Genomic DNA, 72,089 nt, shown 5'->3' with positions numbered 1-72,089 from the left:
GGCACGGGATACATGCGGACGTGCATTGTCCTGTTGGAACAGCAAGTTCCCTTGCCGGTCTAGGAATGGTAGAACGATGGGTTCGATGACGGTTTGGATGTACCGTGCACTATTCAGTGTCCCCTCGACGATCACCAGTGGTGTACGGCCAGTGTAGGAGATCGCTCCCCACACCGTGATGCCGGGTGTTGGCCCTGTGTGCCTCGGTCGTATGCAGTCCTGATTGTGGCGCTCACCTGCACGGCGCCAAACACGCATACGACCATCATTGGCACCAAGGCAGAAGCGACTCTCATCGCTGAAGACGACACGTCTCCATTCGTCCCTCCATTCACGCCTGTCGCGACACCACTGGAGGCGGGCTGCACGATGTTGGGGCGTGAGCGGAAGACGGCCTAACGGTGTGCGGGACCGTAGCCCAGCTTCATGGAGACGGTTGCGAATGGTCCTCGCCGATACCCCAGGAGCAACAGTGTCCCTAATTTGCTGGGAAGTGGCGGTGTGGTCCCCTACGGCACTGTGTAGGATCCTACGGTCTTGGCGTGCATCCGTGCGTCGCTGCGGTCCGGTCCCAGGTCGACGGGCACGTGCACCTTCCGCCGACCACTGGCGACAACATCGATGTACTGTGGAGACCTCACGCCCCACATGTTGAGCAATTCGGCGGTACGTCCACCCGGCCTCCCGCATGCCCACTATACGCCCTCGCTCAAAGTCCGTCAACTGCACATACGGTTTACGTCCACGCTGTCGCGGCATGCTACCAGTGTTAAAGACTGCGATGGAGCTCCGTATGCCACGGCAAACTGGCTGACACTGACGGCGGCGGTGCACAAATGCTGCGCAGCTAGCGCCATTCGACGGCCATCACCGCGGTTCCTGGTGTGTCCGCTGTGCCGTGCGTGTGATCATTGCTTGTACAGCCCTCTCGCAGTGTCCGGAGCAAGTATGGTGGGTCTGACACACCGGTGTCAATGTGTTCTTTTTTCCATTTCCAGGAGTGTATAATACTGGATCAACTACCTCATCCATATACACTCCTGCCGCTTTTTCAACAACGCAAGACAAGTCTTCCCACTCATAAAGACCTTCTGTGTGCTCTTTCCACCTACCCGCTCTCTCCTTGCATTTGACAGTAGAACTCCCATTGCACTCCTAACTTACCACCCTTCCTTTTCGTTTCACCGAAGGTTGGTTTTGCTTTCTTATATGGTGAGTCAGTCCTTCCGACAATCATTTCTTTTTCGATTTCTTCACGTTTTTCGTGCAACCATTTTTTCTTATCTTCCATGCACTTCCTGTTTATTTCCTTCCTAAGGGACTTGTATTTTTGTATTCCTGAATTTCCCTAAACCTTTTTTGTGCTTTCTCTTCTTAGCCGATGACCTGAAGTATTTCTTTTGTTACCCATGGTTTACCTTCTTTGTACCTATGTTTTTATTTCCACCTTCTGTGATTGCCCTTTTTAAAAACGTTCATTTCTCTTCAACTCAACTGCCTACTGAAGTATTCCTTACCGCTGCATCTGTAGCCTTAGAGAACTTCAAGCGCATCTTTTCATTTCTTAGTAGTTCCGTATCTCACCTCTTTGCGTGTTGATCCTTCCTGTCTAGTCTCTCAAATTTCACCCTACTCTTCATCTTTACTACATTGTGATCTGAGTCTGTACCTGCTCCTGGGTACGCCTTACAATGTAATATGTAATTTCGGAATCTTCACCTGACCATGACGTAACCTGACAGGAATCTTCCCGTAAAACCCGGCCTTTCGCAGGTATAGTTCCTCCTCTTGTGATTCTTGCACATAGTGCTTACTTGTACTAGCTGATATCTGTTACGAACTCTATTAGTCTTTCTCCTCTCTCACTCCTACTGCCAAGCCCATATTCTTCCGTAATCCTTTCTTCTATCCCTTCCCTACAACTGCTTTTCAGTCATCTATGACTATTAGATTTTTATCTCCCTTTACGTAATGAATTACCTTTTCAGTACCCTCATACGTTTTCTCTATCTCTTCATGTACAGCTTGCAATGTCAGCAGGTATACCTGAACTATTGTTGTCGGTGTTGGTTTGCTATAGGTTCTGAAGAGAACAGTCCTATCACTGGACTGTTCATAGTAAAACACTCTCTGCCCTACCTTCCTATTCATAAAAACCACTCCGTTTACAGGCCACGAGTGGCCGATCGGGAGCATCCGACCACCGTGTTATCCTCGAAGGTGGATGCGGATATGCGAGGCGTGGGGTCAGCACACAGCTCTCCCGGTCGTAATGATGGTATTCTTGACCGAAGCCGCTACTATTCGGTCGAGTAGCTCCTCAGTTGGCATCACGAGGCTGAGTGCACCCCGAAAAAATGGCAACAATGCATGGCGGCCTGGATTGTCACCCATCCAAGTGCCGACCACGCCCGACAGCGCTTAACGTCGGTGATCTCAAGGGACTCGGTGTATCCACTGCGGCAAGGCCGTTGGCTACCTTCCTATTTATATTGAATTTTATTCCCGTAATACTATTTCCTGCTGCTCTTGATAGAGCCCTAACCTGAAATCCTGGGGCCGGCCGCGGTGGTCTAGCGGTTCTAGGCGCTCAGTCCGGAACCGCGGGACTGCTACGGTCGCAGGTTCGAATCCTGCCTCGGGCATGGATGTGTGTGATGTCCTTAGGTTAGTTAGGTTTAAGTAGCTCTAAGTTCTAGGCGACTGATGACCTCAGACGTTAAGTCGCATAGTGCTCAGAGCCATTTGAACCTGAAATCCTGGTCTTCTTTCCATTTCACTTTACTAACCCCTCCTATCTAGAATGGGCCTTAGCATTTGTGTCTATAATGCAGTGGTTTCATTTGTATCCTGCCTGGAAGGCGTCACGTGGGTCTGTTCCTGTGATCTACAAAATGGGCCGAATGAAGGAAGCGAGTAGGAGCAGGAGAGGTAAAGTGCTTCGGTACTGCATGTAAAGTAAGTGCATATTTAATAGAGAATATTAGTCAATGACATGTAGCTAACTTTTGGTAAAGATGAGCACGTAGGTGCGAAGCCGTTGTCCATGTACCAAAGCTAACAGTTACTAGTAGTTGGACAAATTATCACTGAAGTTACAAAGGCAAAGTCTGTAATGGCTATCCCCCTACGAAGTAGAGGCTAAGTTGCTTGGTCGTCTGCTCTTGATCAACTGGAGAGAAAGCAGAGAGCGGCGCTCGTTGAGCTCCACAGCGTCGGCTAGAGGGCGCTGTGGTCGGCATAGTTCGTCCGCTCTCGCAGTGCCAACCTACGAGCGTGCACCTACGCTGTGGCATCGGAACTATCGGCGCCACAGTTTCCATTGCTTTCTACATTCTTAAGCCGTTGGTCATTACTGGTTCTTCCGCCGTTTGCGGCAGCGTCCTACACCAGGGCAAGAGAGTGCCCTGACCCTCTGTCCGCTCCTCCACCCTCTTTCATAAGGTCGAGAACATTCCTGACAAACCACTAACCAGTTCTCATGATACGTATCAACAATTTTTCATTTAGTTTTCTGATATTATATTAATTTTTTAAATTTTTATTTATTTTTATATTTTATTTATTTTTTTACAGAATTTACGAGGGTGAATCAAATGAAAGCATTAAATTTGTAATAACAAATCGAAATTTAGGGCTGTTGTCCTCTAAGTTGGTAATCGTGCTTCAAACAGCGTGCAGAATGGCCTGTAAGTGGCAGCATAGTGCAGATGCCGCAGTATCAGTATGAAGATGGCCGCCCCACTTGCAACTTGTACCAGGGAAGAACAGCGTTCTGTTATTCGAATTTTGCCTAGTGAAGCTGTGAAACCTATTGAATTTAATCGACGAATGTACCGTACCTGATGCATGTTTGTCACAGCAGCAAGTCAACAAATAGAGTAGGAAGTTCGCAAATGGTGTGACTTCACTGGAAGGTGCTCCTCGTCCAGGTCAGGCACAACGAGTTGTAACTCCACAGAACATTGCAGCAGTTGAAGCCATAGTGAAGGAAAACCTTCGAGTGACACTGAATGACATTGCAGCATGTTTACAGATTAGTCATGGGTCAGCACACCACATTGTGCATGATGTGCTCCAGTTTCACAAAGTGTCTGCAAGATGGATGGGTGCCACGGCAGCTGACTCCTGAAATGGGAGAACGACGTGTTGATGCTTGTGAGGAACTTCTTCGGTGCTTTGAACGAGAAGGTGACGGCTTTCTTGCAACAATCGTTACTGGGGACGAAACCTGGGTTCACTTCCACCAACCGGAAACGAAGAGAGCGAGAAAGGAATGGCGCCATTCCTCATCACCAAAACCAAAGGAGTTTCGAACAGAACCATCAGCAGGGAAGGTTATGCTGACACTCTTTTGGGACGAAAAAGGCGTCATTTTGGAGGATTACATGCTTAGAGGGACCACTGTTACCAGTTCATCATACACAGATCTCCTAAAGAGTCATCTGCTGCCTGCAATCAAATCAAAGCGACGTGGACTGCTGTCAGCAGGTGTCCTTTTGAACATGACAATGCAAAGCCCCACACTGCCCGTACAAGAGTTGCAACAATCACAGACCTGTATTTTGAGTTTCTTCCTCATCCACCATGCTCACCAGGCCTTCCCCCAAGTGATTTCCATACGTTGGGACCACTCAAAGACGCAATGGGAGGAAAGAAGTTCCGTTCTGATGAAGAGGTACGCCAAGCGGTGCATGAGTGGTTGCGCGGACTACGAAAAGAATTTTTTTCTAGAGGAATTTATGCACTTTGCAAGCGCTTGAGGACTTTCATTGAGCGTGGGGGAGATTATGTTGAAAAGTGATACAGCTTTGTACCACTTCTGCACAATAAATAATATTTTAAAATGTATTTAACGTTTTCATTTGACTCACCCTCGAAAAAGCAGAAATACATCGGAATCAGATTATATTCTAAATTGCTAACTAAGGCTTTCGTTTAGAGAAAAATTCCAATTTGATTGCAAGGGTTATAGACGCTTATGTGTGTATTTACTTCATATACATATAAATATCAGAATAGAACTGGAGCGATACTGATGCAAAACACAAAACAAGAATAGCAGGGAAACTAGGAGAGAACAAGCCAGAGCAAATAAAAAAAAATGGTTCAAATGGCTCTGAGCACTATGGGACTTAACTTCTGTGGTCATCAGTCCCCTAGAACTTAGAACTACTTAAACCTAACCAACCTAAGGACATCACACACATCCATGCCCGAAGCAGGATTTGAACCTGCGACCGTAGCGGTCACGCGGTTCCAGACTGAAGCGCCTTTAACCGCACGGCCACACCGGCCGGCGAGCAAATCAAATTGGAGCATACATAACAAGGATGATGTTTAGTTTGTCGGCGCTCAACTGGGCAGTCATCAGCGCCCGTACAGAGTCCCAATTTTTACACCAATTTTTTACCCAATCCTATTGAGCCGTGTGTCGACTCGTGATACACTTTGTATTTAGATTGCATTAGTTTTCCTTTTCTTCCCCAGACGTGTTTGTTTGATATGTTGTCTGTCATTAAGTGGCTGCTTGGTTGTCTTTCTCCTCTGCTATCGATATCTGCGTTTGCTTCCGGGAAACTGCTGTAGAGGAAGTGAGATCTTTGACCGGTTGTAACTTTGTGCCATGTCGCAGAAGTAGGGGCGTTGTGCGCTTTGAGAGTGTGGTGGACACGGGAGGGCAGTGTGGCTCTCCAGCGCGAAGCAGGCGCGGTCGGTTGTACCGAGTCGCCACGTGATGTATGTCGGTTGTGTGTAACGAGCGGGTCAAGTGACGGAAGAGCTGCCCGCGGGTTGGTTGTATACAGAATCGCCCCACGAGTAGTTGCTGTTCATTTCGCCTTGGTGGGACGTTAACAAGCTTCTTTAAGTCGTCTGTTTCAACACTGGAGTTTAAAAAGGAGACACCTAACATCAAGGAGCGGTCACTACCCGTCAACGTTGCAGAGAAGACGTGAACTCCGGTGACAGAGCGTGTTGTCGCGTGACCGTGGCGTGTTGGGTACGCTGGCGACGCGTGCGCGGTCGGATGTGTGGATCCTGCAAGTTAAGTTAGTGGAAAGTTTAATCATTAAGTAATAAGTTTGCGTAACCACTGTATCTTCTGCCTTGTGGCCTCCGGCGATCGGCTTTCCTGTTCCCGGCACCAGTGTACTGCCCGATGGGAGGTGTAGTTTTGGCAGTTTAATTGTTTCACTTTTCTGTCGTGTGTTATGAGTAAATTCATGCTTCTTGTTGGTTGATCATGTGGTCGCTCATTCAGGATTGTGTGGTGTAATGTTTCCTTGCACGAGGTTAGCTCTGATTCTGTCAGCAAGTTAAGCCATCTTATTACAAGTTTTCGCTGGCTAAAAGCCGGTGCAGTGACCAGCCTGAGAGTGGCAATTGTGTTTACGGGCGTATTTGAGTTGGTCAGTATTCCGCCTAGCCTGAGCATCCCTGAGTGGATGATTTGTGGCTGACTTACACGGGTCTGTCATATCGTATGTCCTAATGGTATTCCAGGACACTTTTGTTTAAAAACCTTTTTAAATTCCTCCATTCCTTTATTACCATTAATCGTGTGTTTGTTGAGACCTTTGATTTTCTTTAATGGCTGTGTTGGTAGCTTCACTACCTCACCGTACTTTATTAACAAAGTAGGAAGCCAGCATTTACCTTCGTTATGTTGTGCACCAGAACTCCAACAGTGGTCATCGATCACAGCCTTCAGTCGAGGAATCTCCGCAGGATTGCGGAGTACCATCACGTCATCTGCGTATGCACGAACAGCTATAGTCTTTCCAGAAACCGTCCAACCGTTCAGCTGGGATACCAGTATCCGAAATAGGGGCTCCATAGACAATAGGAACAAAGTCATTGACAGCGGGCTTCCTTGAGGCACTCCCCGACGGATATTTATCGGGGGCGGCAACTGGCCATTAAGAACAGTCGGAGGTGAAATACCCGTGAACAGATTTGAAAGGACTCACCATCTGTCAACAGTAAAGGCCAAAAGAGTTATCAAAGTCTAGAAAAGCAACTGCACAAGGGACGGACGTTACAGCGACCGAAACCACGTCACGACATTCAACTATAGGGCTAAGAATGGTACTACCAGGTACGCTGCTTCAGTATTTTCCAACAATTGTCTCCATCAGAGCAGACTTGTACTATTAACTTCGCCACAATCAAAGTTGACTAACGTTATCGGGCGAGAGCTGTCAGTGGCAACCGATCCGTGTTTCGGAATTAGAAGAACTTTCCCCACTTTCAACGAAGTCGGCGCTACTCTTCCCTATAATAAGAGGTTTGTCCGGAAAATACGTATAAAAGTTGAATAATAACGTTATTTTACAATTATTCAGGTATTACAATATGGTTTCCTTCAAAGTACTCTCCCTGAGACGCTATACACTTCTGCCAACGCCGTTTCCACTGTTGATTACATTGCTGAAAGTCTTCAGTTGTGATGTTGTTCAGTTGCCGTGTCGTTTCCGCCTTGATGGCTTCCACATCTCCCAAGTGCCGCCCCCGAAGCACCATCATGCATTTCGGGAACATGAAGAAGTCATACGGGGCTAAATCGGGTGAATAAGGCGGGTGGTCTGTCACGGTGATTGATCTTCGGGCCAAAAACTCTCGCACAACGAGCTACGTGTGAGCGGGCGCATTGTCGTGATGAAGAATCCGCCTGCCCCCTTTTGCCATGTCCGATCGAACTCGGGCCACACGAGCCTGGCCGGGAGGGACAAATCCCTTGTGAACAATGCCCCTAGAATCAAAGAAAACAATCAACATTGTCTTTACATTGGACCTTGATTTTCGCGACCTATTTGTTCTCGGTTCTCTGCTAGTTTCCATTCCTTGCTTTGAGATTTGAGCTCCACATCGAATTCGTAAAACCAGGACTCGTCTCCAGTGATGACTCGGTTGAGAAAGTCCCCTCGTTCCTCTGCTTCCAACCAATTCTCACAGCACTCAACCCTCTTCGCTTTCTGTTCTGGCGTCAAGAGCTTCGGTACGATTTTCGGACGCAATTTATTCAAGTTTTTGTGTCATAATTTCGTGAACGATTGTTTTGGGGATTGACAGCTCGTCAGCAATCATTCTGACCGTCAATCTACGGTCTTTAAGAACACAAGCCCGAATTCGTTCAACATTTGCATCGGAACTCGATGTCGACGGGCGACCTGGGCGAGAGTCATCGTTCACTTCTTCTCCGCCATCCCGGAACTTTTTTAACCACTTATTCACGGTTGGTTCCTTCAGAGAATTGTCTCCGTAAACCTGTTTCAAACACTCAAAAGTCTCACGGCCATTCTTGCCTAGCTTTGCAAGAAACTTGCCGCGCTGTTCCTTAATCAGAGAGAGCTCCACGACGACGGCAGGTGAAAAAGGGTAACTGTCAACAAGCTGCCGCACACTCCCACCTTCACCCAGAGTGCTCTGACTCGAACTGAGCGTTGATGGGATTGATTACAGCAGTAGTCCCACCTGGCGATGACTGCAACTTGTAACATCAAGACATTATTCAACTTTTATACGTATTTTCCGGACATACCTCGTACTTCATTCAAAAACGACGTAACGTTACCACCCAACAGCGTCCAAAACCGCCTTTAAAATTCCTCGGTAGGTCCTTCCAGACCCGGGGACTTTCGAAAAGGCAATCCGACAATACGTTTATAAAATTCCTCAAGCTGAATAGTAGCTCAGAGCGTTTCCTTATGTTCAGGTGCAGTTGTCATCACAATGGTGCTTATTAGTGGATCGTAGAAGGTATCATTGGAAGCATCGACGTTGTAGACATTGGATTGTTTGAGGAAGGAGACCAGACAGCGAGTTCATCGGTCTCATCAGATTACGGAAGGACGGGGAACGAAGTCTGCCGTGCCCGTTCGAAGGAACAATACTGCCATTTGCCTGCAGTGGTTAAGGGAAATCACGGAAAACCTAAATCAGGATGGCCGGACGCGGGATTGAACCGTCTTCCTCCCTAATGCAAGTCCAGTGTGCTAGCCACTGCGCCACCTCGCTCGGCCGTTGTAGACGTCTACATTATATTGGTATAAGGTGCAATACATTAGCTTGGGCTATAACGATACGTCATTAGTCGTGAGAGAACGAATACAAGTGCGTCAACAATTTTTTCTTTACATGGCTAACATCCGCAGTTCGCAGAGGGGTGTGATCAGCAGCATCATAAAGTTCTCACAGATTGTAATAGTAAAATTACTAAGTTCTCCGAAAGTCTCGCGCTTTGGCAGCACATCAAAGCTTACATGAACCTCGGTTTAGCCAGTTGCGTCCACCAGTCAAGGATGGAAAAGTACTCGTACTTTACAGTGGACCGGAGAGTACGCTCCCACACGGCTCGCATCACGTTATCGAGAGAGGGTCAGCTAGGTGAGCGACATTTAACATCCACGCAGTGCAAAACAGTTTTACTGGTTGCCGTACAAGATTAAGAGTTGAAGTCACAGCGCAGTGATCCGTAAAGGAAGCAGGGACGACTTCAAAATAAAAAATACTATCAAGCAGGCGGTCTGAGACGTATCTGCTACTAGAAGTAGTAGTAAAGTGGATAAATTTAACTGACGACGGAGATTTACATATCAGACGTATTTCAAGCGTAAAGTGTGGACCAATTCATGCATTTCACGACAGAAATAAATATTTGGAGATTAATCTGCAAGACGCAGCACACAATCACCACCCACCAGAATACCCGGAGGGCTCTTAAGCAACAGATAAACTATTTCCTTTTTATAAAAACGCGAACGATCCACTGTGCAACCATGCCAGACGGGGAATATAAAAGAACCAATATAAGATTAGAAAGTTGACAACCTATGCCCTTGCCAGAATCCAACATTTCCACCTCAGCCGTTGGAATGCCTTCGCGAAAGCATAAGGCGGTCCCAGCAGAATATTCGCGTGCTACATTAAGGGGGGTAGGACGTCAAACGGACCGACTTGGGGCAGGAGAGGCACCACACGACTTTTAAATTCCACCGTTTATATTTTTACAAAAAAAATCATAAAACTTTGTCAGCATGACCAGGAAGGATTCCGAATTCACACTCATAGCAGTGGACGTTAAACACTAACTACCACCACCTCATAGCAGTGGAAGATCGAAAACATAACGAAATAATTTTTTTACATGTGAAATTTCATCATTTTTTTCACTTACTAATGACAGTATTTGTTGCTATAGGTACACTTTTCTTCATAAGTAAGAGAGATTCGTCGATGAATTGTGCTGAAGGCCTCCAAACAAGAAATATTAAAAATCAGCAAGATAAATTTCAAGTGATTGAAGACACGCAGTTAAAATTACAAATAAAATATATCACAGCTAGGCTGAAAACCTCAATGCAAAAGTGAATAGAACAAACATATACAAGGTGCAATACAAATAACTGAAGGCCACAATTAAATTTCAAAATTTTAAAATATATCATCATAATCTTTTAAGGCAGAAGGCCGAAATGTTTTCACTAAAGGGGAAATTTTGAGAATACAGCTTTAAGTAGCTGAAGGCCCACAGTTGATTTTCCAAGAATTCAAAATACCTTAAACCTTTCAGGCTCTAAGTACTATGGGACTTAACATCTGAGGTCATCAATCCCCTAGACTTAGTACTACTTAAACCTAACTAACCTAAGGACATCACACACATCCATGCCCGAAGCAGGATTCGAACCTGCGACCGTAGCAGCAGCGTGGTTCCGGACGGAAGCGCTTAGAACCGCTCGGCCACAGCAGCCGGCAGACCTTTAAGTTTAAAGTGTCTGACAGCGCACTAAATGAAAAGATAGCACAGCAACAGTAACTTTCAGCAAAATATTCACTTGCCAGAACTGAAACTTACTTATACGGGCTGAAGGCCCTTGATTTGCATAAAACACAATAATTTTTTTTTTCTTTTAAAGCATTGGCTGTAAGAGATTACCAACAGACCATTAAACACCCATTAAAAGGACAGTATAGACAACGGCACTGAGACGCCTGAGAGGGGGTGGGGCTTGCCCTCGAAACATTAACGTTCACTTAGATGAGACAGGTGGTTGGCCCAACTACACTTGATCCGTCGGTAGCCCAACCAAGAGACAGTCACGGACCGACCCACCAAATGACTTGCTAGCTACCAATCGGTACATGAAAACTCAAAAGACCTAACTGTTAGAGACATGATGAAATATGTCAAAACTACAAATCTTATTGGACAGCGACAACAGATGAGGAAAGGATATTGCCTGAAATTACGTTAGTGGCCAGGGCAGGTAACCGGAACAATAACGGTCACAAGGCAGAAAATTCCGCTGGTACACTTGAAGCATGTCCCCATCAATGAGTTCGAAAGCATCGTTGATGCGAGCTCGCAGTTCTGGCACGTTTCTTGGTAGAGGAGGTTTAAACACTGAATCTTTCACATAACCCCACAGAAAGAAATCGCATGGGGTTAAGTCGGGAGAGCGTGAAGGCCATGACATGAATTGCTGATCCGTCGGTTTTCCAATCTCCTGTTTAAAAAATGCCGAACATCATGATGGAAGTGCGGTTGAGCACCATCCTGTTGAAAGATGAAGTCGGCGCTGTCGGTCTCCAGTTGTGGCATGAGCCAATTTTCCAGCATGTCCAGGTACACGTGTTCTGTAACGTTTTTTTCGCAGAAGAAAAAGGGGCCGTAAACTTTAATCCGTGAGGCATCCAGAAGCTTTAAACTGCGCATACCATCGCCGAATGGAGTTAGCAGTTGGTGGATCTTTGTTGAACTTCGTCCTGAAGTGTCGTTGCACTGTTATGAGTGACTGATGTGAGTGCATTTCAAGCACGACATACGCTTTGTTGGCTCCTGTCGCCATTTTGTCTCACTGCGCTCTCGAGCGCTCTGGCCGCAGTACCTGAAGTGCGGCTTCAGCCGAACAAAACTTTATGAGTTTTTCTACGTATCTGTAGTGTGTCGTGACCATATGTCAATGAATGGAGCTACAGTGAATTTATGAAATCGCTTCAGTCATTTGTAATAGCCCTGTATAGCAAAAAAGGGAGAACCTGAAGAAAATTCAGGAGAAATGCAGTAGCATCTGCGAAAAAGGGGAAAAGGAAAACTGCTTTAATTTAGCGTTAGCTCTTAAACAATATCCAAAGGAAACTCATGGGCGATTGAAACCAAACTGCATGAGCACAAGACGCTCAAGGAAATTTAGTGGAACCACTCAGGAAGAAAATCAGCAGCATAAAACGTACTTTACGAAATCTGGAAAAAGCCTGGACCTTGAATGACGTCTGATCACAAATGAGCCACCACAGCTGCATGTTACCATACGACGAGAGGGCTCAGAGGGTAAAGTCATAATTTAGTGACATAAGAAGTTGACTGATATGAGCAGTTTAGAGCAACACCAGCTGGTGTTTCAATAGAAAGTAATGAAACCATAACCAGAAGCCAAATTGCACGGTCTGACCAGACCTCAGAGGAAGAAATGAGGACCGAGGATCCGGACAGCGTACAAACCAGCAACTCTGAGGGACTGTGTTGCAATGAACTCTAGCCATGGACATGACTCAGGGGAACCCAGATTCGACGATCTGACTCCTCAAATTGTTGCCGACTCACCACCAAATGAGTGGGGCAGGCAACTAAGAGAGGTGACCGGTCCCAGCCACCCCAAACATAAGCTTAGTCCAACAAATGGAACACCATTTCGGACTGTAATGCAATCTAATAATTGTGCACTCACTATATATGTGTCTCTTTTACATTTGATATCGATTTGTGTCTGGTGAGTAGGAGGGAATTCTGTGTACCTTGAGGACAGATGTCTATACAATCGGAACCTTTGAAGGGGGTGGTTATAACCAAAGTGGTTCAAATGGCTCTACGCACAATGGGACTTGACATCTGAGATCATCAGTCCCGTAGACTTAGAACTAATTAAACCTAACTAACCTACGGACATCACATACATCCATGCCCGAGGCAGCAGCGTGGTCCAGGACTAAAGCGCCTAGAACCGCTCGGCCCCAGCGGCTATAATTCACACAATTTTCTAAGACAAGCAAAGCACTAGAAGACGTCTGAGCTGCTGTCTCATCCAGTCCATTACAAAGAAAACTAACTAAATTAAAATTTTACTTGCAATTACAATTCATATTGCTTAGGTGAACACAAGTTCAGTGACACTAAGCCCGAATATGCGAATCAATTATTTAAGAAGTTGATGAAATTATTCTCTAATACATTAAGATCAATTTTTCACATGCCAACTGAAACTCCAGAAGGTTTACATGAGTGTAGGACTATCGAATGGTGGACAAGGTTTCACGATTGTCTGTTAATCTATTCAGGAAATGCATGAGGTGCTGAAAATCAATAGGAGGTCAGGGACATTACTTTCAAAGTCAAGCTGCTGCCACGCTAACACAGAAGGTCAATAGCCCCCACTTAGTTCGAAGAAATGGCGCTACCATAAGTCATCAGTCATTGCCTTCTTCAAATGTTTACGAGCTGTGAGGTACCGTCACTTTAAAATGAAAATACATATTGTAATTTCTGTGTCAATAATGATCAAAACTAAGAAATCTTTAGCAGAAGAAACCCGAGGTAATAATGCTTGCTAAGATAATAACAATAGGCAACTAAACTGTAGAGTCAGTTATTCACAAATGTATGTGAGTAGAAATGGCGAAAACGTTTGTGGCGGCGTTCGTAGCGACAAACAATTCGCTGTAGAAACGGCTTACGAAGTCACCGCCACACTTTTAATAGCGGGCCGACCGGTCCGCTGGAACAGTGAACAGAAAGATGAAAACCCAAACACTCTGATTAAATAAAAGTCGGTACTTATCTTTATTAACGAAGATACAGAAACACAGTAGTGAACTCTGTGTCTACAGAAATCTGTCTAGTTCGAGTCGGAGCGGCTAGGTCAGCGTCGGCTGACGACAAACAACAACTCTGCTGCGATGAACACACAACTGACTCGCAAGTACACAATTCGGTGGCGAGTATACAACTGAGCGGCGAATACAGAACTGTCCTAGCGCTCGCGGCTCCAGCGCTTAAGAAACCAGAAGCCAGCGGTGGCGCGCGCAGACTTGCGGCGATTTCCTGTCTCGCTGGCGCTGCTTATGCGGACGGCGTCCGGACTTTGATGCTGCCAACCTTTTGGCAGCGGGCTCGGGTGGCATTACTGGCTAGGATATAACAAAAACAATGAAAAGTCCTTCAGAATGAATAAATTGTTTACCATGCAATGCAGCGTTTGTTTTTGAGAAATTACAATTTTAGATTAAATCTGCCTTCACAGCTTCAATTCTAATTACGCTTCGGCCCTACTTTCATAAAATCGCAAAAGCTCACCTGTATACCAGCTGTTGTAGTACTGCTGTAAGAAAGGTTTGGAATTTGGAGACAGGGAAAGCAGAACTAGTGATGTGAAGGCAACTCAAGTTTCATGCTTGGGTAGCTCAGTCAGTAAGAGTACTGCGTGCAAAGGAAACGTACAATAATTCGCAATGTGATCCATAGAACAGTCTTAATAAATCAAATAAAGAGTTAGGTTTCCTTCCATTCAGAAAGCTGTTGCACTCAGCGATTGCACTCAGCGACTGTTATGTTGACTTGTAAATTATAGAATGAAGCGATCAGTCTTCCTTTTTAAACTTTATTGTACAGATATAGATTTCGGCTAGAGGCTAAACATTCTCAATGCACTATTATTTTCGCTTAATGCATGTAATTCTCTGTTGGTCGGGCTTCATCCACAGTTCACTAAATAGCCGAAATGTAGATCTGCACAGTAAAATTTAAAAAGGACGACTGATCGCTGCAATATATAATTTACAAGTCAAATAAAGAGTATTTCACCAAAGTATCAGCGCTCTATGTGTTTTTTATAATAGTAATAGCCAACCACTATGGCTTCGCACGGATAGCACTAAGTATCTATGGCCAGACGACTTGTCTGCTGAAATCGTCTAGAAAAACCTTCCTCCTGACTGAGTCAACCTGTTAGCGAAAACAGTATCGAAATCCCTATTGAAGTCCCTTAGATTTGCTTCGCATTCAGACAGAAAAAAGTGGCGGGGGACTTTAATTTATAATATGTATAGAAGAAGATATGTATAGACTCTGGTAACAATAATTTCATGTGGGTCAATGGCCTGGTGCAAGTCTTTCAATCTGATGCTACTTTGGCGACCTCAGTTATCCAACAAGGAAAAGGGGGCCAACGGTTTTACTTGGAATTCGAACTATGTGTTTCTGGCAAACCTCCATATAACTGAGGGCTGAATGCTAGAAGGCGTCCCACAACCTTTCCATCTCCAGGTACACACTTTACAGGTAGACTGTTAGCCACAATGTATATCCCGGTCAAGTTTCGTTGCTGTCTCGAATTCGGACGGCTGTTTTCTTGCAGCTTTTCCCGCCAGATACCGCTTCCTCTGTAGCTGAGCAGTTCGTAGCTCTCATCACTGCCACAAAATGTTACTCTGAAAACCATATGAATATGGAACAGATAACAATTCATTCATTACACATCATCATTACTTAGTGGTGATGAATTTCATACATAAATCTTCTTGTATCTATTAGCGGAAAGCGTTATAAAATCCCGACAACAGTTTCTGATATCAGCCTTAATACAGACATAGAAACCGTAGTGGGAGACTCTACAAAATTGTCCGAGGTGTGGCTATAAGATAAAAGGAGTTAGTTAGTTACGTGTTCCAGTGATCAATAGTACGGAAAACCGTTATGATGTGGAACGTGTCAAATGCACAAGAAATACGCACAGGGAACAAGGTTTTTTTTTTTTTTTTTTTGTCTGATGATGTCACAGAGTAAGTAAGCATGCGCCAAAAGTGAACGACCAATTGCTGTGAAGTGTGAAACCTTTTCAGTCGAATGCGGAATGCGGGCGGTATCACTGGTGTCTGTCTACAATTCTGTGTGGCCGTAGTCTTCGTTCGAGTAATAAATGTTATTTTCCTTTGCCGAAAAACTAAGTGTAGTAATAGAGCAAAAAACTGAAGTGAAGATTCACATAAAGCATGAATAAGCTGCTACTGAAACGTATATTTTACTGAATGAAGCGTATGATGAAAAGCGTTTACGATACGCGTAAGTTTTTGAGTGGTTCAAACGTTTCCAAGGTGGCCGAAAAGACGATGAAGATGACTCACGCCAGAGACATCCTTCAAGATCAAAAACCTGTGAAAATATCAAAAAAGTAGGTAATCCGCTTCGGTCTGACCGTGGGTTGAGTAGATCGATTCTTGAAACTGTAGGAATCGATAAAGAAATCGTACGGCAAATTTTACATTAACAATTTCACATTTGAAAGTGTGTGCGAAACTGGTGCGGTAAAGTCTCACGATCGAAGTAAAAGAAGCTCTTGAAAGTGACTGTATTGATTAATTTCTTGGAAAGACTGGCAGTATGTGACGAATCTTAGGTTTTTCGCTTACAACTCGGAAACTACGCACTAATCCATGCATTGGAAGGGCCCAACTGCATCGAGAGCGAAAGAAGCTCGCATGAGCAAATCAAGAGTCAATGTAACGATTTTTTTTCGATATTCATGCAACTGTTTTTAAGAACAAAGTCCAGCATTGTGGAAGAACAAGTCATGGTTTCTGCATCAAGACAATGCACCGGCTCATACCGCATTGTCTGTTCGGTGATTTCTGGGGAAGTACAGCATTCCACTGTTAGACTACTCACCTCCTTCGCCTGAACTAGCACTATGTGACTATTATCTATTCCCTGTGGTCAAATCTGCACTAAAAGGAATACTATTTCAGTCCGTTCAAGCACTGAAAGCAAAAGCGGCACCCGTCATCAAGAGCCTCACAGAGGAACACTTTCAGTACTGTTTCCATCAATGGACATTGTAGAGGTAGAGGAGGGGAGTATATTGAGAGCGACAGTAACTAAATATATATGTTTTTAAAGTAAAATGTTTTAAAACAATAACCCAGTTTTCAATAACCACATCTCGTAAATTTGTATTTATCAGTAACAGTGAAAAATTAATAAAGTGAAAAAGGAGTAAACTCTCTAAGTGTGTTATTGTAATAGGTCACATTTGTGCCTGTAGCTCTCCCAGTGGTGAAATAATGAAATGCAAGCTCCGTACTAGGTGGGGTAAGGATGGGTAGATATAGCGAGCTATATGCGAGATGGCACTGTAGGTATCGCCCAAGCATTGTCTTGCCGGGAATGCAAGCACTCTCCAACTGGAGAGCTCTGGAAGTACGATTCCAGGCACTCGGCTTGGCAAGTCTTCGCAATTATGGCGCGCCATCTCGAGCAGCTACCTGGATGGGAGGGATGGGGGCAGGAGCCACCCCCACCTCCGTAGCGAAAGCGCACGTGCCGATCACAGGCCCAGGGAACTGGTGAGTGAGGCGCCAGTGCCCACTTGAATACTCATTAAAGTTTTGTACACACCGTATAATGCGAGCTAACAAGCGTCTCCCCCGAGCGTCTTCCAAGACATTTGGCGTTAATTGAGATCCCCCTCTTAAATTATCTTACTCTTCTCGTCTTCATTATAACCTGGCCGAATGTAATTAAAATATCTGGAAGGGTTGCAGCCGAAATTCAGGAAGATTGTTAAACGGTCTTCTAAATTGTTTCTCCGTTTCCTTTTTAAAAGTTCAGAATTTCCATCTCTTTGCCTCTTCTGAAAGGGGATGAAGACTCATAATGTTGTTCTCAGTATCTCTCTCAAGCAGGTATACGGACTTAATGAAAAGAATATTACAGGATTGCAGTTGTCTCATTAAATACAGTTCGTATTAAAACCGATTGAGTCTGAAATGTGTAGATTTAGAAACTTACATTTAATCTTCTTTAGTATGTATGAAACAGTGTAATGCAGAAAAGGTGGTTTAGTCAGGACAAACAATTTTCTTGATTTATCAGTCAACAGTTACACAGCATCAAAATATATTTCACAATCCATCAACGGGTGTCTCACTTACCTTTGTTTTTACAAATATAATCTAAATAATTATCCATAAAAGATCGATAGTATTTTAACGTTATAGATAAATACCCAGAATGACCGATATTTTATGTCAAATACGGTATAGTAAAGTTAAGGTTTTCAAATACCAAGGAACAATACAAAAAAATCGAAAAGTAGTATGTCAAATATTTGAAATTTCAATCCAAATATTATGCTTTCGAGATTTTGTGACTGTTACATCTCCTTGTAAAGTGTTTCAACAACAAACTCTTTTTCAGATTATACCAGCGGCAGTCTTAGTGGTTCAAAAATGGGTCAAATGGCTCTGAGCACTATGGGACTTAACATCGATGGTCATCAGTCCCCTAGAACTTAGAACTACTTAAACCTAACTAATCTAAGGACAGCACACAACACCCAGCCATCACGAGGCAGAGAAAATCCCTGAGCCCGCCGGGAATCGAATTTTTGGAAAATGAACTGTGGGCTTTCAGCCGATTGAAGCCTTATTCTCAATTTCTGCTTAAGCAAAAACATTGCGACCCTCTGTCTCAACAGATTATGGTAATATATTTTAAAATTTTTGAAATTTGTGACCTTCAGCTATTTGTATTGCACCTTGTATAAGTTTGTTGTATCCACTTGTCTTGAGGCTTTCCGCCTAGCTGAGATGTATATAAGTTATTTTATTTGGAATTTTAACTGCATGTCTTCAGTCCCTTGAAATTTATCTTGTTGCTTTTAAAATTTTTTGTTTTGAGGCCTTCAGCTATGAAAGAATTGGATTGTGAAACTAGTAAAGGTTCGGCTATGTGCCGTTTCAGGTTAAAGGTGTTATTACATTACAATTAATTACAATTTTTGAAGTGAAACTGCCCGCCACCTTATTTGTCCCTTTCCACAATCCTAATTACCTGTTCTGCCGACTCGCATTACGAAGGACGACGGTTCAATCCCGCGTCCGGCCATCCTGATTTAGGTTTTCCGTGATTTCCCTAAATAACTCCAGGCAAATTCCGGGATGGTTCCTCTGAAAGGGCACGGCCGACTTCCTTCCCTAATCCGATGAGACCGATGACCACGCTGTCGGGACTCCTTCCCCAAACCAACCAACCAACCAACCAACCAACCTGTTCTGCCCAGCGGGTTTAGCGGGGGTCCCACTGCACTTAGAAGAAAACTATCAGAAAACAGCTTGGTGTTTATATGTATATATTATTAATCATTAGTGATCAAAAATCAGTACAAAGTAAATATCGCAATTCCTAATAAAACATACGTGGGAACTAAAAGATATAGAGGAAGCGCACATAGGCCACTGACCCAGGCCATCTTCTTCCTGTTAAGGCGACCTCTCACCTTATGAATTTATCATCTGAAATCTATTATGTTTATACATATAAACACATATTTTTCTTCCCATTGCAGTCATTTATATGATGGCTAGCAGACTAACACATTACATAAAATAATAAAATATGTATGTGTTATGAAAGTATATATTAAATTAAATGTTTTTATTGATAGTTTTTAACGCTATCTCATCACATTTGAAATCAATACGTGACGTAAGTTTTGATTAAGATTAAATAGCTTACTTAAAAAATAAATACCTAAATACTGTTGTACCTGTACTGGGAAACATAAGATGCGAGTATGAAGTTTATACACTATTTTTAATCAAAATATATAACAAACCAGGCAAACAATGTAATATAACAAGGATTTGGATCAAACCCAGAAGTAATTTGCTCATCATGCCTTCAACAGTGTAACTCGTATAGTTAAGACTTGGCCTCCTTCTACAATTTTTCACTCTCAAAATTCCTTCCAGCGCCAAACTGACGACTTCTGGGTCCTGAGATGTGTCCTACTAGGCAGTCTCTTCCTTCAGTCTACTTGTGCCACGAAGTCAGATTCTCCCCATTTCGATTCAATATCTCTTTGTTAGTTACATGATCTACTCATCTAATCATCCACACTATTCTGCATCACCACTGAACGCCATCCCCTTCCCTCCCCCACTGTACAGAATTTAAGACTTCCTTGAGACTGAGCTGCATATTTCTTTCAATTTAGCATTAGACTTCAAACAAATAAAACACAGCATAAGGGCAACCATGAAATCAAGAGAAAGGACAATTTACGTTCAAACTCGGCAGTGCAAGTGTAACACTATTATTCCTAACATCTATACTTGTCTTACCTAACTTCGTTGTCTGTTTTTACTGTCACTTCAGTACCATCAATCTCAATGATGTAACATCCATTTAAATGTTTCACTCATTATTTATGCCAATTTATGTCAATGTAATGAATCTATGGATGCAATTTTTGAAGAAATAATGTTATGTAGAAGTATGAGAATGCTAAAACGTAACTTGTAAACTGATTTACGCAGTGGGAAAGTAGGTTTGTAATGATGTAAAAGAACGAGAAAAGCCCCTCTGTAACGAAACTAGCTTCGTAGGAATAGAAAAGGTGGATCAGGCGGTCGAACTCCAAGGCTTATTTGTGGCAAGCGTCAGTCGGTGACTAATAGGCAAAGTGTGCGGATCTTGTGAGCAGAAAGATGAGAGAACTGCGAGATTATACAACATTGCCTCGGCTGCGGAAGTAAGTTGTTGCTGGCATACTTTGGCTAGGTCTGTACCATGAAAACCCACAGCTAAGAAAAGAATTTTCATAGCTTGTTACAAAGCAAGAGCATCGATACTGTTGTCACCTGTTTTGAATCACACAGGAGATCGACATTGCCACAACCCTCATCTAAAATTATCATTTGAGTATCACTTATGTGGCTTATTTTTCAACAGTAGCTTTGTGTTCTGTAAACTTTGTGTTCTGCCACAGTATTATATCCTTAGTCGCTTACCTAGACACAGTCCATCTTAAGTGCTACCACAATTCTTAGTATCCTATTTTACTGAACTGAAAAGCAATTAACTTCCTTAACTAAAGATAATAAGCTTTGTGGAGATGTAAAGTAAAAAATATTGTGTAAGCATAAATTTTGAAGTACTCGACTTAATTTTCATGAAACAATAAAGTTGCATAAAAAAGTAAAATTACTAAGATAAGATTTGAAGTAGTCAGTTGAAAGATTCCTCTTATTGAGATACCACTGTTTGTTTCATGTGCTTTGTACTTAAGTGTTTCTAATAACGTTTTGAGACTAAAATGTTCAATTTGGATCTAAGTGTAACAGTAGTTCAGTTTCTGGTCCCCCATGGTAATAGCTGAGTTAGATTTAAATTTCACATTACAATAACAGTACTTAAGAAGTACATCTTTTATTCTTATAAATTGTACTATAGTAAGAAAAATAGCTATAACTATTAATACTATACTAGATTCGGGTATCACAAGTTGCAGTTCAGGTAACTAGTATATCAAAGTGAATATTCAAAGGCAGTACATATAATAACCATTGTGAAAGATACAATTACTTGTTAACTATTTCAATGGTAGTAATTCCTAATAACTAAACTGTCACAAGAACCCTTGTCCAAGTTAGTAGTGCTCCATAAATAGTAATCAGTTACTTATATCGATCATTAGATTTCTATTGTAATGTGCAGATAGTGTTATTGACAGCCAGTTGTTTTCACAACGTATTAATACACCGCCTGTGTAGTTCCTGTCAAATCACTGTTGCATTACGTATTCAATTGCACTGCTGTCTTGTATTTTGTCAGCAAAATAGAATTTCAATAACATGTTAAGTCTATCCCTACAGTTAACTCACTTTATAAACCATGCTAGTATTTGGTACAACTTTGCCTAATTAGAGCGGCGACTGTTTCCTTTTCCGTAATTTCAGTTTACTCGATTACAAATAAAACCTTGGTTCAATCCCCATTTGTTCTGCTACTGCTTCCTTTCTTTAGAAATCCTCAGAGAAACCAAATTAGTCCGATACCTTTCCATTACACATGATCGTGGTCAAATAAGTATTCTTTCACAGGAGTAACTTTGTCGGTATACTGCTGATTTGGTTGTAGCCGGTAATACTCCCAAAGGCAATAATTTTTACGTAACAGCACTTTATTACAAAGGCTTTATATGAAGGTAGTATCTGTTCCCGAAAGAACAGATATTACTGACGACCGTGCAGCTTCTCTATGATAGTTACATCGACACCCTAGCTGCAAACAGGCGTTGATATTCAACACTGAGGACTTGTTGAATATGTGTGCCCCGACCGGGACTCGAACCCGGGATCTCCTGCTTACATGGCAGACGCTCTATCCATCTGAGCCACCAAGGGCACAGAGGATAATGCGCCTGCAGGAACTTCTCTCTTGCACGCTCCCCGTGAGACCCACATTCCCACAGACCACTACATTCGTAGTGCTCCTAATAGATGTTTGCCCATCACACTCATTACTCGTGGCAGATTATTCTACAACGTCCCGTACGAGTTGGAGCATAGCGTGTGCGTTCGCACAAGGTCAATGGCCGGGTATCCATATTTTACCTAACTATTTTAACTCTATCAACGCCTGTTTGCAGCTAGGATGTCGATTTAATTATCGTTTCACAAAGGCTTTACATTAACAAAACAGCCGTAAGGAAAAACTTAAATCCAAGACTGTTCAAACATCGGTTACAAGAGACGGAGACAACACACCCCTAGATCTCATATTATGCCGACAGCGGCAGCTCGCAGGAACGTGGACAGTCTGTTTTCTTGTCGAATGGTTTCACAACTTCTATAAAAATGTTTGTAGGATGTCATTTTGCTTTCAGCTGTTAAAATTTTGTTTTCCGATTGCTGTTTCGGCATTAAGCTGACTACTTGTTCTTTGAAGTGCAGTTGCGCATAGTACATTGTTATCTCTGCCTGTATGTTAAAACATTTTTTGTTTTTGTTTCTTTTTTTAGGTGCTTGAAAACGTGTTAGTGCCGTACAGGTGACTTTCAGAACAACAAATGAATATACACATAGCAACTAAAACACAATTATTTTAAAGTCGTACTATCAGCGATTAAAACCAGCTGCGTGCTCGGGAATCGGAATGATCAAATAGTGAACCTAAATTCTTTCAATTTTTAATTAAAGAATACCTCGTGCACGTCCAGCAGCCTTCCATTCCTTTCTAACAAAGCTCTAACATAAAACACATAGCATCTAGTATACAGTGCCGCAATAACGAATCAGCTGCTAGTTTTCTTTTAAGAAATCAAATGCTAGCAGTAACAGGACCGTACCTAAACAATTTATGAACGATCCCTGCCGTGGATTAATGAGTCGATGGTTCCTACTTGGAGTAATTGATACTTTCTTTCAATAAGTCACGGTACCACTTAAAACGCTTTGTAAAATCTAAATCATTAAGACAATTTAAACAAACTTTTAAATAAACGTATAATTGCAAAGCGCTGTTTCTAATGAAGTCAACGTATCGTCTAATAAACGAACATACAACAAGAGATAATGACATGAAAGTGGTTAAGCTCATTGCAGTTGGACACAGGTCGCGAACCCACGCAAGCCATCAAACCGTGAGGAAAGGACCAAAGTTTCTTTCATAGACTTGCTGATGTTCATCCTTATAATTGCGTAGTGAAGTTTTCCTTCACCCAAACTCGTACAATAACTTTCAACCAGGCAAAGCATCTTCCAGCACGACGCCAACTAAAGGTGCATAGCACCTAGAGCACCAATTTCGCGAGCGACACTGTGTCAACGGTCAGCGCAGTTACAACGGACGACTCAAGTGAATGAACTGCGGAGCTTACGTCCGTACCGGATGGCGTATCTCAATATGAGCCCGTGCAAAAAACGAAAATAACATTTCACATTGGGAAAAGTACACTTACGCTGAGATACGTATACTGCAGATCATCACACTGACAACAAAGCTGTCGTTACAAATGCATACCCATACATTGCTCTAACTCTGCTGCTGTCTGCCACAATCATGATGGCACACTACCATGCCACGCTGTCCAGTGCTCGTCCATAAACCGATAATCGAGCAGAGCACAGCAAACCGCTCAGTCTACCAACCGTGAATTTCGCGTGAACATCCAGACAGTCTGTGTCTCACCCATTTATGCTTTCGTTGCTCAACTCCTGCCTCCTAACGGCGAGTGATTCACCTCGCAGGGAAGCAAAACAGTATCTGAAATAGATTACTGGCTGTCTTACTACAATTGCAGAGCTTCTCTTCTCAAAACCGAGTATCGCCTACGTTTCACTTCCAGTAAAGGCTATTCCCTAGAAAAAAAATTTCCTAATAATTAAATTTATATTCTATATCCACAAATTTCTGTCTCCAAGGTATGCTTTTCGTGTTATTCATGCTATTGGCAGTTTGCATAATATATCCTCTCAGCGGCTACCTTCTCTACTACTGTTTCCATTTCATGTCCAGTTATTCTAATTGCGGTCTGCTTTCGGTTCAGTTTGTGGGAAACGTATTCCCATCGTTGAAAATTTCGTGCTATGTCAGGATGGCTCAGTAACAGTCTACAATTAGATACCTGTATCATACTTTCATATTCGTATCTATTTTAAAACAACCCACACGATAAATTATCACTAGCACGTACAGGCAGGGAGAGAGAGATTCCCAAGAATCGTAAAGAAATTTCTGTTTCTCGCGGGTACCCTGTATTTTGTGTTTGCGAAACTGTCTCGTTTGTTGTGGTTTCAGCAAGACGAATTAGTAATGAGATTAGCACATTCTGTGGCCACCGGTCAAGTTGGTTATCTTGGCTATCGGGTAAAGAGATTACATCGGGAACGGATAACAAAGGGCTGCTGATTTATAATCGTGGAGAGACTCTAATGGAGTAACTTGTGTCGGAGACGCCGTCTGCATTAGATCTCACTGTCGCTGCTGAAGTACCTGGCTGTCATGTGAGAGTGCGAAAGTTAAATTTATTTTCAGTTTTGTCGTTATATAATTCCTTCAGGTCTTATTACTGGAATCATTGCCATACATTAATTCATGAAGTACATAATTGTCTTTTCTTGAGTGAAGCTTCTACAAAGTCCATGTGGCTTTCAGTCAGGTAGTCTACTTCAAATGTCTCATCATCGTCATTTATTACATAAATATTTTTACTTTAAGTATTTTATTATGATGTGTTTCCATACATTTAATGATTAGAAATTTTTTTAATATTTTGAAAAACGATCATTTAAATCGTTCTGTGATTTCTCTTATTATAATTGATCATTGTTATAATTGATCATTTCTCCCTATGTACATAGGTATCAACAAAATATTTTCGCTCTCGGTGGATAACGTTGGAGATTGAAATTTTGTGAAAACATCTCACCGCAAGTGAAAACCGCCTCTGTTTTAATGATCAGACCTGCAACCCGTATCACACTGTCCGTTATTCAGCGACAATACAAAATGCGCTGCCCTTCTTTGAACTTTTTACACGTCCTCCGTCAATAATAAATTGCTTTCTAGTAATAAGAGTTTCTTCCTCTATTGACGGAGGAAATGAAGGATTCTTGCATTCTTGTACAAGACAGGGAAATTTATGTGAACTTAAATTCTGAGTGAACAGTTCAATTTATTTATCCGTTCTTTAATGTTTTCCTTGTGATTATTTCTCGTACTGTATATATTTCTTTAGTCTGGAGGTTAATTAATTAAATACATCCTATTCTTTCAGCATGTCACATATTATATTCTGTTAGTAGTTCCCAATATTTTTACTATTTTAAGAGATTATATTTTTTATATACAACGTTATTCCACAATGTGCTTTTACAGGGTAAGCAACGTTCTCACACGGAAAGCTACATAAAACTTAAGATTACTCTCTAAATATTGTATGTTAATCTCCTGTGATACCTAGTGTATGAGTTGATCATACATATGAAATTGTATAAATAAATAGTAATAAAGGGAAACAACAATTACCTTTACATCTTAAAGAACTATGGAACTTAGATATACAACTTTCATTCGGGGAGGTCTTAAGGTTTTCAAGTGTGTGGTTGACACTTTTTCTATTCTTGAAGTTCTCAGTAGTACAAACAATTTACCGCAAGATGTGTGACAAGAACTTCCACTATGACTTCTGGTTTGGTCGTTAACCCTACAACCACCAAGCACTGTCAGAAATTGGCTACATATTTTTCTTTTATTAAAAACTCATAGCAAATATCTTTCTTTATTTATAGGCTCTTCCTGTTTTTCTTTCACTTTATAAAGCACTGTATTGTACATCTGTATGATTATAATTTTAAAAATTGCAAATAAACAATAGAACTTTTACGCTCAGAAACATATTTTGCCCTAGGTTGGTACTACCTGTAATCATAATTCTTATTATTTCCCTAAAACAATCAAACATGGACAAAAACTAACCGTTCACTTTTATTTTACGGAGTCTTGTTGAGAGTCTAATTCTTGAGTTTCACTGTTGATTAATAGACTAATCTTTTCTATTATCAGTTTTCGCAATAGACCAAACGTCCCTCTTGTAAGGTGAGTCATACAAGCTTGAACAAGGCAAATATTCTTACTGAACTTTTAAGAAACGACGTATTATCAGAGTTCAGAGATTCTGAGTCTGATCACACAGAGGTTGAGGACAAATGAAGAAACAAACCACACAGGTAATACTCCAAATAAATATGTTGGAAGTTCTGGTACGGTATATCTTGCAGAAGCTCCAAGGGATTGTAAAAGAGATTCTGCAAACATTGCCTATGAAACTGAGGGAATAGCTACTGCTACAAAAGTAAGAAATACATGTGATTCATTCAAGAAATTTTTTACTCCTGAAATAGGAAAGAAAGTTGTTGACCATACAAATGAACAAGCTGAAAGAAAAACTTTATCCGCTGCTAGCGATTCTGAAATGTATCCATTAACGGGAATTCTACTGGGAGTTTACCACGCCACCAACATTTAGTTATCTGGTTTGTGGTCAAATATACTGGGAAGAGTCACATATAGAGAAACTATGAGTAAGACAAGAGCTTATTAGTTACTGCAAATTCTTCGTTTTGATGATAAGGGCACAAAGATGTATAAATGACGAATATGTGCGCTGCGTGAGGTGTTTATGAAACTGAATGGAACATTCCCTAAGTACTTCAGAAGTGGACCTCACAATAGAACTGATGAAATGCTGGCCGGCCGGTTCTAGGCGCTTCAGTCTGGAACCGCGCGACAGCTACGGTTGCAGCTTCGAATCCTGCCTCGGGCATGGATGTGTCTGATGTCCTTAAGTTCGTTAGGTTTAAGTAGTTCTACGTTCTAGGGGACTGATGACCTCAGATGTTAAGTCCCATAGTGCTCAGAGCCATTTGAACCTTTTTTGAAATGCTATGTCTTTTCAGAAGTCGTTATTCCTTTAAAGTTTTCCTCAAAGACAAACCTGGGAAATATGGTATATTTGTCATGATTCTCAGTAGTGCAGATTAATGACACATAAAAAAACGAAAGCGTAAGATAATCAAAAGAGTAAACAAGTCTGTGAAAGAGATCCTCTTAAGAGTTTGAAGAGACCGGTGGAGCCCATACAGAATACAGGCTACAGTATGACGATTTACCGTTTTTACACTTCTGTGGAATTAGCGGACACTCTCTATGTGGACTGCAAACTTCTCTTGGCTGTGACACCCAAATCCAAGAGGAAACACACACCGCAAGAACTTAAAATGATAGAAGGCAGAGAACTGTATTTCTCAAAATTTGCTTTCACAGATCCATCTACTAACGAGCCTACAGTAAAAGTTATTCCTTACATTACAAAGCACAAACCGAAGAAAAATCTGTTGGTGTTGTGTACACAACATCGTGATGCAGGAGCAGAAATTGATACAAAAAAAAAAGAAAACTCTTCCAAACATATAGCACAAATTCACTAAGAGAGGAGTGGATGCCATAAATGAAACGGATAGGACACACTCTAAAAGAAGAGATACAAAGAGACAACCATTGTCTGTTTTCTATGGCCTACTCGGTTTAGTTGCGATAAACTCATACGCACTGTTCACGATGAATGTGCCCAAGTCCAATGAACGGAAATGAAGCGCCAGAAATTTCTATCTCCATAAATTAGGCTTTGAACTTTTCAAACCATACACACAAGAACGATGATGACTTGAATGGACTCCAGATGCCTATTGTTTACGCTATGGGGGACATCCTTAGAAAGAAACAACAGATAATGAAAACTACTTCAAATGAGAAACAACTAGGAACGCAAGAAGCTGTATACGCTTGGAAAAAAAAAAACAAGTAACCAGAGAACCAGCGATAAAATCACGAAAACCAAGTTATCATGTGGAACCTGTGGTCGCCGTCTGTGTGAGAGTGAATCAGTTCCAACCAGTATATGTGCAGGGGGTAAATATCATCTGTAAATGATTTTATTCTCTCAGACTGAAGAATATTACAAGTCTTCCATATGCCACAACCCACATTTTTGCAAGTGTTGTTATTTTTGTTTTTGAATCGTTTTTTGTTCGTGAATCAAGGTGTTCGGCACAGACTTTTCACACTCTTCTCTTCTTCAAAGCAATCTGGAGGATTTCTCGAAAATTGATTCGGAGATGCTTAGTTACTTTCTCCATTGCGATTTATGATGCAACAACGTTGATAAATTTCACTCGCACGTCCACTACTATATTATTCAGTTGTTAGATCAAAGACTGTATAGAAACTTTGGACAATCTGTTTAGTTTATACAAACTTTCGTTATCCACATTTTTACGTGTTACTTGTTATATTTCATCGTAAACTTTCTAAACATTACGTTTTTAGTTATGTAGTCACTATTTACTGTTACTCTCACATTCGAAACGAAATAAATTAAAATAAATGTATATTACAAGATTACTGTAACACGGGGAAGTCTGACCTTGGTTTGTGCTCCGCGTAACCTAAAATATCTTGGTGCCCATAGGGTTAAGATATTCTTTTTCATGCTTCAGGTGTTCCACCAAGACTCTCCCCACTTGAGTGGGTTTTTTTTCAACTGGCGTGTGTTATTAGCACCTGTAACGCTGGAAATGCATATCCTCCTATTTCCATCTATTGTACTATAAATTTGTTTACCTTATTTTTGTTACCTGAATATATAACATTTCTGTGTCTTCGTATATTGTAATTGTTTTACTATTTGTATATATATATTTATGCATTTATGTCGATGTATAATTGGTTTGTTGTGTAAAGATTATTTGTATTTTTACGCCGGGTCTTGCCTAGGGAAAACTGCTATCGAACGATTACATCGATAGGTCGTGTGAAGAATCAAAGTGTGTAGGATCTTTGGTAGTGTTAACTCTGCCGCGTGGAGCGCGGGCAGAGCATGAAGGAGTCTGGCTGGAGTAGCGAGTGGAGCAGGTGTGTTGTGTGTAGCTCCCGCGAGTTGCCGCGCTTTCGGGGTTTGGCAGCATGTAATTGCGCTCGACTTGCGATAATAGTTTCTGACATGGTGTCGCGGACGGGAAGCATTAGCTGGCGCACATCAAGAGCCCGTTTCGTCTGGTGACCGTGTTGAGAAGAAGGCGCGCCAACATCCAGCTTCTGCAACAGCGACGGCCGACAATGAGTGACTGTCGCCACCTCCTCGATCGACGGCTTCAAACCTTCAATCAACCAACAAGGAAGACTGGAAGCACGTAAAGTTTTAGAACTGTATGGCAGACCTCAGCTTTTCAAATTGTTCCATTTGCCTCGCAAAATTACAGCAACTTAGCATCAACCTTTGTTGCTCATTGTCCCAATTGCATTACCAAGCAGGGTCCCTTCGTTTTCTGAAATCAACCCGAGTGTCGTTGAAATTCAGATGCCAGCATTAAAGTACAATCATTCCATTTCACTGCTTTAATTTCAAAGTTCAGTTTAAGTATTCATAGCTGGCTACAATATTTAGATTACGCAAGCACAAATTAAGAGTGCGAGTTTAGTTACCGTATTTTAGCTTACCTGTGACTGCAGCTCAGCTTGGTACGTACTAAATCTTACTATTGTTAATTGTTCAGAATCATTTAATTCAAGTTCAAAGCTAAATCTCTTATTTCTAAATTGCGTAGATTCAAGTAGCTTTTGAAATGATTGTTGAGGTAGTCCAAGACTAACCGTATTTTACTGAATTTCGATGTGCTTAAGAAAGAAAGCTTCTTATTAATTTCAGTCACTAAATTAACTTTCAGTTTTCCGGTTTTATTAATTCTTTTGCTAAATTAAGTCAGAGTGCAGCGAAAGTTATTACTTCTGACAAACTTTCAGTTTTCCCACTACACGTGTCAACCTTCAGTTGCCACGCTTCTAGTGCTAATTATATGTGTAATTACCTTTCTTTTTCAGTTACTATAGTAATTGTCTTTAGGACTGGCGACCGTAATTTCCCCCAAATCTCAAATATCTAATTACCGCTAGTTAATTGTTAACGTAACGGCCGCACATTTACTTTCTTCATTAACTTTACCCCTTTTCAAAATTAATTTCCACCAGTTTCAATTTGCATTTTTCCTTTCATTTAGATGTAACCCTTTCCTCCCTCTTTAGCGACAGATTAACTTCGGTGACGATTGCTTTTTCCCAAATTTCCATTAGGTACACGCGGTTTAATTTTTCACTGTCATTAAGGTCGATAAGTGAGGGGGAGGTTACACACCTTCTTCCCTCTTAGCGAATGATCAGAGATCTATTCTGCACTTTGTCGTTTTTTGATAGTTTCCTATTGATAACACCAAATCCCGTCACCCACGCTAATTTTATGAAGAGAAGGTCAGCGTATTTCATTGCAGTCACGTTAGGGAATCTGTCCACGAATCGTTATTTTTTGTTCATGAATCAAGGTGTTCGGCACAGACTTTTCACACTCTTCTCTTCTTCAAAACAATCTGGAGAATGTCTCGAAAATTGATTCAGAGATGCTTAGTTACTTTTTCCATTGCAATTTGTGATACAACAACGTTGATACACTTCAGTCGCACGTCCACTACTTTACGCAGACTGCTCGGAACTGATTGGTCGAATGCACATCTATTGTGTACAGTTGTTGGTCGGAAAATTTACACCATATATAATACGCTGACGTCGCTTACATGTCAGCAATGAAATCAGCCTCGGACTTTTTTGGACGGTCTGTATAAGAAAAATATTGTTTAAATATCATTTTTTTTCATCTATTACAATACTTAATAACATGTTTCGCGCACTGGTGTCATCAGACTAAATCTAGAAATTTTGAAAAATGTAAGCGTTGATGTAAAAGCAATGTTGATACGCTTGGTACATAGTAATATCATACTCCTTAGTTTCCCTGAGGAGGCTGGATGCGACGTTTCTCTGGGGGGGGAAGTGTCTTGCCATTTAACAGTGCCTAGCTGCTACTGGTCACACGCATGTTTGTGAGAATGAGGAGTCGTTGTTTGGAGTTCGTTAACAAGTGATTATGTGTAGCTGCTTCATGTATAAATTGTCTGAAGAATTTGCTACAGAGATAATTATATGCTTGAAATCATTATGGCAGTTTGTACGGTACAAATAATTTATGACTCGTTTTGTTCTCGGAAACGTGCGCAGAAGTATTTATGAAATTTCTGGAAGATTCAGCATTGAGGCTGGTCAGTAATTACAGTTAGTGGAACATTGCTATCAGAACAGATACGAAAAGGCTTCCATCAACAGTGATGACCTGTTAAATTTGCGGGAAAATGGAATGGAGCAATGGTTACTTCAGCATGAATGTAAAAAAGAAAGAAAATGAGCTTACTGTTAATACAAAATGGGTGAGCCTAGGCAGTGTTAGGAAGAGTTTTATGTTCCGAAATAATAATAATAAAACGAAATAATATTGACGTGTATTGTTATTATTTCAACGTGACATTCATTCTATTTATAGCTGACTTAACAGCTGCAGGGGTTGAAAAACATATCTTTGTGTAAGGCTACAGGGTCAGGCTTACGTAGTAACAAAGCGTATTTTGTCTGTAAAACTCTCATACTCGAGTCCAACATCACAATATTACGTACGCGTCTGATATACTCGATGTCGTCTTCCATCAATACTTTGAAAAATAATAATAAATTTATTTGTCAGCTCTGTGAGCTGTACGCAGGTGAGACAATGATCTGCAATAGGACTCTGTAGCAGCTTCATGGCAAATGGTAATAAAGTGTGTAGCAATGGCAGCAATTTAACCTTCGCTCGAAACCAGATATTTTTATTCCTTTAGTGGATTAATAATTCTCAAAACAGTACTGGAATATGGACTTACAAAGCAGTTTGTATCCCACGTAGCACTGTGAGATTTTTACTTTATGCAATTCTTCCAGTACCCCTTTTATTCACGTACTCGGATGTGTGCATAAAATGTAGATTAGAAGTGAAGAAATTCTTAAATGGTAAAAAATTAAGGAGATGTGACCAGGATAATTTGAGGGACCAGAGATTTTTGAGAGTTTCAGGGGGTGCATTAGGCAAAGGTCGAAACGAACAGGGGAAAGGAGTACAGTAGATAACGAATGGATAGATTTAAGATATGAAATAGTGAACACAGTAGAGGAACAAACAGTTAAAAAGACAAGACCTGGTACAAATCCTATAGTTGGATAACACAGGAGACTGAATTTAACTGATGGCAGGAAAAAACATAAAAATGCAGCAAATGAAGCGGGCGAAAGTGAATACAAATGTCTAAAGAAATAAGATCGACAGGAGGTGCTAAATAGGTACAAAGTAGTGACTATGGGACTAATTTGAGGTTTTACAGGCGTATTCCATTAGGGGGAAGGTAGATACAGCCTACAGGAAAATTATAGAGGCCTTTGGAGAAAAGAGAAGCACCTGTAGGAACATCAAGAGCTGAGATGCAAAACCAGTCCTACGCAATGAAGGGAAAGCTGAAAGGTGGAAGGTGCATATGGAGGATCTATACTAGAGGATGAACTCGAAGGCAGTATTATAGAAGAAGATGTAGATGAAGACGAGATGGAAGATATGATACTGTGAGAAGAACCTGACAGAACTGTGAAAGAGATAGGACGAAACAAAGCCCCAGGAGTTGACGATATTCCAACACATGTAGTGACAGCCTTGGGAGAGCCAGCCATGACAAAACTCTTCCATCTGGTGTGCAAGAGGTATGAGACAGGTGAAATACTATCAGACTTAAAAAAGAATCTATAATTCCTATTTCACGGAAAGAAAATGCAGACTGGTGTAAAAATTAGCGAACTATCAGTTTAATTTTCGTACATTCATAGTTGATATGGGGGACAGTGGGACGTCAGCTGGTATAAATTTATAAAAAATGAAGAAATTCCTACAGCTGTATTTACGGTGTCGATTTTATTTTGGCAACTAGTTTCAACGCTGTAACAACGCCATCTTCATGCCCATACACTTGTTGGCGTTAACTGCGTGCGGCTGATACTAGAAGTCAGTGGTGAGGTATTGACGTGCTCCGTGTGGAAGGTGGGTAGTAACTACTCCTCGTCCATATCTCACCACTGACTTCTAGCATCAGCCGCACGCAGTTGACGTCAACAAGTGTATGGGCATTAAGTTGACGTTGTCACAACGTTGAAACTAGTTGCCAAAATGAAATCGTCACCTTAAATACATATGGAGGAATTTCTTCAATTTTAATATTAATCAGTTTAATTAGTCGCTGTTGAAAAACACTGATACAAATTATTTACAGAAGGATAGAAGAACTGGTAGAAGCTGGCCTCAAGGAAGGTCAATCTGGATTCCGAAGAATTGAAGGAACATGCTAAGCAATGCTGATCTTACGACTTATATTAGAAGATAGGTTAAGAAAAGACAAACACGTTTATAGCATGTGTAGACACAGAGAAACCTTTTGATAACTCTGACTGGAATACGCTCTTTGAAATTCGAAGGTAGCATGGATAAATTACGGGGGGAGAAAGCCGCCGGCCGGAGTGGCCGAGCGGTTCTAGGCGCTACAGTCTGGAACCACGCGACCGCTACTGTCGCAGGTTCGAATCCAGCCTCGGGCATGGATGTGTGTGATGTCCTTAGGTTAGTTCTAAGTTATAAGGGACTGATGACCTCAGAACTTAAGTCCCATAGTGCTCAGAGCCATTTGAAACTTTTTTTTTTTTTGGGGAGAAAGCCCATTTACAACTTGTACAGCGATGAGACAGCAGTAATAAGAGTTTAGGGGCATGAAAGAAAAACATTTGTTGAGAAGATAGGGAGACAGAGTTGTAGCATAGCGGAGCGGTCTAAGGCGCTGCAGTCATGGACTGTGCGGCTGGTCCCGGCGGAGGTTCGAGTCCTCCCTCGGGCATGGGTGTGTGTGTTTGTCCTCAGGATAATTTTGGTTAAGTAGTGTGTAAGCTTAGGGACTGATGAGCTTAGCAGTTAAGTCCCATAAGATTTCACACACATTTGAACAGAGTTGTAGCCTATCCCCGATGTTATTCAGTCTGTATATTGAGCAAGCGGTAAAGGAAACAAAAGAAAAATTTGGAGAAGGAATTAAGAGTCCAGGGAGAAAAAATGAAAACTTTGGGGCTTGCCGATGACATCATGATATTGTCAGAGACAGCAAAAGTCTTGGAAAAGCAGTTGAATGGCATAGACAGTGTCTTGAAAGGAGGATATAAATTGAACATCAACAAAAGCAAAAGAAGGATAATGGAGCGTAGTAGAATTAAATCAGGTGCAGTAACTGCGGCATCAGGCATGTTCCCTTAATTTATTACTTCTTTACTAGTAGCTCTATTGACACTACATTTTGCAGACGTTATTGACATACGCCACTGAAGTATCTTCAAATTCATGTCATTGTACAACCCAAAGTTCAGGAGATATGTCATAAACACTGAGATACTGAAAAAGAGCATCATCATGCACAAGTTATAGTTTTTTACTTCTTTAACATGAGCTCTTATTTTCAACACATTTCGAAGAACTTGTCCACATGCACCGCTGGGCGTACAAGCAGAATTATAGTAGTGTAGGACACATACTTCAGGAGATACGACGTCATAATCGTTGAGCCGAGTTAAAATGAAACTACAAAGCGAAATTCGCAGGAGACACTGGTGAAATATGTTAAAAATATATGACGTGTGCATACTCTGGTAAAAAGGCCTTCCTGAAGTCCTGGATGGTACACATACTACTTACTATATACAAGGAAATACTGTGGGGGTAAGAAACAGCAACCTACTATTGGGGCGTGGTTAATAGTGTAGAGAGAGGAGGGAGGGAGATGTTTAACAGACAGAGGGGGGAGGGCAGGAGGGGATGGACATAGATCAGGGGGGAGAGGCGATTGGCACTGTGACTGTAGGGTGAAATAGAAAGGGGAGATAATGGGCTCAGTGGGTAGAGGAGGAAGTGGATATGGTGAAGGGGAAGGGGAAATCGCCAGAGAAAGTGAAGAAGATATGGACAGAGGGTGGAAGGACTGAGGAGGACTGACAGGGGAGAGGAAGAAATGGGCAGAGAGAGAGAGAGGAGGGGAGCAGAAAGTGGGCAGAGAGAGGGGTGGAAGGGATGGACAGAGGGAATGGAGGGAAGCAGATTGATAGAGGAAACAGAGGCGAAGGAAATAGGGGGCAGGAACCAGTATGAGAGGGACTGACAGAACTCGAATAAAGACTTACACAGACGTCACGAGGTACTCAGATTGATTTAAAAAGGTCCACACTTGTCACTGTGAATGCCGTGACCAAGAGAAGCATAATTCTTCTCTTAAAAACATGTTCTTTTCCAACTAAGTGTTCTAAAGTGTGTTTACACGAGAGCGTAAAATGCAGGGAAATGTTCGGTTCTACATGTAGAAGATTGAGGTCCAATAATTCCTGTACTGGCTAAATTCAGGCACTAGTTCCCATTTGAAGATGTGTAGAAGAGAGCCCACTCCCATTTCTTTCGTCGAATTCTAAAGGCCTCAGCGGCCGACGACCAAGATTTCCAGTTGCAGTTCTCTTCTCGGCTTCGCCGCGTCCCCGCACGTCCTCAACATTATCTCGGCCATTACTCAGCGCCGCTCTCAAGCTTTAACAACAGCGGGCCTCGCTGTGAGACGTCTGCGGGCGTCTCGCTATACGGCGAGCTGAAAACTTTAAGTTCGGGCGTTTAATTCACGACTTGCCGTCCTCGCCGCTATCGGGGTGACGCATTCTCGCGCGGAGAAACACCGGCCCACTTGAGGGCGGCGAGGACAACGACACCCTTCCAGCAGCTTAGGTAGGCTGCTCCGTGACCACCCCCAGCGACAAAGAAAATGTTTGCCAGGCCACCACACGGCGCGGTACTCTAAAAGAGGGGGCGGGGCTGTTTGGAGGGGTCGGTTGGAGAATACGGTGAGACGTGGCGACTCCCGCCTCCCCGCGGATTTCTTATACGTCCCTGTGATCTTTACCGGCCTGGCTTTGAGGCGTTCCAAACTCAATTTCTTCTTACCGTATTGTTCTGTGGCAAAAAAGGAGGGCGAAGAGGGGCAGAGGAGGGAACTAGGAGAAAGGGTGGAAGAAGAGAAGAAAGAGCCACTGACTCGCCAGAACGCCGCCGCGGTGTGGCAAAGGGATTCTACGATGCCGGGAAACGTGTTCTCGGATGGGGGAGGAAACACCAGAAAACATACTTTAAAGATCATCTCCGCTGCAAGAGGGAAGTCTGCAGATTTAAAGAACAAAGGACTGTGTGGAAACAAGGAGTCTATAGCGAAGAACAGGCTGCCAGCGGGATGGTCGGCGAGGGAAAGGTGAGAGGGACGGAACGGTAGAGGAAAGCAACTGGGCGCAATTGCGGTTCAAGGGTTAAAAATCTGTAAAATTTACATTTATTTCGTTTGAGTTTACAAAAGGAATAAGCTAATATAGCTGTAGGAATGGAAACAAGCGATGCAGGCGGAACCTGTGCGCAGGAGAGCTCGCGCGCGCCGCGACTGTCGGACGGGATAAAGGAAATCCTACCTCGCGTTCTTTCTTTCGCTCTTTTTTTTCTGCGCTTCGTCAGAGTGGGGAGGCAACAAGAGCAGCGTGTTGGGGGGGGAGGGGGGAGGCGGAGTGGTGGCGTCCCCAAGTAGGCGACGCGCGACTCCTATCAGCGCGCTAGGTGTGCCCCTAAGCGTGTGTGTGTGTGTGTGTGTGTGTGTGTGTGCCCGTATCCCCTCGCGCGGCGCCGTGCCGGCAGGCTTGTTTTATCACCTAAAGGACGCGGAATCGCAGCCAAACGGGCCCATTACGGGGCAGTGGCCGCCTGATAAGAGTCCACTCCCTCCACCTCCACCGCCGCCCTGGCCGGGTCAGCCTCGAAGCTGGCGAGCGAGATGTGCCGGTGGCGAGACGGAGAGCCTCACGGCCTGGCGATAGTGCGACGCCGGCGCTGGAGCCGCTGTTAAGGCCGCGACAGGACACGCCGTCACGGAAACACAGCCTGAGCAAAGGGCTACAGAGGTTTCTGCCGGCGCGTCACTCGGTCGTGGGACGTGCATAACTACTGCGCGCCATTGAGCGGTGCTACTTTCCTGAATGTCAGCCCAACTTAATTCTCTTAAGAGTATAGGGAAAAAAAACTACAATGAAATGAACGCCTTTAGCTGCTTACAGGCGTTGACATACGTCAACGGGGACGTATGAAAATGTGTGCTCCGATCGGGACTCGAACCCGGGATTTCCTGCTTACATGCCAGACGCTCTATCCATATCAGCCACCGATGATAGCGCGACTGCAGGGATTTATCTCTGGCACGCCTCCCGCGAAACCCAGATTCTCAACGTATTGCCCGCACTACATTCGTAGTGCCCCCGCCCATTATACTCATTACTCGCAGCGCGTTGCCGATTCCCGTAAGAGTTCGGCCACTGTTTGTCCATTCGCACAGAAGAAGAAGAAGATGGTCAAGTGGCCGGTGAGCCTTAACTATATATATACTAGACTGCGGTCGCGCTATCCTCGGTGGCTTAGATGGATAGAGCGTCTGCCATGTAAGCAGGAGATCCCGGGTTCGAGTCCCGGTCGGGGCACACATTTTCAACAAGTCCCCAGTGTTGAATATCAACGCCTGTTTGCAGCTAGGGTGTCGATGTAATTATCATAGAGAAGCTGCACGGTCGTCAGTAATATCTGTTCTTTCGGGAACAGACACTACCTTCATATAAAGCCTTTGTAACAAAGTGCTGTTAAGTAAAAATTATTGCCTTTGGGAATATTACCGGCTGCAACCAAATTAGCAGTATACCGACAAAGTTACTCCTGTGAAAGATTACTTATTTGAGCATGATCGTGTGTAATGGAAAGAGTCTCGGTGGGGGCGTACATTTTCATCTGTCCCCGTTGACGTATGTCAACGCCTGTAAGCAGCTAAGCGTGTTCATTTCATTGTTACGAGCTGCATGGTCACCGATGGTATATGTCCGAAAGAACAGATACCATCTTACTGTATATATATAAAATAAACGACACACGGCCTAAACAAAACGGTAGCTAGTGGCTAAATATACAGGGTGGCACACGTAAATGTGTTACCATTTTGTTTTTGAATATAAACTTTATTGTCAATATAATCTGAAAGGAACATATACTGCAATGAAGAGCCGTCCATGGAGATTTGTTCTAACTCAGCACATGCTCAATATGTCCACCATTTCGTTTCCTAACTTCCTTCAAATGAACACTAAAGTTAGTGATTACCCTACGGCACATATCTTCCGTAATTTCACTGCACGCTTGAACAATAAGTCTTCTGAGCTCCATTAAATCACGTGGACGTTTCGGGAAAAATTTTTCCTTTAGGTACCCCCAAAGAAAAAAGTCACTTTTATTAAGGTCTGGGCTGTTGGTGGGCCACTTTTGACCGTCATTGAAGCGACCTGAAAACCTGAGTGAAATGATCCGCATGTCGAAATGCTCGTGTAAAAACTCCAACACAGTGTTTGCAGTATGTGACCTTGCTCCATCTTGCATGAACCACTGCGTGTTGAAGGGCAACACAGTAGCAAGATGCTGTGGGATGGAGCTATTGCGAGGCATGCTCAAATAACGCTCGCTGTTCACAGTTTCTTCAAAGAAAATGGGTCCAATAAGTCCGTGACTGCAAACTGCTGCCTACGCTGTAATCCTCGGAGCATAATGTTGTCGTTCATGAAGCACTTGTGGGTTTTCAGTGGCCCCAAAGCTTACATTTTGTTTGTTAACCACACCGTCTAAATGAAAATGCGCCTCGTCTGAAAACCTAACGTTGTTGAGAGTTTCTTTCCTATCCTCCGCCCACTAAGCAAACAGTAGTCTCTGCCGCTTGTGTTCTTCAGTGAGCTTCTGTGCGTAGGTCATCTTGTATGGGTACATATGGAGGTCACTTTTAAGAATGCGTTGAACTGAGCGTCTGGATATTCCCAGTTGCTTTGCTGCCTTTCTACACGATTTCCCGGGACTTCTCTGTACAGCAACTCGTACCGCTTCAATATTCTCCGGCGAACAAACAGGCTTAGGCCGAGGTGGCTTCGCTTCCAATACTGTTCCTTCCTGTACAAATTTATCGTACAACCTGTGGATGGTCTTCTTGCAAGGGACCCATCATGTGTTAAACTGTTGTCGAAAACGCCTCCAAGCTCTGCTGGTACTGCTGTAGAGATCCCAGCGGGATATCTAATGTGCGTCGTAAGTTGTTAAAGAAACAATTGGTAACACATTTCGTGCGCCACCCTGTACTATCTCGGCATATTAACTGATTCTTATAAGCGACTCTGTGGTCGGGGCAGCTGTAGTACTACGTTCTGTAGCAAGATATCTGCGGATAGCTGTATCGTAAACCAATTTTATTAAGGCACTACTCGTTCTGTGCCTTACAGCCAGATTATCAGTTACATATAAAAATTAAAACGTGGTACAACAGGGCGGAGAATACAGAAGTCCTTACCTTCAAAGTTAAAATCATAACATCAGTGTGTGCATAGTCAAATTATAAGTAGTTGGGTGGTGGAAAACATCCTATGCCACGTAACAAAGGCTCACCAGCACATCAGCACAACACAGAGCCACTCAGGTAAGCCGCAGCACCTCATGGCAAAAAGTATAGGATATGTTTCCTTTATTCCTGGCAAACTGGGTGAGACAGACCGACAAAGCAGACGTCTTCTCTTGTCAAAAGTATAAGGCCGAAGAGGTGTATTGCGTCCGCTGTTACGATATCCCTATGTGGCGCAGATTGGTCGTGGGTTCTATGTGAAGTTCAGAGAGCACGCAAATACGAGATGTTCGAGGACTGCCTTCAATATTCACTTTCGAGAGTATGATCACTCTGTTGTCAGTTAAAAGTTAAGAATTTTACGTCGGCCGTAAAACAGTCACACACTTAATATTTTAGAAGAGGTGTAGACTATGCTCACACAACCAGATCGAGCATTGGACAGCACTTAATCTGATTTTGTCTGTATTCCGTGACTCTAGTTGTTCCTTTAACGCTTCTGTATTACAGTTTGTCTACATTGTTTACAGCTAGGCATTTTGGTTTTGTCACATCTTTTTCTGACTGGATGTTCAGTTGTGCTACCACTGTATGTGTAATTTAATTTGCTTTTGCGTCTGGTCTATGATCTGGACGTTCTATACGTGATATCTGCTTTCTTAGTTAACCACATTTTGTCAAAACTGATTTAACGTAGCGGCAACTTTCGTAGTACTCTTAGAGCACAGGAGACGTGGTTTTCGTTTCTGCTATCTCACGTCATAATGACGCTCTTCGCGCTGGCGACTCATGCGCCGTGTACTTTGCTTCACCGCCTCGCTTCGCAAGTGCATTTCGGCAGGTGGTAGCTACGGCACGTCTGAGCGGCTCTGTATTGTGCTGACTTCCTGGTTAGTCTTCTTCTTCTTGCGTCGATGATATGTTGCTCTTGGTCCACAGTCTCTCTTTCTCTCCTTGGTTACAGGTCCGCACTTCGTATCTAGCATAGGATGTTTTCAGTCGGCAAACATTTTTCTTTATTGACTATTCACCGTGTAGGCACTACATTGTTAACTATCAACGATGGGTCTTCAGTATTCTCCGGCATATTGTTTACCATGTTTCAGTTTTTAAAAGTACAATTGCTTTTTACCTATTCTCATAAATAAATGTTTTTGGCTCTCATATTGCTCTTAGGCGTTGCCGCGCGGGATTAGCCGAGCGGTCTTAGGCGCTGCAGTCATGGACTGTGCGGCTGGTCCCGGCGGAGGTTCGAGTCCTCCCTCGGGCATGGGTGTGTGTGTGTTTGTCCTTAGGATAATTTAGGTTACGTAGTGTGTAAGCTTAGGGACTGATGATCTTAGCAGTTAAGTCCCATAAGATTTCACACACATTTGAACATTTTTTTCTTAGGCGTAGCGGTTAAATCACTGTCATTATTTATTTCTTGTTGTTTAGATATTCACCTGATGATGTGGCTATAGGCCACAAAACCGATTGCGCGTTAATAACTTTGGTCCAAGACGGAGATGAGATGAGATGTCGTGTGGCTAGGGCCTCCCGTCGGGTAGACCGTTCGCCTGGTGCAGGTCTTTCGATTTGACGCCACTTCGGCGACCTGCGCGTCGATGGGGATGAAATGATGATGATTAGGACAACACAACACCCAGTCCCTGAGCGGAGAAAATCTCCGACCCAGCCGGGAATCGAACCCGGGCCCTTCGGATTGACAGTCTGTCACGCTGACCACTCAGCTACCGGGGCGGACCAAGACGGAGATGTGAAAGGGTTCTTGCTGTAAAATGTACTACCACAGCAGCGAATAAGCCAACCAATGACATGACTTGTTTGACATCCTGACAATATCTCAGCAGTCAATCTGGATGTCGTCCTCAGGTGAGAACGCTGTTTGCTGATCACTCGGGATTTGATTCCTACGGTGAACAGCGGCATTTTTGTAGGCAGCGGCAAACCAACAGCACGTGCTCCAGAAGTCGTCACTGTTGCTCCCTAACGCAAAGGTACTATGTCCCGGTGGTGAAACTGGCAGAAACGAAGAATTTATATCAGTAGCTATGTAAGGAGGATTCTGGACCAAAAATGAAGTTTGATTTTTTAATGCTGAGTCAGAGCAATGACTTTTAACTTTTGACCTTTGTCTTTATTGACCTTTGTCTTGACCTTGTATGCATTGCGAAATCATGGCTCCTCAACCGTTCTCTTCCTCTCCTGCCTCCTCTCCAGCCAATCGCAGTGTATTTTAACATGAGGCAGCCAACCAGAATGTAGTTTCACTAAATAAAAAAATAATAATAATACAACCAAGGTGATGGAAATAGCCCAGTTCTGATGTCTACCCCCTCATCTCCACTCCTCCCTAGCCAAAATATTGAACAGTAGTAATACACTTTCACACAGGTACGAGACTAGGGTTCCTATGGTTTCAAACCACCTAAATATTATAGTGACTCTTTGGAAAGTCTCCGAATTAGTTAGCGTTATCAGCAAAGGATGCCATATGTAGTTTACTAGAAGATACAGTTAATACCCTAGCATAGAAAGACTTAATTAATGCTGGTATTAAAAGATACAGTCATGAGTCTGAAGGATAAAGGCAGCCTATGAAATTAGTGTGAAATGTAACATTTTAAATATTGTAGTAGTTCTTTTGGAAACAAATGGCAGTCAATTGAATACAAATTATGACGTACCTCACCAAATTTATTATAAATTGTAAAGTTGTGTTTTTTGAATTAATCCACTGGAACAAAAAATATGCAACCTTAGAAAATTCCTCCGTTCCATTAGAACCGTTGAACCCATAGCCTCCCAGCCACAGCATTTTGATATCGTCAGAGATAACTGGTTTCTATGTATTGAACACATCTTGGCAAAGCAACATTCGTGAGAAGACCAGCGTTTTAGAGTCAATACCTACTGCCCTTAAGAAAACTAACAATTAATACTGGGTGGAACATTTGTGACCGGGAGAATAAGAAATACTCAGAAAATTTACGATCTTTATTGCTTATTAGCTAATAACTTTCTCTTTGTGTGACATAAATTTAAATATAGAAAACATAAAACCTGAAAGACAAGAGAGCAGCAACACGGTACGCATTTCTTAAATCTATAGGTCCAAGCATTCTTTTCCCTCTAACATTGTTACAGTTCTACATGGTGTGTTTTCCTTTCTGCGAAAGAATATATTACCTCAGCAAAGTTCGTCAAACGTTTTGCTACATGAAAACTCAAAATGTTCTCTAATACTGAAAAAGCTGTTAGTACGAATAGTACCTAAGACAGGTGCGGCTTCTCGATTTAATTACGTATATTTTGTCACATTCTGCTAGATAAAACGAAATAGGCCCTCCTAATATCACACCAATTCTAACACATCTCAAATAAGCGAGAGTGTTCTGCTACAAATGGTCGTTTTTATGTACTTCATATACATAAATAACACGACATAATATGATTTACGAAGTACCAATATCAAATGCATGTTAGACCTACTACATGGACAAAGTTTTGTGTTAGGAAAGAGTTTCACATTTCATTCATACGCTCCAGGTCCTCAAGCATGAGACCGAAGACTAGTAGTACGATGTTTTTGTATAAATTGGGAATCGTCATATTCTTCCACATAATTTGTGCGAGTTTCCCGTTTCTTCTCCTTCCTCGCTGTAACGAGCAAACTTGTCATCACTAATTCTGTAAATATTCCTGCCACTGTCAAGAATTAATCTCTGGTTAACTTCACGAACCATGCCAAAGTAACAGGTCAGTTATCTCGCGGTTATTCTCTGCTTAGGCGTTATTACGTGTCCGTACAACGCGTTTGCGTGTTACTCCCAGAATAGAACTTTCAGCGGCTGCTAACAGGCGGCTGTACAAATGGTAATGTAGCGTTTCTATCAAAATTTCATTTTGTTGGATACACCTGGAAGATATGTAACCTTTCTTACCTGTTATTCCTGTTAGTTGATTATTTCCACTCCGAATCTATGTATTTCGCTGACAATTACAACAAAGCTGATCATTCATCCACCTAATAAACCACATAAACAAACAGTAATTATTCGGCTCAGCTCATGTAGCCGCGTCCCATTTTGCCTGCGAGAAAGTTTTCTGTTTCTGGATGCGACTGGAATTTCTCCGGTAGAGACACTACGCACACTATGCGCGCATTCAAAAATCAACTTATTAGGCGTTCAGAAATCAGAATGTGTTCATAAGTGTTTGACAACCAATTGCGATGCGTTTCAAAATCATTTGAATAACTGATAGACCACCGTATGCCCGATGTTAGACGTTTTGTGAAACAAATTTTTGCTTCAAGAATATGAATTTTGCGCCCTCTGAAATTGCAGCCCGAGGCAAATATCCTGGTTTGCTCTCCACTCCCCGTAGATCAGGGCCTTCCATTACGAAAGAACCAGAGTTAGAATCAAAATCAGTAATACCCGGAAATGTAAACGATTTGTTGAGCATGTTGATCAGTAACATCAATAATCAGTCCACATCAATAAAAGCTTAATCCGAATCAATAAAAGCTCAATCAGTATCGATTAATGCTGAATCCAAACCAATTAACAGTAAAATTGATGCTCAGTTAACTAAAATGGATGATGAGGACAAAGCAATGAAGACTGTTAACAATAATATTGGAATTGTTAACACGAAAGCAGATAAAATCAAGAAAGAAATAATTGTAGTGAATACAGAAATCGGTAATCTTAAGCAGGACATGAAAGAGGTACAGTCAAAAATAGGAAGTAAAAATAGCCGTTCTGAGACGGAAGTAGAGATGATCGAACAGAAACTGGGCCTGTGTGGTGTCCCTTGTGAAAGTGATAATATTTACGTAAGTCAAACCATTCACGCTGTTGCCGACCCCATCATAGTTGTTAATCAGGGAGCTGTATCGACCTCCGCTTTAGTGCCGTCTGGTCACATGTCAGACGATAGCCGCCTGCCATCCGGCACAGAACAGCATGTCAGGAAGCAACGGCCGCCGAGGAAACGGAAGAGACAACGCCGTACTCCTTCTAATGGCTCCCTCCATCGGATGTGTGCACAGGATGGCGACCCTCCTTCTGATGAGCTGTCCTCTGACGCCCTGCCGCCTGACGGCTCGGTGTCTTTCCCCACCTCACTCTCCAGTCAGGGTCTACCTCTGGACATCGACCTACTCCTGCCTGCGACTGATGCAGTTGCTTCCCTTTCTATGTCTGACCGACCTGAGGGGAACACCTCTGATAGTGTTCCACTGAACCAGCCTGGTGAGACGCCTCCTAGGTGGGCGACGTCAATGCTGAGGATGGACGTTCTGGAGGTATACAGAGTTACGGATGCTCCGTAAGTGGAGTCGGCTCCCTCTTCGTCATGTTGATATTCCCTCCCACAGGAGCCTACAGGGTTTGAATCACCCGCCTCCCGGAGATGGCTGCTTTTCAGACTTCGCATAACCATAGTCCATGTCAATACATTCGCATACGCCACGAACTGGCGTTACTCCATGACATGTCTGTTGGCTTTGACGTTTCCCTCCTTCAGGAGATGCACATTGCCACTTTTTGTGGTTCAAATGGCTCTGAGCACTGTGGGACTTAACTTCTGAGGTCACCAGTCGTCTAGAACTTAGAACTAACCTAACTAACCTAAGGACATCACACACATCCATGCCCGAGGCAGGATTCGAACCTGCGACCGTAGTGGTCGCTCGGTTCCAGACTGTAGCGCCTAGAACCGCACGGCCACTCCGACAGGCCACTTTCTGTGCTCCCCACGTTTTTACAGCACATGCCTCCCATGCTTCCCTTACGGATAGTATGGGGGGGGGGGGGGGGGGCGATCTCCCTGCAAGATGGTGTCTCTGCTGCTGCAGTTGCCTATCTTCCTGGTGTCAGAGGTATGGCTCTCACTTTTAGTGGCGTCAGGATCGTCAGTGACTATGCGCCATCTGGTTTGGATCGTCGCCATGAATGTTCCACCTTCTTCATCGACAGACTCGCACTTCTTTTCCAGGGTCTTCCGGATACATTGATCATGGGAGGCGATTTCAACTACAGTCAGGCACCCAAAGACCAACTACCAGTTCGCTCTCCGTGCGCGGCGCTAGCGACAATTCTCAGTCGCCTTGGCCTTGTAGTTTCTTGGAAGAATATTCAAGGATATCGCCTGCGATTTTCGCATTTCACTGGAAATTCTACCAACCACCTCTATCGTGTTCACATATTGTCAGTGGGGTATAGGCTGCTGAAGTCTGGCCCATTGCATTCTCTGACCATGATGCATATATCTGCGCCATCAGTCTCTACCGCCATAGTGTGTGGCACGGTCGTGGACCATGGAAACTGAAGATGATCCACCCTACTTCCACTCATTGCTGACACCTCATCGAGACCAGGTGGACAGCTTGATGCATATCAGTCTGCCCTGTGATGGTGGGTGCTCTGCGCAAAGCCTGCCCTTAGCTAGGCCTTGATTGATTATGGAAGGGACGCCGTGGCGTTCCGTCGTCGAACCCAGGAATTGTATTTCACCATTATCCAGGTATATACTATGATCTCAAACTCGCCAGACCGCCAGGCGATGGTAAATCGTGCCAAGGTACAGCTCACATCCATATCTCGTCTTCACCTTGAAAGAGCTAATGTCAGGTCGCGTACACATGTTAGAGAAAGAGCGTCCATCTGTATAAAATGTGATGGCGGAACGGCACCACAGTCGGACGACTTTGGTTCATGTTCTCACGAACTATGATGAGCGGCGTTTGGATACCCAACCCGATACAGAGTCTGCCATCCACGCACATTACGTTATGCTGTCCTCTGAACAATCTCACCAACCTGCTAACATTATGGCGATCTCCTGACTATCGTTTACCAATGCTCCTGGGGATGCAGCGATAGATCTGCTTGTTAACGTCATTATGCTTACCACGTGTGCTCTAGGAATAAGTCACTGGCGTGGACCGACTCCCACTGGAGTTTTATGGGAAATTTCGTCCCCTACTAGCGCCAGTATGTACAGAAATTTGTCGGGATCTTGTTCTCACTTCGTACCGATCCCAGACAGTTTCCTTGAAGGTCATCTCATTCCCATCTACAAGCCTCTAGGTACCTCACGGATATACGATTACCGCCCCTTGACATTGCGCAGCACCGACACAATGATCTTTGCCTGTTTGTTGGAGGCACAGCTTAAATGAACGGCCCAATATATGGATCCCCCTGCTCAAACTTCTTTGGGAGGTGCCCGTTAACATTTGCTTTTCTTTCTTTCTTTTTCCATACGTCTTTTGACTGGTTTGATAAGGCCCGCCACGAATTCCATTCAGGTGAAAACCTCTTCATCTCAGAGTAGCACTTGCAACCTAAGACCTCAATTATTTGATGGATGTATTCCACCTCTGTCTTCTTCTACAGTTCTTGCCCTCTAAAGCTCCCTCTAGTACCATGGAAGTCATTCCCTTATGTTTTAACAGCTGTTCTATCATCCTGTTTCTTCTCCTTGTAACTGTTCTCCACATATTCCTTTCCTCTCTGATTCTGTGCAGAACTTCCTCGTTCTTTTCGTTATCAGTCCATCTAATTTTCAACATTCGTCTGTAGCACCACATGTCAAATACTTCTATTCTCTTCCATTCGGTTTTTTCATTATACGAACTGCCTTCAGCTTTGAGGTTATGGTATAGTAGTAGCAGAGGGTAGTGTTATAGTCTCTCCCTATAGCTTACCCCTATTTTTCTCAGAATTTCGAACAAAATGCACCATTTAACATTGTCTAACGCTTTTTCCAGATCGAGAAATCCTATGAATGTGTCTTAATTTTTCTTTAGTCTTGCTTCCAGTATCAGCCACACGCCAGAATTGCCTCTCTGGTGCCTTTAACATTTCTAAAGCCAAACTGATCGTCTTCTAACAAATCCTCAATTTTCTTTTCCATTCCTCTCTATATTATCCCTGTCAGCTACTTAGATGCATAAGGTGTTAAGATGATTTTGCGATAATTCTCGCAGTTGTCAGCTCTTGCAGTCTTCTGAATTGTGTGGATGATACTTTTCTGAAAGTTCAATGGTATGCCGCCAGGCTCATCCATTTTACATACCAACGTCATTAGTGATTTCGATGCCACTTTCCCAATGATTATAGACATTCTGATGGGATGTCACTATCCCTTCGGCCTTACTTGATCGAATTCTAATTCTAATTCTGGATCCCATATGTCTTCTAAACCGACTCATGTTTCTCCCTCTATCACAGCAGATAAACCTTCCCGCTTGCATAGGCCTTCAAAGCACTCTTTCCACCTATCCGATCTCTCCTCTGCATTTAACAGTGGAATTCTCGTTGCACTCTCAGTGTTACCACTCTTGCTTTTATTTTCACCCAAGGTTGTTTTGACTTCCCTATACGCTGAGTCAGTCCTTCCGACAATCATTTCTTTTTCGATTTATTCACATTTTAAATGCAGCTATTACGTCTTAGCTTCCATGCATTTAATATTTATTTCATTCTTAAGGGACTTGTATTCCTGTATTCCCGAATTTTCCTGAACATTTTTGCACTTCTTTGTGTCATTCATAAACTGATGTATTTCTTCTGTTACCCAAGGGTTCTTCAGAGTTATTTGTACCTATGTTTTTGTTTCCAGTTTATGTGAGTGTCCGTTTCAGAGATTTCCATTCTTCTTTATCTGTACTGCATCTGAGCGTTTTCTTATTGTGTTATCTACAGCCGTAGAGAACTGCAAGCGTATCTCGCCATTCCTTGACACTTTCCTGTATCACTACTTTGCCTATTGATTCTTCCTGACTAATCTCTTAAACTGCAGCCTACTCTTCATCGCTATGTAACTGCTCCCCTTAAGATATATTGGAAATGTTCGTTGATGATATTCTTGCTCCGACTAACTCGCGATAATATTGTGTGATGAGGAACATTACATAAAAAAAATTTGTCCTGCCGCACTGTATTCATGCCGAGTGCGTATCAGTGATACCGACCAGTTCAAATAATTATATGCTCCCCGACGTGTTCGAGCACAGCTACCCGTAATTGCACACCAATGGCTATCCTTGTACTAATTATGGCTACAGTTCATGTACGGCAATAGTTTCTCGCCTAAAGTTTTCAATTTACGTAAGCTTAATAGTTCGGGTCGGTACAAAAACTGTCTAACGCGGCAAAGAATATTTATGTATGCAGTGCTCTGTTATTAATCTATGTCGTCGCACAATTAAATATTTCATAAACACACAATATTAAATAGGTTGAAAGAAATGTCACACAGTAAATCAACTTTATTCTGGTTTATTCTATACTATTCACTTCCTATTATTGTATTAAAGAAGTAACTTTTCCCTAAGCTAGGTGGAATTAGTTACATTTCCGTCAAAGATTTTGTAACAAGATCCAGATTTCATTTGCTACATTAACGAAACTTCAGTACTTTCTCACAATTCAATACGAATGTTCACTTCCCATGTCGGTAAAATGCTAACAGTCTGCAACTTCGGGTAAAGTTCAGTCTTCCCTGTGTGATCATCAATTTAAGGCAATTTCGGAACGTTTCCTCCTTTCGCTTTACGTAATGATATATTCAGGGTAGCTGAACTACCTATTACAAGTATAATGATTCCTAGCAGATCGTAAGATTTCCAAAAAATGCACCAAAAACAATCACGTCGCGCCTACCTATAAGAGCAAACGTTGAGATACGACCTGATCCAGCAAGCGCTAGCAGTACATTAACAATGTATGACTTTTTTCTTCTGTATTTCGCAGTGTCCTCAAAGAGTACTCACAAGGAGTATTCTTTGAGTTCACTCGTTCTATTCCGTGATGTATAAGTACTCTACTTTGCGATCTACTATTATTTTAATTTGAAACTAATGGATTCTACTTCTTTCCTTTCTCTTTTCAAAACATTAATTCAGTTTATACTGGTTTTCTTTTCAAGTGATGCTATTCCAGTGGGACTTGAAATTTGGATCTTGGATTGTGCAACTTTTATTGGGTTTCGGGTACTATTTTATATTTACAATTTTGCGTCCAAAGGAAGCGGCGTTGCAACTACTATTTTGTGATCTCAATCTATATCTGCTCCTGGGTGCGCCTTACAATCCAGTATCTGATATATTAGTCTCTGCCTGACCATGATGTAATTAACTGCGATCCGCTCATATCACTTGGCCTTTTACAAATGTACCTCCTCTTCTTTGATTCTTGAACAAAGTATTCGTTATTACTAGCTGAAATTTATTATAAAATTCAATTACACTTTCTTCTGACTCATTCCTTGTCCCAGGCCCATATTCTCCTGTAACCTTTTCTCGTGCTCTCTCGCCTACAACTGCATTCCATCCCCCATGACTATTCGATTTTCATGCCCCTTTATGTACTGAATTACCCTTTCAACATACTCATGTACTATCTCTATCTCTTCATCTTCAGCTTGCAAAATCGGTATGTAAACCTGAACTATCGTTGTCGGTTTTGGTTTGCTGTCGATTCTGACAAGAACAACCCTACCACTGAACTATTCACTATAACACTCTCTTTTCCCTATCTTTCTGTTCATAACGAATCCCACTCCCGTTATACCATTTTCTGCTGCTGTTCGTGTTACCCTATACTCATCTGACCGCAAATACTTGCCTTCTTTCCATTTCACTCCACTAAACTCTACTATATCTAGAGTGAGCTTTTGCATTACCATTTCCTGATTGCTTTTGACATTCAGCTCAGTCTCGTATAATGTTATCCTTTCGTTGAGTACTCAATCTTTTTCTCATGGTCACCTCCCCCTTGGCATTCTTCTTCCGGAGACCCGAATGGGGGACTTTTCCGGGATCTTTTGCCAATGGAAGAATCATCACGACACTTTTTCAGTTACAAGCCACATCTTCCGTGGATACACGTTATGTGTCTTTAATACAGTGGTTTCTATTGCCTTGTGCATCCTCATGCCGTTTATCGTTGCTGATTTTTCCGCCTTTATGGAAAGTGTCCCACCTCAACGCAAGAGAGTGCTCTGAACCTATGTTAGTTCCTCCGCCGTCTTTGACAAGGCAGTTGGCAGAATGAAGGTGACTTCTTATACCCGAAGTCTTCGGCCACCAATGCTCATTATTAATTAGAATTTTTAACAGTCTCTAGTTTCGAACACGGGACCAAGAATGATTTCATTACTACTCCTAGATCATTGAGGTAACCTTTCTCCTATTTTTGTGTATATCGGGGCATAATTGCTTTTGCACCCTTTCATCATATGCCTGGACTTTTGGCATCTCTTGACTTCAGACAGGCGTTCGGTCGGATCGATCACGACTACCAAAGGGATGCTCTGCAATAGGGATAACCCTGATACTACCGTCGACATCGTAATGCTTCTTCTTCGTGGAGGTAGGTCCTGTGTACTCTACAATGGCCGTCTCACTCGTCCCACACCGCTCCGTCGCTCTGTGCATCAAGGTAGTCCACTCTCTGCACTGTTGTAAGGTTTCGCCATGAAACCTCCGGCACGTTGTCTGGAATGTTTCTAGGTGACCCTGTATTCAGCTGCACTGCTTATGCAGACGATCTCGTCATCGTCCTTCGCACCGTGCTGAGGTCAGGAAGTCACTGGCATGGTTTACCAACTACGGCGAAGCTTGAGGTAGCTGCCCTAACATCCGCAAATCGAGCGTCATGGCTATAGGTGCGGGGGCTACCTGCGGACAGCGCTGTAGCATAGCGTGTAGCTGACACTATCCGACGCTTGGGACACAATTTCGCAAGTGAACTGCGGTGCACGGTCGCCTTCAACCGCCAGCACCTACTGTCTCAACTACGAACTGGTCTCTTAGATCTCAGTTTACAAGCACTAAATCTTTTGCAATGGACACAATGTGTAAATGTACATTTGGCATCACGTATCCCCACATGGCACAGACACTTTCTACTCCGCCGTCCTTGCCGCGCCGCATGCTAACGGCAATGTATTCATATGTTTCACATGGCTCGCTGGTCAAGATAAGGTACTAGACTCTCACGTTCCCACGTAGCAGGGGGTTTAGGTCTGTGTCATGTCCCTGACAGAGCGATAGCGTTTTCCGTCGGCTCTCATAAGGTGCTGTGGCGTCTTACCAGCCCATTGCTAGAAGCCTTCGCACCACACTCTCTCTCAGCACCTATCCAGATTTTGGAAGGCCCGCGGCCCTTCTTTTACTTCCACCACTTAATACTCAAACTGAGCTACGTTCGTACTGCAATACTGCCATCGCACTTGACATGCACGAAGCCGATCTACGGTGTTGTTCAGCAGCACAGGTCACCGAATGTGGTTGAGGGGAAGCATCCCCATGTCGACCGTCGTGCCGTCTAGCGATCGGTGTGCGCTCGTTATCTCGACACTGACGTCCAGTCTCTGTGGTACCTTACCATCAATGAGAAGCAAGTATGTCGGTCACGTCTTCATGGGATTCAGTTCACAGACATCAGGTTGCGTGTCGCCCGTGATGCTTTAGACACAGGCGAGCATCACCTGGTGTGCGGATCTGCAAGAGGTATTTGGTTCTTGGCGCGACAGATACTGCCCCTATTTACCTGTACGACTGCTAATCAGGTAGCTACTCAACTGCTCTTCTTACCGCAAGCAAAGACGAAATCTGTGATGTGGATTTGTAGACACGCTTGTCTGTAGACACTACTTGTTTGCTGATGGCGAGAAAAATATCCTTCATATCCTTCATTTTTGGCACTTCGTTAATGAACGCTGCTGTGCAGTTGTCCGCAAACCCAAATTTACACAATATTTCTCCAAATTCCTTTGTAGGATCTTCCATAACCCACCGCAGAACTTGGGTGTCAATGCAATGTGGAATTGATCCCCGCCACTTCCACCGTTAGAACCGGTATATTCTCTGGCCATCGGGATGCTCTTCTCCAATAACAGTGCCTCGATACTGAGTGTGTGGTCTTGCAGCAACCTCCTCCTCGGGACATCGGTTTCTATTCTCTGTCATGTTGGTTTAAAGAAACTTAACTTAAAAATATGAATAAAAACTATGAAAAACTAAAAATGAATAACATAAAGAAGGAAAATAGGAAAATAAACCACTGATGTTAATTGTACCTCTGTTCCATGTTCCCTACATTTTCCTTGCTTCGTGGAGGGTGGGAATGGGACTTGGCATCCAGGCCCTGGGTTGTGACCTCTGAACACTTTGCCCCCACCCCACCCTCTCGACGACAGCAGGGTTCCTTTGGAAAAAAGGGCTGGTATCATTGAATAGTAGTGAAAACGTCAGCCCCGTCTTCGAACCGCACCACCGCATAAATTTTGAATAAAAGATTTATGCGAAGATTTCCGGCATGTCACCCTCATACTGCCAACGGCCTTGTAAAGAGGGCGGAGGAGCGAACAGAGGTTCAGGGAGTCGGAAACTGCCCTTAGAGGAGAAAGAATGAGCAATGATCAACAGCATGAGGATGCAGAAGGCAATGGTAACCTTGGCCTGTAATTGAAAAAGCGTCATGAAGGTATGTCCGCTGGCATGAGATTCCGGAATAGTCACCCGTCTCGATCTCAGGGAGAGGACTGCCAAGAGGAAGGTGACCATGAGAAAAAGATTTCATAACCAACAAAGGGATGACGTTCTACGAGTCGGAGCGTGAGTATTTCAAAAGTTTGATCGCGGCAAGGAAGCTAGAAAATGTGAAGAGGAAAATGCGAAGACTTAATCTACAGGCTGTTACAAAAAGGTACGGCCAAATTTTCAGGAAACATTCCTCACACGCAAATAAAGAAAAGATGTTATGTGGACATGTGTCCGGAAGCGCTCAGTTTCCATGTTAGAGCTCATTTTAGTTTCGTCAGTATGTACTGTACTTCCTCGATTCACCGCCAGTTGGCACAATTGAAGGAAGGTAATACTGACTTCGGTGCTTGTGTTGACATGCGACTCATTGTTCTACAGTACTAGCATCAAGCACATCAGTACGTAGCATCAACAGGTTAGTGTTCATCACGAACGTGGTTTTGCAGTCAGTGCAATGTTTACAAATGCGGAGTTGGCAGATGCCCATTTGATGTATGGATTAGCACGGGGCAATAGCCGTGGCGCGGTACGTTCGTATCGAGAGAGATTTCCAGAACGAAGGTGTCCCGACAGGAAGACGTTCGAAGCAATTGATCGGCGTCTTAGGGAGCATGGAACATTCCAGTCTATGACTCGCGACTGGGGAAGACCTAGAACGACGAGGACACCTGCAATGAATGAGGCAATTCTTCGTGCAGTTGACGATAACCCTAATGTCACCGCCAGAGAAGTTTCTGCTGTACAAGGTAACGTTGATCACGTCACTGGTAGGAGAGTGCTACGGGAGAACCAGTTGTTTCCGTACCATGTACAGCGTGTGCAGGCACTATCAGCAGCTGATTGGCCTCCACGGGTACACTTCTGCGAATGGTTCATCCAACAATGTGTCAATCCTCATTTCAGTGCAAATGTTCTCTTTACGGATGAGGCTTCATTCCAACGTGATCAAATTGTAAATTTTCACAAACAACATGTGTGGGCTGACGAGAATCCGCACACAATTGTGCAATCACGTCATCAACACAGATTTTCTGTGAACGTTTGGGCAGGCATTGTTGGTGATGTCTTGATTGGGCCCCATGTTCTTCCACCGACTCTCAATGGAGCACGTTATCATGATTTTATACGGGATACTCTACCTGTGCTGCTAGAACATGTGCCTTTACAAGTACGACACAACATGTGGTTCACGCGCGATGGAGCTCCTGCACATTTCAGTCGAAGTGTTCGTACGCTTCTCAACAACAGATTCGGTGACCGATGGATTGGTAGAGGCGGACCAATTCCATGGCCTCCACGCTCTCCTGACCTCAACCCTCTTGACTTTCATTCATGAGGGCATTTGAAAGCTCTTGTCTACGCAACCCCGGTACCAAATGTAGAGACTCTTCGTGCTCGTATTGTGGACGGCTGTGATACAATACGCCATTCTCCAGGGATGCATCAGCGCATCAGGGATTCCATGCGACGGAGGTTGGATGCATGTATCCTCGCTAACGGAGGACATTTTGAACATTTCCTGTAACAAAGTGTTTGAAGTCACGCTGGTACGTTCTGTTGCTGTGTGTTTCCATTCCATGATTAATGTCATTTGAAGAGAAGTAATAAAATGAGCTCTAACATGGAAAGTAAGCGTTTCCGGACACATGTCCACATAACATATTTTCTTTCTTTGTGTGTGAGGAATGTTTCCTGAAAGTTTGGCCGTACCTTTTTGTAACACCCTGTAGATACAGTGAGAGTCAATGAAGTGGAATGGAAAGAAGACAAGGATTTCTGGTCAGATAAGTATAGCATAATATCAACAGCGGTACAAAATGGCATAACTACCGCTTAGAGTACACCATTGTTATTTGTTACGAATAGGACGGTAGGTCTGAGAGTGTGTTACTGCGAGCAGTTTAGAGTTAGGGTTGATCTCATCACAATCGACAGGAAACCAACAACCACCACGATAGTTTGTCGTAAGTTGGAGATAAAGACATAGATATAATATGAGATTACTCAGAGGGGTAAACCAGTACATAAAGGGAGATGAAAATCTAATAGTCATGGGGGACTGAAATGCGGTTTTAGGGGAAGAAGTAGAAGAAAGGATTACGGGAGACTATGGGCTTGGCACTGGGAGTGAGAAAGGAGAAAGCCTAATTTAGTTCTGCAGTAAATTTCTGCTAGTAATAGCGAATACTCTGTTCAAGAATCACAGCAGGAAGAGGTATACTTGGAAAGATTTTATGATGCAGAAAGATTCCAATGAGACTACATCATTGTCACGCAGAGATTCCGAAATCAGATAGTGGATTGTTGGGCGTTCCCAGGAGCAAATGTAGACTCAGTATGCAGTTCGGCTAAAGAGAAATGGGCATACCTGAAAAGGGCAATCGCAGTAGTTGAAGAGAAAGTCGTAGGTACACTGAAGGTAACTGCGAAAATACCGTGGTTAACAAAAGAAATACTTCAGTTGGTTGAAGAAAGAACGAAGGACAAAAACATTCAGCTAAATTCAGGAATACAGAAATACAAGTCCCTTAGGAATGAAATAAATAAGAACTGCAGGGAAGCTAAGGCCAAATGACAGCATGAAAAATGTGAAGAAATCGAAAAAGAGGTGATTGCTGGGAGGACTGACTCAGCATACAGAAAAGTCAAACCAGCCTTCATTGAAATTAAAAGCAGGGTGGTAACATTATGTGTGCAATGAGAATTCCACTGCTAAATGGAGAGAGAGACCAGGTAGGTGGAAAGAGTACATTGAAGGCTTCTAGGAGAGGGAAGACTAGAGTGATGACATGAAGAACAAACAAGAGCTGATATAGAAGAGATAGGGGATTTAGTATCAGAATTTAAAAGAGCTTTGGGAGACTTATGATCGAATGAGGCAAAAACGATGGACAACATTACATCACAATTTCCAAAATCATTGGGGGAAGGGACTAAAGAACTGCTGTTGACCTTGGTATGTATAATGTATGAGTCTGTCGATATACCATGTGACTTTTGGAAAAGTATCAGCCACACACTTCCGAAGACTGCAAGAGCTGACAAGTGCGAGAATTGTCGCACAGTCAGTTTAACAACTCATGTATCCAACTTGCTTACAACAGTAATATACAAAAGAATGGAAAAAAATTGAGGAAGTATGAGATGACGGTCAGTTTGTCCTTAGAAAAGGTAAACGGACAAAAGAGGTAGTTCTAACGTTGCGTTTGATAATGGAAGTAAGACTAAAGAAAACTCAAGATACGGTCATAGGATTTGTGAACCTGGGGAAAGTGTTAATCAATGTCAAATGTGGCAAGGTGTTCGAAATTCTGAGGAAAATTACAAGGAGAGACGTGTAACATACAACATGTAAAAGAGCCGAGAGGGAATAATAAGAGTGGAACACAAAGAACGAAGTGATAAAATTCGCTGATGACATTGCTGTCCTCAGTGAAAGTGAAGAAGAATCAGAGGAGCTGTAACGAGAAGTATGAGGAATGACAACAGCGAGAAATGTAACATCAGGATTGATCTGCACGAAGTAAATGAAGCTAAGGAATTCTGTTACCTAGCGAACAAAATAGTCTGTGACGGATGGAGGAAGGACGTCAATAATAGCAGACTAGCACTGGAATAAAGGGCATTACTGGTCAAGAGAAATCTGCTAGTGTCAAACATGGGCATTAATTTGACGAAGAAATTTCTTAGAATATACCTTTGGAGCACAAAATTTCGTGGCAGTGGAACATGGACTGTGTGGAAACCGTAACAGATGAGATTCGAAGCATTTGAGATGTGGTGCTACACACGAATGTTGAAAATTAAGTGGACTGATAAGGTAGGGAATGAAGAGGTTCGGAGAGGAAAGGAATATTTGGAAAACGCTGGCCGGCCACTTGGCCGAGCGGTTCTAGGCGCTTCAGTCCGGAACCGCGCGACCGCTATTGTCGCAGGTTCGAATTCTGCTCCGCGCATGGATGTATGTGATGTCCTTAGGTTAGTTAGGTTTAAGTAGTTCTAAGATCTAGGGGACTGATGACCTAAGATGTTAATTCCCATAGTGCTCAGAGCCATTTCAACCATTTTGAAAACGCTGACAGGAAGAAGGAACAGGATGTTAGGACATCTTTTAAGACATCACGCAATAACGTACGTAGTACTAGGGGGAGCTGTCGAGGGTAAAAAAATGTAGATGAAGACAGAGATTGCAATACATCCAGCTAATAATTGAGGAGGAAGATTCAAGGGCTACTACATGACGAAGAACGAGCGAGGTGGGGCAATGGTTAGCACTGCACTCGCATTCAGGAGGACGTTGGCTCAAATTCGCTTCCGGCCAGATTTAGGTTCTCCGTGATTTCCCTCAATCGCTCCAGAAAAACGCCGGAATGGTTCCTTTGAAAGGGCACGGCCGATGTCCTACCCCATCTATGACATAATCCGAGCTTGTGCTCCGTCTTTGATGAGTTCGATGTCGACGTGACTTTAAACCAGATCTTCAAAAATGGTTCAAACGGCTCTGAGTACTATGGGGCTGAACTTCTGAGGTCATCAGTCCCCTAGAACTTAGAACTAATTAAACCTAACTAACCTAAGGGCATCACACACATCCATGCCCGAGGCAGGATTCGAAACTGCGACCGTAGCGCTCGCGCGGTTCCAGACTGTAGCGCCTAGAACCGCTCGGTGACCCCAGCCAAATCTTCCTTTACCTTCTTCTTTACTTCTGAGGTGAAGGGGCTGGCGCAGGAGAATAATTTATTGCCGGCCGCATCAAATCGGTCAGAATACTGATGATAAAAAAAGAAAGAAAAATGGAGGATACCGTGCCATCTCCAGCGGTCTCTGATTTCTACTCCTGATGACGATGGCGGAGACAGCTATCTAAAGCTCCAGTGTTTTATTCGAAATGACGTGGCTTATAAATAGAGAAAATTTATTAAAACATGCCTCCGCGAAAGACTCCGAGGATATAGATGTGGACACATCGTGTCGTTAGAAAATCACGTGTCTTGCATATCTGTGCACAGCACATTTGTCAACAATTCTCATCTACCACAAAAAGTGCATGACACGATGGGGCCCGAAACTAGTAGTGCAAATAAAATAATTTAAAATACAGCTTGGGGTGAATATGTCCTTCCTGACTCATTGTGAAGTAGTTCAGGATTACTGAGTTCAGACGACATTTTGCTAAGTAGTATTGCAAGACCGGAAATCGGCAGTAAGTTAAAAGTGTAGTAATTTGCTATTCTAAAAAGTCCTGCAGCCATTATGTATTATCGCTGTACATAACGAATAAATGTTTGGATTTCCTGTAACTCAAAGAAAGTAACAAAAGAAAGTAACAACTCGTATCATCTAACCATCTGCAGCTGTAACTGTTATATCTCATTATAATGAAGCGGGTTACTTCCTGCAGAAATTAACAAAATTAGGAAATCCATCAAGCTATAACAGTTTAATGTAGTATACAATATATATCTTGGCTGACAAATTGTTTAATTTCCCGCCGTCCGTATAAAATCAAGCATAAAATTTATGACTGTCGTTAGTTACAGTATTTTTATTTTCTCTTGTCCCCTTTAGTTCCCACCGACAGTTTCAAGGAGAAGGAAACGGAAGTCGTCAGTGGAGATATTAAAACTGCGACGATTTTTAAGCAGTACGTGGCCTTCTACGAGGCCGCACGGAGAAACTGCGAAGAGGACGTGCGGCAGAATCGCCAGAGGAAGCCATCAAAAACGTTTATATTTGAGAGTTGTTGGCGGCCGACCCGCACGCAGTAATGCGGCCGGCGAATAAAACTGGGAACCGGGGGCGGGGATTTATGCGGACGCGGCGCAGATAGGGGCGGCCGGCGCAGCGTAGCGTCGCGTTTCTTAGCAGAGCGCGGCCGGCGGTGGCATCGGCGGCGCCTGGCGCGCCTCCAGCAGACAGACGCCGACGCCGACGCCGACGGCCGCCGACGCCGCGGAGGAGCGAGCTGACACGTGCGGCCGCGCCGCGTCGACGTCACCAGCCAGTGCCCAAGCGTTTCAACTCTTTGTGCAGTTTTCATTAACACGTTCTCGCCGGCTCTGTGTTTCTGGCTGTGAGGCAACTCGAGTGATCATGCTTCCCTGCGCATGACTGCACTGCTTTTCTTGTTTCTAGCCATGAGGTGGCGATCGTAATCGTAGACTACTTGCTAAAACCATAAGTGGTGGAAATAGGACATTAGCCACCGCTGGCACATGGCGCCACAGAGAAGATCTAACGCGAGCTACCGATGGTATACATCAGCGTGAACGTGTTTAGCACCCTTGAAGCAACTCATCTAATTGGAAATACACCGGATTGATGATTGTGAGCTATGCACTGCGCAAAAGGGCCTGTGTCTGTGCTTATTAAGTTGCTATCAGGTTTCAAAGTCAGATCAGTCACGAAATGGAAATAACAGTGTAAATTGAAATTGTTTTATTTGCAGGAATTACATGTACCTTCCACCTGCTTTTTTACGTGTCCGATGAGCCGACTTCTCTGTGCCAAGGTGCTGTCCTCAGGTCAGCGGTTTCTGTGAGGAAACAGATGAAGTACGGGGTCGGGGGTGGGGGGACAAGTCGAGGTTATATGGTGGGTGATTAAACACTTCCAATCGTAAAAGCTGCAGGAGCGTCCTCGTTGTTGGTGCGGTGTGCAGCCAGACGTTGTCATGAAGAACGACAGTGGCTGATGCCAAGTCTTCGATGGTTTTGAACTGCTTTTAGTACACGATTTTCTCGAATTGCTTTATCGAGTCGCTGAACAAGATCATCGGTTGGCACACTGCCTGCATCATGAACGTCTCTACATCCTACTTCGAAGTTCCTGCGCCATTGGAGCACTTTGCTGTCTTACATGACAGTCACGTAATAAGGGCTGCAGTAAATCACGAGGGGCGCCTCCGCATGAAGAAATCGATTAATCGCAGGCGCTTCACAATTGGCAGGAGACTATTTTTGTCCACGCATTTTTACATGTTCGCTGCGAACTCAGAACTGATGTATGCAAAGTGGCGCTATCGTTGGACTTACTAGAGATACTGCGCCCGTTCGGACCTTCAAACGAAAAATAGTTCTCATATTTGATCCAGAGCATAGCATTAACGCTGCAGAAAAGATAATAGCGTTTCGTTCCGGTTCCTTGTTGTATACTTCTGGACACTGGGTGTGTAATAACCCAAAAATCATACCGCATGCATATACTGCATGTAAAACTCGGAATTTTATTTTGCGTGTGGAGAGAGAGGTACCCTTGGTTGCAGGAAAAACGGCTAGCTCTCTCACACGACAACGTAACACAATCACTTAGAGACCAGACATTATGGACAGATGTCACCGACCGTGTGGACAAAATATGTAGAGCGCTGCCTAAAGTGTACTTGCAGTGACAACTTCCAGTCGGCAACGAACACAGGCGATGAATGAATACGCAGACAATACTATGAGGGGAAGGGAAGTGGTAGTGGTAGCAGACAGCCGACGGCGGCATAGGCGAAGACGGTCAAACATACAATACGAACTAAATGTGTACTCAGTGGAGTTAAGAATACAAGTGACCATTAGACTGAAATACAAGGCTGTAAGAGAAATGTAGACGCAGAGTACAGCACAGTCCATGTGGAGCAACCTAAACTAGGTTAGGTTGATGTCGTCTGAAAGTGAGCTGCTGAAATTGTTGCTGAGGTGCTCACCCTCGAGCAATGGCTTCTGATGTACACACTCCTGAACAGCATCGGTGCTGGTTTACTATAAATCTTAACTCTTCCCTATCTTCCTATTTTACTAAATTTTAGTACATAAATTGATAACTTTAAGCGTTTCCGTTTCCTAATTAGTTTCAAATTGGCTAGTATTTAAAGCCGAACTTCGTTAAAACACGAAATAAGAAATAAAAAAAGAACAGAAAAACAGTAAATCAACTAAGCTGCATGTTATGTGAGGATACGATCTAATATTGAGAAAACAGTGCCTTTCATAGTCATCGAGTGACAGATCATTTGTCGATCAGCAACTAAAATAATACAGGAAGTAAAATTAGTGTGACATACATGACATAATTGGATACGCCGCTGATTATTGTTCCAATGTATCCCCACTAAATGGGTAGATGTAACGCAATCCACATTTTTGTACGCAAGGAAACGTTGCGCAGGGGTTTGTCATCAGAAATCGCATGTGAGTGAAGACTGTTTGTGAGAGGGTCGTGTTATGTTTAGTGCAAGGAGGCGAAATCGTATACCTAGAAATGTCGCGATACAACAGCAGCAGGATGGAGCTGTATCGAGATTTCAGTTTTGTCGTTTCGGGTTGCTGCTGCTCATGTTGGTCGGAGTTCCTTGTCTGCTATATAAAAAAGAAATCGGTAGGTTCAGGAGGCCCACGGTAAACTCCAGTATGATCTCAACGCCCCGACATGACTAGCACCCGAGAGAATAGACATACTGTTGCATCGGCTATGCAGGATCGTACAGCCACGTCATGTACCACGAGTCAAGAACTGGACTTGTGTGCGGGAAGATCAGTATTCATACGGAGAGTGCGACGACGTCTGGAGCATAAGGACTGTCAGCTCAACGACTATTGTTGCGGCTTACCTTTGGCGCAGCAGCTGACAGACTTGCACAGACAGTGCCGATGGTACTGCTACCGACGACTGTGCCGCTAAAGCGGAGTTACTGAACGTAGTTTTCCGAAATTCCTTCACCAGGGAAGACGAATGGAATATTCCAGAATTTGAAACACGAACAGCTGCTAGCATGAGTTTCTTAGAAGTAGATACCTTAGGGGTTGCGAAGCAACTCAAATCGCTTGATACGGGCAAGTCTTCAGGTCCAGATTGTATACCGATTAGGTTCCTTTCAGATTACGCTGATACAATAGCTCCCTACTTAGCAATCATATACAACCGCTCGCACACCTATAGATCTGTACCTACAGATTGGAAAATTGCGCAGGTTGCACCAGTGTTTAAGAAGGGTAGTAGGAGTAATCCATCGAACTACAGACCTATATAATTGACGTCGGTTTGCAGTAGGGCTTTGGAGCATATACTGTATTCAAACATTATGAATCACCTCGAAGGGAACGATCTATTGATACGTAATAAGCATGGTTCCAGAAAACACGTTCTTGTGCAACGCAGCTAGCTCTTTACTCGCACGAAGTAATGGCCGCTATCGACAGGGGATCTCAAGTTGATTCCGTATTTCTAGATTTCCGGAAAGCTTTTGACACCGTTCCATACAAGCGACATCTAATCAAGCTGCAGGCCTATGGGGTGTCGTCTCAGTTGTGCGACTGGATTCGTGATTTCCTGTCAGGAAGGTCGCAGTTCGTAGTAATAGACGGCAAATCATAGAGTAAAATTGAATTGATATCAGGTGTTCCCCAGGGTAACGTCCTGGGACCTCTGCTATTCCTGATCTATATAAATGACCTGGGTGACAATCTGAGCAGTTCTCTTAGGTTGTTCGCAGATGATGCTGTAATTTACCGTCTAGTAAGGCCATCCGAAGACCAGTATCAGTTGCAAAGCGATTTAGAAAAGATTGCTGTATGGTGTGGCAGGTGGCAGTTGACGCTAAATAACGAAAAGTGTGAGGTGGTTCACATGAGTTACAAAAGAAATCCGTTGGAATTCGATTACTCGATAAATAGTACAATTCTCAAGGCTGTCAATTCAACTAAGTACCTGGGTGTTAAAATTACGAACAACTTCAGTTGAAAAGACCACATAGATAATATTGTGGGGAAGGGGAGCCAAAGTTGCGTTTCATTGGCAGGACACTTAGAAGATGCAACAAGTCCACTAAAGAGACAGCTTACACTACACTTGTTCCTCCTCTGTTAGAATATTGTTGCGTGGTGTGGGATCCTTACCAGATGGGATTGACGGAGGACATCGAAAGGGTGCAAAAAAGGGCAGCTCGTTTTGTATTATCACGTAATAGGGGAGAGAGTGTGGCAGATATGATACGCGAGTTGGGATGGACGTCATTAAAGCAAAGACGTTTTCCATCGCAGCGGGATCTTTTTACGAAATTTCAGTCACCAACTTTCTCTTCCGAATGCGAAAATATTTTGTTGAGCCCAACCTACATAGGTAGGAATGATCATCAAAATAAAATAAGAAATCAGAGCGCTGTTCGGGAGTGGAATGGTAGAGAGATAGTATGATTGTGGTTCGATGAACCCTCTGCCAAGCACATAAATGTGAATTGCAGAGTAATCACGTAGATGTAGTTGGGGTATACAACAACACTGGACACCGAAGTGGTACCAAGATGTCTTCTCAAAACAGTCTCGACTTCACGTACAGCGTCACAAAAGGCGGAACCACGAGTGAGGGCTCAAAGGAAAACCAACACTGCGAGACTGTGTTCATAGTCGTCATCTGGATCCAGTGCGTGCCTTGTATGTTGTGGAGCGCAGCTGGTAGGCAACCCGTTCTCCTCTGGTTCATTTCGTTACATGGACAGAAGCCATTACAGTTCTGTTGGTTGTGTCCTATCTCTAGAACCGCACGACATTACCTTTTCATAGCGACAGACAGCATGTTGCCGGAGCTGTCATACATCGGTCCATCTGCGCACATATTCTCCAGGTATCTCTCCTATAGAGTTGAAGCATCACCGAATCTATCGTCGAATCTCAGTTCGATTCCCAGCTAGGTTAGAACCCTTATTGCCACCACAGGTGGAAGATCTGGCTCCCTGTAAACTCCAAAATCACCTGCAAAATTCGCAAAATATTCCAAGTGCTACATTGTGTATGCACTATAACCAAACTTTAGCTGCTCATTATCCGTCATGGTTTTCATTTGCCATTATTGAAAAGCGGTGTCGGCTATTTTATTCCTCTGTTAAATGAACGGCAGGACGCGGACAGTGGCTTCGCGTGATTTGCGGACAGCTGGCCGTTCTTTACATGCAGTGTAGACTTGGGGAGTCGCGCGGCTGACCAGCTGATTTGCTGCGCTGTTGGCGGGCAGGTGAGGCAGTGCGCCGCTGCGGCCGACAGCCGGACACAGCGCATAAATCCGCAGGTGCGCCGCTGCCACCAGCCGCCTGCCGGCTAATAACAAACACGGCGATCAGCCGCAGCGCGCCCGTTACTCAGCGGATGTGATTTGTCGACACTCGTCCGGCTCGCCGCAGCTGACACCGTCGCTGCTGCTTTAGGACGAGCGTCCATCAGCTGCGAGCGCGTTCCCACTGCGGCCGGTCGCATCCAGGGTGCCAGCTTCATTTCAATAACAGATTCGCAAAGATGGAACCTGGGTGCCGTATCAAAATTTTGGCGGCAAAGCGGAGTGTGAGAGGGAAGTAGTATATGACAAAAGAGCGGGACAGGATTGCAGCATATCTCCAAGATTATTCAATCAGAACATTACTGGGGAAGCATTAGCAAACTTTTCTTTTTTCTCCACGAGTCCTTTCGTTCGTACGGCCAGTCACGACTTCCTCTCCATTGTCAAATTCCTTATCTCAGAATAACGCTTACGACCTCACACTCAGGTGACAAAAATCGTGGGATGACTACTACTGTCGTGTTTGATCTACTTTTTCCCGGCATACCGCAGCAAATCGATGTGACTGCCACAGTAACCGTCCATCATACCGAAAGTGTTACCATTCCAGTCTGACGATCAGAATGGCCTAATCATTCACTCGAATTGTTCGTAATATTCTTCAAACCAATAGCCCATAATTGTGGGCCGGTGACATGGAGCATTGTCATCTATTAAAATTCCATCGTTGTTTGGGAACAAGTAACCGAAAATAACCATTTTCAGTCAATGATCGGTTCAGTTGGACGAGAGAACCCAATCCATTCCATGTGAACAAAGGCCACACCTTTATGGAGCCACCGCCAGCTAGCACAGTGACTTATTGACAACTTGCGTCCATGGCTTTGTGTGGTCGGCGCCACACTCGAAACCTGCCATCAGCTCTTGCCGTTTGGTTCAAATGGCTCTGAGCGCTATGGGACTCAACTGCTGAGGTCATTAGTCCCCTAGAACTTAGAACTAGTTAAACCTAACTAACCTAAAGACATCACAAACATCCATGCCCGAGGCAGGATTCGAACCTGCGACCGTAGCGGTCTTGCGGTTCCAGACTGCAGCGCCTTTAACCGCACGGCCACTTCGGCCGGCTCTTGCCGCTTGAAATCGAGATTAATCCGACCAGTCTGCGATTTTGCAGTCTTCTGGGAAACAGCTGATAGGATTTGGAGCCGACAAGAAGCGTTGCAGGCTCAAAATGGTTCAAATGGCTCTAAGGATTATGAGACTTAACGTTGACGTCATCAGTCCCCTAGACTTAAACCTAACTAACCTAAGGACATGACACACATCCATGCCCGAGACAGGTTTAGAACTTGCGACCGTAACAGCAGCTCGGTTCCGGACTGAAGCGCCTAGAACCGCTCGGCCACAGCGGCCGGCCTTTGCAGGCGATGTCATGCTGTTAGCAATGGCTCTTGCGTCGGTCGTCTGATGCCATAGCCTATTAATGCCAAATTTTGCCGCACTGTTCTAACGCATACGCTCGTCGTACGTCCCACACTGTTTTCTGCTGCTATTTCACACAGTTTTGCTTTTATGTTAGCTTTGATAATTCTATGCAAACGCAGCTGCTCACGGTCGTTACGTGAATGCCGCCGGCCAGTGCGTCGTCCGTGGTGAGACCTAATGCCTGAAATCTGATATTAACGGAGTTTTCTTAACGTTGTGGACCACGGGATATTGAATTCCCTAACGATATCCGAAATGGAATGTCCTATGTGTCTAGCTCCAACAACCATTCCGCGTTCAAAGACTGTTAATTTTCGTCCTGCGGCCATAATCACGGCGGAAATCTGTTCACATGAATCGCCTGAGTAGAAATGACAGCTCTGACGCAGACACAGCAGCTAGACGCGCTTACTTAGCTAAAGACAGTGTGCAGTACCTAATGGGATTGGGAATTGTGACCTAACAGAGTGAGGGTCCTAACTGTTGATTCTGGTTTGTCTTGAGTCTGCTGGGATGTGGATCACTCCCGCAGGAGGTCCGGCCAACGTGTTGTTGGCCAGTGGTGTTGTTGGAGGCCCAAGTCTCTGATGAGCCTGTTGCGGGATTCACCCGCTTTCTCGTAGAACTTTGGTGCTGTGGACCGGAAGCTGACACTCAGCAGCAGGATGCAAGTGTCTTCAAGTAGTTGATGCGTGGGGTAAGCCCTGGATAGGCGCAGGGAGAGGTTAAACACCCTGTTTTGGACCCTTTGCAGCGCGGTTCTCTTGGGGTCAGCAGCATTGCCGCACACTACGGCCACGTACTCCACTTCTGGGCGTTTCAGCGCGAGGCACAGCGTAATGCCGTGGTGAAGAGGCAGGGTAATGACAGTTCCGCCAATGCACTTCCCTTTTATATCTTGTACACGCGATGCGACCGCCATCTGTAAATGAGCATATCGACATCACTTTCGTCACCGCAGTATATGTTCCCAGCTATTCTTTGGACACATTTAACTCCCTGCAGTGTTTACTCAGCCGACCGGTACGGCCGAGCGGTTCTAGGCGCTACAGTTTGGAACCGCGCGACCGCTACAGTCGCAGGTTCGAATCCTGCCTCGGGCATGGATGTGTGTGATGTCTTTAGGTTAGTTAGGTTTAAGTAGTTCTAAGTTCTAGGCAGGAGGAACAAGACGTTTGGTCAGGTGAATACAGGGTTATAAATACAAAATCAAATAGGGGTAATGCAGGAGTAGGTTTAATAATGAATAAAAAAATAGGAGTGCGGGTAAGCTACTACAAACAGCATAGTGAACGCATTATTGTGGCCAAGATAGACACGAAGCCCACGCCTACTACAGCAGTGCAAGTTTATATGCCAACTAGCTCTGAAGATGATGAAGAAATTGATGAAATGTATGACGAGATAAAAGAAATTATTCAGGTAGTGAAGGGAGACGAAAATTTAATAGTCATGGGTGACTGGAATTCGTCAGTAGGAAAAGGGAGAGAAGGAAGCATAGTAGGTGAATATGGATTGGGGGGAAGAAATGAAAGAGGAAGCCGTCTGGTAGAATTTTGCACAGAGCATAACTTAATCATAGCTAATACTTGGTTCAAGAATCATGAAAGAAGGTTGTATACATGGAAGAATCCTGGAGATACTAAAAGGTATCAGATAGATTATATAATTGTAAGACACAGATTTAGGAATCAGGTTTTAAATTGTAAGACATTTCCAGGGGCAGATGTGGACTCTGACCACAATCTTTTGGTTATGAACTGTAGATTAAAACTGAAGAAACTACAAAAAGGTGATAATTTAAGGAGATGGGACCTGGATAAACTGAAAGAACCAGAGGTTGTAGAGAGCTTCAGGAAGAGCATTAGGGAACGATTGATAAGAATGGGGGAAAGAAATACGGTAGAAGAAGAATGGGTAGCTCTGAGGGATGAAGTAGTGAAGGCAGCAGACGATCAAGTAGGTAAAAAGACGAGGGCTAGTAGAAATCGTTGGGTAACAGAAGAAATATTGAATTTAATTGATGAAAGGAGAAAATATAAAAATGCAGTAAATGAAGCAGGCAAAAAGGAATACAAACGTCTCAAAAATGAGATCGACAGGAAGTGCAAAATGGCTAAGCAGGGATGGCTAGAGGACAAATGTAAGGATGTAGAGGCTTATCTCACTAGGGGTAAGATAGATATTGCCTACAGGAAAATTAAAGAGACCTTTGGACAGAAGAGAACCACTTGTATGAATATCAAGAGCTCAGATGGAAACCCAGTTCTAAGCAAAGAAGGGAAGGCGGAATGGTGGAAGGAGTATATAGAGGGTTCATACAAGGGCGATGTACTTGAGGACAATATTATGGAAATGGAAGAGGATGTAGATGAAGACGAAATGGGAGATAAGATACTGCGTGAAGAGTTTGACAGAGCACTGAAAGACCTGAGTCGAAACAAGGCGCCGGGAGTAGACAACATTCCATTAGAACCACTGACGGCCTTGGGAGAGCCAGTCATAACAAAACTCTACCGTTTGGTGAGCAAGATGTATGAGACAGGGGAAATACCCACAGACTTCAAGAAGAATATAATAATTGCAATCCCAAAGAAAGCAGGTGTTCACAGATGTGAAAATTACCGAACTATCAGTATAATAAGTCACAGCTGCAAAATACTAACGCGAATTCTTTACAGACGAATGGAAAAACTGGTAGAAGCGGACCTCGGGGAAGATCAGTTTGGATTCCGTAGAAATGTTGGAACACGTGAGGCAATACTTACCTTACGACGTATCTTAGAAGAAAGATTAAGGAAAGGGAAACCTACGTTTGTAGCATTTGTAGACTTAGAGAAAGCTTTTGACAATGTTAACTGGAATATTCTCTTTCAAATTCTGAAGTCGCAGGGGTAAAATACAGGGAGCGTAAGGCTATTTACAATATGTACAGAAACCAGATGGCAGTTATAAAAGTGGAGGGGCATGAAAGGGAAGCAGTGGTTGGGAAGGGAGTGAGACAGGGTTGTAGCCTATGCCCGATGTTATTCAATCTTATATTGAGCAAGCAGTAAAGGAAACAAAAGAAAATTTCGGAGTAGGTATTAAAATTCATGGAGAAGAAATAAAAACTTCGAGGTACGCCGATGACATTGTAATTGTGTCAGAGACAGCAAAGGACTTGGAAGAGCAGTTGAATGGAATGGACAGTGTCTTGAAAGGAGGATATAAGATGAACATCAACAAAAGCAAAACGAGGATAATGGAATGTAGTCAAATTAAATCGGGTGATGCTGAGGGAGTTAGATTAGGAAATGAGATACTTAAAGTAGTAAAGGAGTTTTGCTATTTAGGGAGTAAAATAGCTGATGATAGTCGAAGTAGAGAGGGTATAAAAAGTAGACTGCCAATGGCAAGGAAATCGTTTCTGAAGAAGAGAAATTTGTTAACATCGAGTATAGATTTAAGTGTCAGGAAGTCGTTTCTGAAAGTATTTGTATGGAGTGTAGCCATGTATGGAAGTGAAACATGGACGATAAATAGTTTGGAGCAGAAGAGAATAGAAGCTTTCGAAATGTGCTGCTGCAGAAGAATGCTGAAGATTAGATTGGTAGATCACATAACTAATGAGGAGGTATTGAATAGAATTTGGGAGATGGGGAGTTTGTGGCCTAACTTGACAAAAAGAAGGGACCGGTTGGTAGGACATGTTTTGAGGCATCAAGGGATCACAAATTTAGCATTGGAGGGCAGCGTGGAGGGTAAAAATCGTAGAGGGAGACCAAGAGATGAATACACTAAGCAGATTCAGAAGTATGTAGGTTGCAGTAAGTACTGGGAGATGAAGAAGCTTGCACAGGATAGAGTAGCATGGAGAGCTGCATCAAACCAGTCTCAGGACTGAAGACCACAACAACAACAACAACAACAACAAGTTCTAGGGGACTGATGACATCAGAAGTTAAGTCCCATAGTGCTCAGAGCCATTTTTTTGTTTACCCACAGAGGGTGATTCGTGACGATGTTGTAAATTTCCATTGATGATGGAGGAGAGTAACTGCACCAGTTTCAGGTTAAGAACCCTGGTACGGAGACTAAAGAGTCGAAATTTGTAAGTGAAAATCGTTCTGATACCTCTGATAGTGTAATACATGTCCCAGTACGTTGTTGCTAAGACTGTAGCATAGGCAAATTCAAGAGGCGGCAATATGAACCAAAACAAGGGTAAAATATCTAGTAACCATGGGCTCCATAACGCATACGTTAGAAGCTACGAGCACTCGTTCATCTTCGTTACTGTAAGGCACATCTACTGAACAAGTGTACATAGTTCTTAATGTACCCATTTTAGAGCCCATATACCTTGGAAATTTTTTTCATGGTGTATCTACCTCGTCCAAATACATGGCAACCAAAGAGTTTCCAGAAGAGGTGTGCTTCACATTATCGAAGATGAAGTGGCGCTTACAGCTCTTAAGGTATGCATTTTGGGGTAGATGTTTCTTGTACATTTTTACTTATTTTTGTCCCTACTACCATATCTGAAAGTTATCTACCCCACAGTCTTAGAAACAGCACTAGCGGTACTTGTATTCCCCTGTCAAAGGTATCACATAGACTTTCGATTATAACTTTCGACTTGACCGTTTCCGGACCAGGATCCATTGCCTCAAATTGATAGATATACTCTTCTCCATCACCCCGGAAGTTTTTAATACCACGAAATTATCCTATAGTTCTCTCTAATACCTTGGAAGCAGAGGCCCATGTTTTAAAACATGCGCTACCGTCGTCTCCATTCTTGTGGTCATTGTTTTCCACAATTTCTTTCCGCGTCGATACTGCAGAAAATCTCTGCTTTTCCTTGCGTCTATAGCACCATATCACATATGCTTTCGTTCTCTTCTTCTCTGATTTCACCACAGTCCGTAAATGCTCTACTTCAAAAGTTCGTTCTCTCTAACCTCTTTCTCAATTGAAGGCAGTGTTTGATAGTCGTAGATGTCTTTTGGCCAGGAATGCCTTTTTGCCTGTGTTAATCTGCTTCTTTCTGTCCTCGCGTTATCATACGTTATTTTTTTTTTTTTTTCAAACGTGTCAGAATATCTTCTTTTCGTCTACTTCATAGTCCCCGTTTTGACGGTACTCCTCTCATTTATGCTATCTCTTCATTATTTTTGTAATCCTTCCGTTTAAGCTCAAGCCACATACTGTGCTCAGTTCATAGTTCGTTTATTCAATATATCCTGTAACGCTTCCTCTCGCTTCCCACGCCCGGGTTCCCGGGTTCGATTCCCGACGGGGTCAGGGATTTTCTCTGCCTCGTGATGGCTGGGTGTTGTGTGCTGTCCTTAGGTTAGTTTGGTTTAAGTAGTTCTAAGCTCTAGGGGACTTATGACCACAGCAGTTGAGTCCCATAGTGCTCAGAGCCATTTGAACCATTTTTGTAACGCTTCCTCGCTTTCGCTGAAGATGGCAATGTTAACAGCAAATTTTGTCTTTGATATTATTTCACTCTCACACGTTCACCTATCTTCTTTCCGTAATTACTTCTGTGATTTACAGATTGAACCGTAGGATTTCAAGACTGCATCCCTGTCAGACACCCGTTTTAGTCCTAGCGTAACGGTGCAATGTAAATTTTGTAAAAGATTTGTAAATTTTTTTAAGCAAACACTTAGAAAATCGATGTATCAGGTATCAGTTGTATCTAAATGTTAAAAGTATGTACCTAACAGATAAGAAACACACAGGAATATTTGTATATTTAGCTAAGAGTAAAATAATAAATGCTTATAATCAGTGTAAAGACAGTAAAGTTTATGGGTTAATCCAACAATGTAAAAATATTTGTCAATGTAAATAGATAGTAAGAGGATCTACTTGGGATATTCAACACGCGGGTGTGTGGTTGACATTGGCGCACAGGGTGTGGGCAGAACGGAAAAGAGGCTTGTGGAAGACAGTCGCAGTTGAGCCACAGGCGAGGAAACCTGGATTGCGCTCGTAGCAGGTCATATCGTCTAGTGCCAAGTGGTAAAAAGTGCTAAAACTGTGGTTAATGCTGTGGAAGTTGATGTGCCTGCAGTATTTGTGTAGAAAAGCCGTCCGTGGAAATTACGACTCATTATCCAAGGTCAAT

General features: G+C 43.2%; 2 non-coding genes across 2 annotated transcripts; one reads left to right on the top strand and one right to left on the bottom strand.

The window, feature by feature from the left end:
• Positions 1-22,168: 22,168 nt before the first annotated feature.
• On the bottom strand, positions 22,169-22,243 carry Trnat-ugu. Its single transcript has one exon. It is a non-coding gene; the product is annotated as a tRNA-Thr (tRNA).
• Positions 22,244-37,859: 15,616 nt separating this feature from the next.
• Positions 37,860-37,933, top strand: Trnat-ugu. The gene has a single exon. It is a non-coding gene; the product is annotated as a tRNA-Thr (tRNA).
• Positions 37,934-72,089: the final 34,156 nt, after the last annotated feature.

The sequence above is a fragment of the Schistocerca americana genome, chromosome 1 (assembly GCF_021461395.2).
Source record: "Schistocerca americana isolate TAMUIC-IGC-003095 chromosome 1, iqSchAmer2.1, whole genome shotgun sequence".
NCBI classification, from domain to species: domain Eukaryota; kingdom Metazoa; phylum Arthropoda; class Insecta; order Orthoptera; family Acrididae; genus Schistocerca; species Schistocerca americana.
The sequence above is the reverse complement of the archived record's forward strand: the minus strand, read 5'-3'. Positions and strand labels throughout refer to the sequence as shown.